Genomic DNA, 72,089 nt, shown 5'->3' with positions numbered 1-72,089 from the left:
CAAGGCATCTCTGAAGTGAAAACTGACTACTAGTGCCTGTAGTGCATGGGCCTGATTCTGATCTCACAGTGGTATAAGACAAAAGAAACAAAACTCAAGTTAGTGGAGTAGTAGTTTAAAACTGCTCACAAAAACAGAGTAGGGATCTAAACATTTGACAAAATGGCAACTAAAGGAAGCCAAGAAAGGAGGAATTACACTTCAGAGTAACAATTTAATGAAAATAATTCATGGATCCCACAGGAATAAATGAGTGCTTTTTTTTTTTTTTTAAACAAGCAACTGGTCATGTATTTTATTGAAATTAACGTAGTTCATGTCCTTCTGATTTTTCTATTAGCACCTCTGAATTTTCGTAGCACATTTCTGATTATTTGATTACAAACAAATTTCTCAAATTTATCTCTCAGTTTTCAAAGTCCACTAGTTTAAAGACTAATCCTTTTGAGCTACTACCTTTCACATAAACCCTCAGGTGTATTTCAAATATGATGATATGATTACTAGACCCTAGATATTCACCAGCTTCCATCTTATTTATCATACTCGGTTCATTTCCTAGGACTAAGGCCTGATTCATTAAAAATTATATGCCCCATTTAAGCAGGTTTTCTGCATACTTTACTCAGGAAAAAATGTTGAATGCATTTTTCCACATAAAAGTATGTCTTTTTTATGATTTATTGACCTTTTAAACCATGCATGTAACTGGTTGCCTCTCAGTCACACACCTAGTGGCGCATAATTCCTGAAGAGGGTAACATTTGGTGATAAAAGGGCACTTCCAAGTCAAACTCAGAACATGCAGCTGCTCAAGAGAAACTAAATGTCATTTAATTTTATTGGAGTATTTATGGTATTTAACAAATAAACAAATACCATAATGTTACAGAACATATTCACAAAATGCACAGGAAGGGGAGTTTGGAAGGGTAAAATCCCTACTAAGCATCACATTCATTTTTGAAAGACTCACAGCTACACATTTCTGAGTCAATTTTGGTCAGGAAACCCAAATCTACTGGATCTAATATGTTTTTGTACAAGCTCAGATTGTCTCAGTAAAATCTGGTGAATCATAATAACAATCACTCTCCCATTAGTCTTTTGGAGAGCTAACATTTTGCTGGTAATCTAGAAACTGCATGAGTGAAAAAACACAGCATCTTTTTATTAATATTAGGCTGGAATTGACCTTCGTTCAGAGGGCAAATATAAAGTCCTCCACAACACGTAAGTCTTCCTCAAAGCGTTTAGGTGATGCAGGTGGCTTTGAATAGCTTCTGTGCATGATGATGAATTTTACTGTTAATGAAGAACATGTACCATTGTAAATGATCTTATAAATATTCACTTTGCAATATTTTTCCTTTCTTCAATTTGCTTTCTTTTTTCGAAAAAAAAATACAGTGAAAATATGTAGGCAACAGATGGATGGTATGAATTAGAAACGTGATTTTTGAAAAAGTATTTTGTTGCTGCTTCAGTATTGGAGCGCTCACTAATATCCTAATGTTTTATTAATTGAAAGGATTTGAATCCTTGTAACCCAGTAAAAATAGATTTCTATAGGGCATTTAATGAATGAATGCACAGGGCACTTGTTAAGCTTCTGTCAGTTAGAATAACTTCTGTGGATGACATATTAAAAAATGATGATGCTTTTAACCTGTTATAACTTCAACTTGGTTATTTCTATTAGCATTTAATGCATTTGTAATAGTCATTAAAATGGCAATATTTCTCAACTATTACTGGTTACAGTAGGGTCTCAACATTCATGAGGATTCCATGTTGAGAACCCTTGCAAACGTTGAATTTCACAACTATGGCAGCTGCTCCCAGCCTGGAGCCCAGTTGCTGGGGTTGGAAGCGGCAGACACCAGCGCTCCTGCCTGGAGCCCTGGGGAAGTGGCCACTTATGAACAACTGAATTTGCAAACCTTAAGTTTGCGAATGTCGAGACCCTACTGTACTGTTATTCTGCTTATTGGGAAGAAGTTACCTGGTGCAGTAACAATAGCTGCTCAGAATATGTCCACCCAGAGGCGTTCCACTGTACGTGTACTTGCATCCCTGTGCTGTTGATCAGAGAACTTTGGTAATAATGTCTATTCAGCCCAATCATGTGCTTTTGTCCTCTCATGCCCTGCCACCAGGCTTACCAGAACATGCAGACAAAAACCTCACCCCAACCCTCAATTCTCTATTCCCTACCAGAGTCCATGACAAGAACTCTGAAGCAGAGGGAATGAGGGTAGATTGTGGAGCACCTATAGTGGGACACAGATAAAGAACCACTGTTACTGCACAAAATAAGTAAATTTCTCTTCTTCAAGCTGTGTCCCTATGGGTTCTCCACTCTATTCCTGAGTAGTATTTCCTATGGGAGGCTGGGGATTCAGAGCCTGTTATGGATAACAATTCTGCAAAGATGAAAACTGCTTCTGAAGCAGAGTCCCCAGTAATTGTATAATGTTCCCCAAAAGGTATGTCCAAATGCCCAGGTTGCTGCTCTACAGATTTCCAAGACAGGAACATTCTTGAGGAAGGCAACATAGGAAGAAACCAATCTCACGGAGTTGCAGATGTGCAGATTCTGGTTGCAAGTGCTATGTTGCGATCCTGGTGGCAGTGCTGGATACAGTTTGAGACCCATCTGGGACGATACTGCTGTAGCCTTAGACTTCTCTGCAATGGAAAGGATAAGTTTAAGAGACTTCCTTAAAGCTTTTGTCCTCTCCAAGGAAAATACCAGGGCTCTCCTAATAACTAGCATGTCCAGTATAGCCTCCCTGTAACCAGATGAGGCGTGGGGTACAAAGTCAAAAGGTGAATCAGGTGTTTTATATGGAAAGATGAGGTTACCTTGGGGATAAACATTCAGTGAGGTCTGAGTGTGACCTTGTACTGACAGAATATCATGTCTGAAGGATGTGTCATCAGAGCTTCTATTTCCCCATTCTCCTCTGTGAGTGACTGCCACAAAGGCAGTTGTCTTCATTGACAGGTACAAGAGTGAACAAATAACCATGAGTTCAAAGGGAGGTCTAGGTATGCTTTTTAGTACTAAGTTTAGGTCCTATGTTGGTGTGGGATGACTCAGTTGCAGGAAAAGGTCCTGATTTTTTGAGAGTTAATGTATAATCTAAGACTAAATAACATGTGAAAAGAAAGATACAAGCTTGATAGGAACGTTTTTGTTTTGTGGTTATATGGAGATGGACCTTGGCCACCCACAGCAGAGGAGTCAGTGAAGCTATAATTGTGAAAATTTTGAAGAAATTTGTTGTCTGGGTAAAAAATGAAAACGTGTCAAGTGTAAGCAGTGCAAGTAAATGATGCAGGGCCGAGCTGCAAGGATGAAACATCATAAGGAAAACTTCTTAGAAGGAGAAAATGATGTGGATATGGCTGAGTGGATCAACTGGTCAATTACTTGAATAATTCACTTTGCGGTAGATCTTTCTTAAAACTCTCTATGCCTTTTACTATAAGTGTCATCTGACAAGTAGATTCACAAGCTATGTGCCATGTTGGATGTTGCTAAAAGAGGAGGTTTATTTTAATTAATTCTTGTGGCTTGCTTAATTAGTTTACTAGGTTTAGAGCTACCATTCAAGTATGCAATACAGAAAGCTGCAGTAAGGGAAATCTAAAGTTACCAGCTGCCACTGAGTGTCTTTTTCTTATTTTATATTAGAAAATATATGCTCATTCTTTCAGAGCATCATGGTAACAGGCCATAAGGGTGATGCCATAAGTCCATTCCTTATTTTACTTCAGAATAATTCAGCTTCTCCAAGGAAACCCCATTCTATTATTTTTTATCCCTCAAAAAAAGAAAGTACCAGTAAGTTCAATGGAGTTTAGTCAGTCAGTCTTAGCTTATTTTGGTAACCTGATTTATCCCCTCTCTCTCTCTCTCTCTCTCTCTCTCTGTGTGTGTTAGAGAGAGAGATTTAAAATCATCTTAAAAGGGAGTACTCTGTACTTGTAATAGTCCTGGCAAACAGGAAATCTAAGAAATCACCCTGTGGAAAGGTAAGATCATTATTTGGAAACTGGCATCCACAAGTCAAAGTCTGAAAACCAATCTCCCTGTTCCAAAGATTGAATGATCGTCGCTAATGTGACCATCCTGAATTTCTGAGCTTTGACAAATCTGAGGTTCGGTATGTATCTCCAACGTCCCTCGTCCTTGTGTACAAGGACTGTAGATGCGAAGTTACCAGTTCTACAGCTCCTTCTTAAAAGATGTGATTTATCTGTATGGTAGTAAACTTGTGAGAAAGCTTCTTGAAGAGGGATAGGTAAGGGTGTTGGGAAGGAGTGGAGATGAAGTGGATAGAGTACCCATTGGAGATGTTTCCCAGGACCCATCAGGAGCATAATACTCATTCACATTTGTTCTAGAATGAGATAAGCCAGTACCTAAACAGTGTTGATGGGACTCCTCTGTCGGTGCCCTGATCAAAATGTAAAAGCTGATGTTACAAGATGGATGGTTTGAACAGGAAAGATTGAAGGCCTGACGATTTAACATTTAGAAAAACTGGATTTTTTTCCTTTGAGGCTCACAGTACCAATGAGGTGGAAAATGCTGAATTTGTGGATGACTTTTTTTTGGGGAGGGGAGGGGGGAGGTCTAGGAGTATAAATTACTAATGAATAGAAAATAGCTTGGAGTCTTTTCTTTCCATATTCTTCATCTTCTCCACAAACAATTTGGTGCCTTCAAAAGGAATGTCCTCCACAGTAGTCTGTATTTCCTCAGGGAAGCCACATATGTGCAACAAGGATGTTCATTTCATAAACAGATGGACTGGGCCATTGTGTTGGCTGCACCAAGTCCTGCTGTCTTGGCCACTAGTTGTCCTTCATTGGTCATGACCGAAAACTGTTCATCATGCGACTCTGGGAGATGATCGATAATATTGTTAACCTTGGTGTAGTTGATGTAGACATGCTTTTCTGTCAGAGCTTGATAGCTTACAGTTCTGGATTGAAGAGTGGCAGAGGAATAGGCCTTTTTTCTGACCAGGTCAAGTTGTTTCCAATACCTATCTGAGAAGGTAAATCTCAGTTGATGTTGGAAACCCCAAGAGTTCATGGCATCCATAACAATAGAATTGGGGGTGGGATTGCATATCACTAGCCAGGATGTAATATTTTTATTGGCCTGCTTACTTGTAGGCATGTCTGCTCCCAGGATTTGCCATGAAAGCTTGGCTGGGTCCAAAAGGGCCCTTTTGATGGGGAGGGCTCTTGTGGAGGAAGAGGAGTGCAAGGTGTCTAAAAGCTTATTTCACCTCCTTGAGAGGTATATGCAGTATGTCTGCTAACCTTTTAGCTGAATCTTGAAATAGCCTCAATTTGTCTGCTAAGGAAGGGAGCAGGGCACTGTCTCATCTAGAATGTGGTCTTTGGTTTGACTTCCTCCTTGAATCCACACTCCTTTTCTTCCATGATCTCCTCCAGAGGGTCACAGGCTCTAAATGCCCTGCTGATAGGAATAAGGGGATTTCAAAGTTGGTGGGGTCCTTTTAAAAAAGTCCCCTGTCTGGACGAGCGTGAGGCAGCAAAAAAGCGGCAATTTTTAAGTGCCGTGGCCGGCAGCACGCCAATGAGACCTCTGGCACCTGGAATTCCCCATGCTAGGACAATCACGTAGTAAGCTAAGCAAATTTTCCAGTTGCACTGCATGTGAAGCAGAGGGACAAATCTGGCCATTTTTTAGTATTATTTAGAAGAGTATTTCTCCACAACTGTAATTGTAAGCTGTTAAAGTTAATGGTAAATTATTCTGCAATTTTTAACACAGGTGACTTGGTATGTTTCTGGCTCCCTGATTGGACTAATAAGCCTCTTACAATCAGATTTCCGAGCAAATACTCAAGATTACAATTCAAAATGAATTTTCTATTAAGTATTCTAAAATATGCATTTAAATATGCCATTTCATCAAACATCTCTACCCGTAAAATACTCTAGTACAATATTCAAGGAGAATAAATGCAGAATAGGTGCAAACACATTAAAAATGAATTTATTTAAAATTACAAATATATATTACCTATTTGTTTTTACTCTACAAGCCAACTCTTGTAGTTTAACAGATTTCTTTTATGCCTATATCTTGCTATTGTTCTATCAGGATCAATGACCTTTTCCTAGAGATCTTACAATTTTATAATCACTTCTAATCTTCCTCATTCCATTTCATCTACGCTATCTGTTTTGTCAAGCATTATATGCTATAGTACATCTTTCTTCAGACACAGTTTCAACCATCATCTATCTTATCAGTTTCATTTGATCTTGTTTTACATTACCCTGTATATGTAGCTTTAAATCTCAGTGGCTTGGATTTATTACAGCCTTTCTTTACTGTTTGATTATGACTAAACAAGGGCAAGAAGCCATTTAGATATCTCCTTTGAATTACTTGCCTGGCCTATAAGATTCTACCTCATGGTGAATATAACATCAGGGCCAGCCAAACAGAGAGGACACATGGGGTTGAGACTAAGCTTTCTAATGCCCAAGGCAGAGTTGTGGAAGAAGTCCCTTCTGAGGAGGAAATGACAATTGTGGATAGCCTGGACAGGAGGGAACACTCTGAACACTAAAATACTGAATAGAGTTTGGAGGGGACATATTTTGAATCCATCAAGTTTTGGCACCCTAGGTAGCTGCACAGTTTGCCTTATAGACTGTACAAGCCCCTGACGATGCATATAAGGCAATCTGTCTACATAATATAATTGAAGGAGACGCTTCTGTCCAGTTTGCCTTTCTAGAGGTACAATCAGTCCTTACCAAACTACCAGAAATTCATATTTTTAAAAGAAAATTAGAATCATGGTATAAATCTGAAGGCAAACACCTTTTAAAATACAGTAGATCTGAAGAACTAAACACGTATCAAATCACAACCACCACAGTGAATAATCACAATAATCAGCTAGGAGTCAAGATTCACAATATGAAAGACTTAGCTGCAGTAGAGTGATGTTCATCTAATATCTAATTGCATTTTTCACAAGAGTAGAAGCAATGTCTTCAGGAATCTCAAAAGCAACAGTCATTTGAAAAGATATTCACATCTGGTTCTGAACTATTGCATAAAATTGTTCTCTGCTATTAAACAGCTGCTGCTTCCCAAATTAGCAGGGGCTGCATCTTGGCAATAGATGACGTCATCCCTGTGTGCGGTTTATATATCAGTTTGCAAAGTACTTTGGGATCCTGCTGAAATGATCCTTGCTCCATATAAATGTAAGCAATCCAGATCCATGGAAGTTGTGTGGAGCTTTACTTGCTACCTCTCTCCCAGGTACAGCTTTGGCATTCATTCAATAAAACATTTTTCATCAAAGTCTATTTGTCAAATCTGAAACTGTTGATGGGAAAAGACCAGTTCCTTTGACAAATTTCCAGGGGGTAAGGGGAAACAGTTTCAACATTGTTGAAACAATTTTAAAACAGAAGTTCCGCTTCATTATATTAACTTTTTATTTTGAAATGTAAGTTAAAAAGATGACAATCAAAATGAAGCATTTAAAAATTATTGGAAGGAAACGTTTCAATTAACCTAATCCATAAAATGGATTCTTAGGTCATGAAAATGAGAGATTTTGCCGTTTCATCCCAATTTGGAACAGGATACTTTTCAAACCCAAAGATGCCTATCCAATTTTCAAATGAGGCACTCTCTTCCTCTTTCACCAAAGTGACACAGTGTTTGAAGAGACAGCTTCTAAGGACGGTGATATCATTATAGTTTTTGAAGAAAAGGTTTGCCAAAGACCTGTCAGAGATGTTTTAAGCATGCTTGGCCCTTCCAGTCTTGGCCCTAAATGATCTCTCAAGGGCCCTTCCAGTCTTACATTTCTGTGTTCTCTGTGAGGACATGGTAGTTCAATTTCCATACCTTATACAGTCTTAGCCTCTCTGCTATGACTGCCAGTTATGAAGGTGGGTTTTGAACTGTTCATCTTTGCATACTAGAACTGATCTAAGGCCAAACTCAACCAACTCAGTGGCCATTGAACATCCATCCATCCCTCCAACAACAGCTGCCACTTACTTACAACCTGGGCTAAAACTGAACAAGCAACCTAGAAGCTGAAGGTTATTCATAGGATATTGCCAATTTGCTAAACCATTCAGTTTCATTCATAAAGCAAATACAAACAACTGTTTATAAAATGTGAGCTAGAAAAGTCAAAGACTACATTTCTATTTACATACAACTATATGAATAATGAACTGGATACAGTTTTTGTAAAAATCAGATACGCTTTTCTTTGAGCCACGTGGATTTCCTTAAAATATTTGATATGAAGCTATTATCTCCAAAGGAAAACAAGCATAAGGATACAGTGACAGAGAGGAGATATTTCTGAATATGTTTGAAGAAGTTTCATCCATGAAGAAACCAAATTACCATGGTAATTATCATCATCTTACTTCCAACTGTAAGAATAGCCTTATATGGTTCATACATATGAACCTTTCGTATTCTGCATCCCTTAATCCTCTCTAGAAAGAGATTATCTTTTATAGAGTAGCAATATTAAATGTGTTCTGTCAACCAGGAAGCTATGTTTTATTTGGGTTCTTTGCAGATGGTGCCTTATCTGTGGCATAATTTTACATGTTCCCGTTCTGCTTCATTACAGAAGACTAAGAAACCAAAGGTTCTAGAAAGGCAATGAGTCTGACATTCACTAGTGAAGCCTGAGAACTACCTGGATGATAACCAGAGATGCGTTGTCAAAAGAAGAGTAACTTCAGTAATGCTGAGGTATTCAATGGAATCGATATAATTTCCATTAATTTAAAAAATATGTAAAAGCTATTTGATATGAGAAGTTCAAAATAACGTGAAAATTTATCTAAATTGAGAGTGATTTAAGTATGAATGGTCTTTTAGTGTGAATCCACTATCTGGAATAATGATAGCGCACAACGGGTCATGAACCTATTTTCAAACTGTATCTAGGTCACAGCCTTTAAGCTTTGTTGGTCCATTCTGGTGGTCCATTCTTTTGCATGTAGGTAGCTGTAATCCTGGCCCAATTCATTTACAGAAAAATCAATTCTTCAATCACCCAGAAGGGAAGAACTATGGATAGACAACCACCCACTTATTCAGTCTAGGAACTGAACAAATGACACGTGGAGTCTGGGTCACAGGTTCAATTTAATTCAATCAGCAAATGAATATTTGTTTCCTGGGTGTTTGTTAACTGTTTGTACTGAGGGAGCAGGTAAATTAATTCATAAAACTGGCTTGACTTCAAAGCAGGACTTTCAATATAATTAAGTGAAAAGAAAGACTGAAAGTCCGTCACTCGCTGGCAAAGCTCTGTATGGAAATGAGGGACCCCTTAACACACTCTGAGACAAGCAAGCAAAGTGAGATTCAGAATAAAGGTCTTATGAGTGAGAAAACTCAAGCTGGATTACCTGCATGATAGCTCTACAATCAACCACTGTAGAAAGTGATTGGAACTAAGGCAATTTTATGCAACAAAACGTAATGACCTCAAATGTGTCACTAAAGTTTAGAATCTTGTTCATTTCTTACTGAACATGTTATGGTAGCTGCATTTATCACTAATTTTCTTGGCTTTTGCGTGAAAATCTTAATTTGAGATTGAAACCGAAAATGAGACTTTTCTTATAACTTACAATTCCATTTGTGCACTCCCTGATTAAGTGGAGCTAAAAACCTAGTAGACACATGTGGAGAACAAAGGAAATATGCATTATTTTGCATAAAAATATAGACCTCAGTTTACCTTCTTGATACCTTCTTGGCTGACTACACAGAGTCAGATCAACAGAACTTGTATAGAGGAACAAGCAGGAAAACAAAAAACAATGGTTAAAAAAAAAAAGTACCTCCTGGGAGAATGACAACAGTCTTGCTAGTCAGGTTAACTGGCCTACTTTTCCCATGCCCAGAGCCTAAGATGGAAAAAAAATTAAAACCCTTCTGCCCTAAAAAGAAAGAAAAAGGGAGTGGGAGGGAGCAAGTAGAAGCAGCTGAGGATAACAGGTGCTGAAGGAGAGGCATGGGAGAATCTGTTCTACAGCTATGCTGTGGAACTAATGTGCACCTAAGCTTTGAGAGAGAACCTGTAGACAAGAGCCAGGCTTGTGGCTCTTGGCTGGTTTTAACCTTTTCCTGTGCTTAGTATGTACCTTTGGGTGAAAAGAACATGTGTCTGTTTGGAATGACCTGTTTTGAGTGAGCTTAATCAGCTGCCTCTCACAGGTACCCAGAGAAACATCTTGCAGGTAGTAATTAAAGTTGGGTTTATCACATAAAATGTTTGGGATCAGGGAGAGGGTGCCACATTGCAAGAGGCTAAGGCAGGGATCCGCAACCAGTGGCTCTTTAAGGAGTCAGCTGCAGCTCTGGGAGCTGCCACCGCTGACTCCTCTTGTGGCTCCCAACCCTACTGCCGTTGAAATAACGCAACTAATTTTAATTAATTTAACTGCCACTGGGAGAGATCCAGCCGTTAAACCAATTAAATTTAGTTCCACTATTTCAGCAGTGGCAGGGCAAAGAGCCACCCACACTGTAAGTGGGGGAAGTGCAAAGTCCACAGAAGAGCTGGGGGAAGGGTCGTCTGAGTCTGCCCCGGGTGGAGCTGCACAGCCCTGCTGAGAAGGAGACAGTGGCCATGAAGGAGCAACAGCAGCACCCGCAGCTGTCGGAGCCCTTCAGCTGAGGCAAGTTAATCCTGGGGGTGGGGGGGGCGGGTTGAGGGCTGAGAGGGGTTAAGTCCGGGGATGGGGCCACATTTGCAAGGTGGGGGATAAAGATTGGGAGTGGGGGGCAGATTTGGAGGCTGAGGCATGTAAAGCCTAGAGATGGGGGGGCAGGTCTGGGGGTCAAGGCAGTAGAGCATGGTAATGTTGGGTGGGCATGGAGGGTTGATGCAAACTTTGCTCCTTCCTGCTTAAGAACCTATCCCCAGGTGCAGCATTTTCCTTGTCCTCATTTGCTCTCCAATCCAGGGGTGAGAGTACCTTAAACTTTCTACCTGGTACAAATCATTGCGTGTGCGCTGTTCTGAAAGCAAGGGTTACAAAAAGTACGGTTTCATGTTATTTGTTAAGGACTGTTTCATACTCATATGCATTGCAGCTCTTGAAGTACTGATTTTGTAACTGAATTTTAAAAAAATAATGGCTCTTCTCGCTATTTTGATTATGGACTCCTGGGCTAAGGTGAGCAGAACTGCTGGTTTCCACCCAGAAAGAGGAGAAGGCAGTGAAAGCTGTCCCCTCAGGAATGCACCTGTGAGGGACTGCAAGGGGCTATAAGGCATTGCTTCTTAGGCATTTGGCAAGACAGAGGACTAGGGAGTTTCATAGCAGGATAAGACAGTCTACTTGGGGGCAAACTCTGAAGTGCGGTGTTCCACTTCGATAAAGGTGAAGGACAGACCTGTTACTTGGAAAGGGTATGAAGGAGGGATCACAGATACAGCTCACCCTGCATACTCATAATACCCATTTGACTTGTGACTGAAGTTAGGTAGTTGAATGTGTTACTACTAAGATTTCCAACCGCTGTTAAACTGTAGGAAGTGTAGCATCTCAAGAGTTTTGAACACCATGGAAATGGAAACTGTCCATAATTCATAATGCTGAACAAAACACCATGGTTGTTCTTTCACGAGTTTGCATCTGAAAACTGACTTAATACAGCTCTGAAGCTATGCAAAGTAAGAGTGCTGCTTTCATCCAGCTTGTTTTAAATGAAACAAGAAAAGAAATAGTTTCCTTACCATGTCAAATCTTCACCTTAAAACTTTCCCTTTACTATTTAAATACAGTACTGTACGGCATTTGCCTTTTGTGGGGCGATGGAGACTGTTGCTGCCTGCTTGCATACTTCTGGGTTCCCAACGAAGCATGCGGTTAAGTGCTCAGTTTGTAATGCTGGTATTTGTAACTGAGATTTTACTGTACATTTTTGAGAGCACAAATAGAGTCTACTAAAGGGACACAACACCAATAGAAATGTGAACTTTAGTCTTACTCATATATGGCTATGCTTTAAAAAAATTATACAATCTTACCGGTTTATGCCTTATATCTATGTTGATAGAGTCTGTGTTTGTAACTAAACGGTACTGTTTATAAGGTATTGCAGACTGACTCTATTCAAAAAACATGTTTCTAAGGATAGCTGGAAAAATGTTACCTTAAACAATTACCAGTTAAAATAATCCCGTCACCCAGTGAAGTGGGAAGACAGAGTAAGCATCTGACAGTACTAGTTTAATGGAGCCTTGGAAGAATGGATGAGACAGAAGAGTTGGAGTGAGGGAATAGGAGAGCTTGGGACTGGCTATGAAACAAGACTAGGACTGGAAGCTGTAGGAGGAGATGAGGGCAGACAGACTCAGACAAGCAATCAGAAAGAAGGTCGGGGTAACATCAAGACTGGGTGAGAAGCCCAGTTAGAGAGACTTGGACTGGGAGTGTGTTACAGGGGAGAGGCAAGACAAATGAGATGAAAGCTGAGAAAAGAGAACTAGGACAGGCTTGAAAGAGAGACTGCAACATGGACTGAGGAGAGGGACTCAAACAGTGAGCACAGAGAGGGAGACTAGGACTAGCTGGAACAGGGAGACTGGGATGAAAAGCCTGAGGAATGGAGACACAGCAGATGAGGGAAATGTGACTGAGATGAGCCAGCACTGGAGAAAAGACAGGTTGGAAGGGACATGCCAGGAGAAGTTGAATTTGAGGGACAACAAGCAAAAGAATTTCTGTTAACTCGAGAAGATCCCTCTCCAGAACACAAAATGGAACTCAAGATTCCGCAGTGTAGCCATTCCTCTACTGTCAGCCAGTACCTGTGCAACTCAGTGGCAAAGTATGTTTCTCATCCCCCTCTAGTGGTGGTCCACATATAGGATTGTAACATCAGTAAGTATACAATTTTGTTGGAGTAAAATTAGGCAAAATTCTCTACCCAATCACAGTAAAAAGTGTACAAGATAAAGATATAGTCATGGCAACAAAAAAATTGTAATATTTATTTAACAAGGAAGTATTACAGTGTAACCTGTAGGTGGTGACAATGACCCACAGGCAAAGTGGCTTCCTGAGCTGAGTCACTGATGCGGAGGTGGGAGCTCCTTCCCAAGCCCTGCTGCCTAGGGCTGAAGTCCAAATTCAAAGACATCTCTTAAAAATCATGGAATTGCTGACCTCTCTGACAAAACTGAACCCTTCATCATCAGTTATCCTGCAAGCTCCTGTGGCAGAAGTCCATGCAGGGATATGCAGATTCCATGCCCAGCGACATCCTACATGGGTGTCAACAGGATAGAATTTCTGTATTTTCAGTTTGCCTCTTTAAAATACCTAGGAAGTTATGCATTGTGCAAAAAACAAAAAAACAAACAAAAACCACCCTACATTTTGAAAGAACATTATTAAGGTCACAAAGTCAAACACTCAGAACTTAAGAAATGACAGAATTAAGGCTGCCATTGCAACCCAGTTCTGCTCTTGTGTCCCAGAGGGGCATGTCAGATGCATGGATGAGTCAGGGCTGAAGTGCACCACAGAGCAAATGCTCTCTGTTTTCAAGGAGTCACAAGAAGCAGAATCTATGTTGGAGAAGACCCGTGTCCAAAAATTTACCAAATACAAACTTAACTTAAACCTAACTTTGTCCTTCACCCCTTCCATTTCTGACCCAAATGCAGGTCTGGAGAAAATGGAAAATCAAGCCAAAAATCACAAACAACTGTTTCAGCCAAAAAGGTCTGAGTCTGTAAATTAAACTTGAACTTGTATTTCTATTCATATGGCTGTAACTAATATTCTAACTTGCACTACTACTAAATCCTTCAGTCCTTACTTAGCTAATGGGAGTTTTGTATGAATAAGAGCTGATTATTTGGTTGACTTTAACCTTTTAGGACCTTTTTTTCTTTTAGCCTTTTAAGGTCTTTTTTCTCCACTGCAAACATCTAGTAGGCTAAGCAGTATTTGTGAGAGTTCTGTACAGTGCCAATGCAGCAGGCATCCTAAGATCCAGCAAGCCATATCCATGTCCCTAATGCCTTTGCATATCATAATCATTTTGAAAGCTTCAACACATGTCTTCTAATGGTGTCACTCTATATAATGAGATATGCAAATCAGAATGCTATAGAGAGTCTTAATTGCATTATATCATTCAGAGTTGTAAATGTTCAGCTAGTTATTGTCCAGGTAGGGCAATCAGGGAAAGAAAACAGAAATATTCTTTTTGGCTGTCTGACCCCAAAATGAAATAGACTTCCATTACTAACAGGCATATTAATATGCTTCTCATACACATGTAGAAACAGTGGGTAAACACAGATAGCCTCAGGAGACCATCAGCTTTTACTTATAAATGCTTTATGAACCCTGGCTTCAGTGTTTTGGGGTCCTTAGGCCCTATTCCATATATTGTTTTTAAAGCTTATTGTAGACCCTGAGGAAAAAACTTAGATCAAATACAGTTTGGCAGGTAAAGGGCATACTGGAAACTACATAAGCATACCTGCTAAAGGGGGAATGTATTCACAGTATAAGAAACCCTTTCTATGCTGTACAGAAGGCAGCTTCCCTGAAAAATTATTTCTTTTTCCCAGCTACTGTAACCCTCTGAAGAGCTGTTGGACTCTTTTTTTCTTTTTAAATAAACAAAAGACAGCATTCTTTACCACTGGTGATCCACAGTGTGACATCACTATCTATATATATCACATCACTACATTATACCTCTTTCCTACCTCCACTGGTTTCTTGCTAGTGTGTGTATCATCCTATGCTGGAGTTGCAAACCAAAGGCAATGGGAATGAAGCATTGTAGAATATGCTGTGTAGTCACCAACACTCTGCCCCATACAGCAACTATGAATGCTTTGAAACTTTTGGGTTTCCTGCTTACCCAACAACATAACCAAAACAAGTAACATCTAACTTTTCAAGAGTGACTAGCAATTTTTTGTGCCTAACTGAAGACACCTTCAAGAACTGTTTGATGCTCTGCATTTTCTGAAAACTCTGGTGTGTAGCATGTACCATTTCAGGCACCCAAAATCACTACAGAAAGCCCTCACCTCTCCCAGTTTCACCAACTCAGTTTTGTACATTTGTGGTGTGCAGCATCACACCAGTCTAAGCACATGACGCATCACGATGCTGCTTTTACAGTGTGCTCTAGCAATGGAGCTTGAAAGTTAAATGGGAAACTGAAGCTGCAATGATGCCATACTGGGAAATTTTAGCTATTATATATGTTTTATGACATATAAATATGAATCTATTGCATCACTATATGGAAATGTGGCTGTTTTGTGTCTGGAAGGCGCCTCCCACCCCATCTCCAATATTCATTGATTTCTCCATTTGTGCTGATCTCAAGACCACATCCCCCAAGAAAGGCAAGGCTTCTTGCACTCACTTTTGAAAACTGAGGCCACATTGACTAATCTTCCAGAGCAGCTTTTAAAATACATATACACACACATACATATATCAAAATAAGATAATTCTTAGGAAACAACCTTCAGAACTTCATAATGTACATAAGGACTTCCTCTACGGATAGTCAAACTAGCAGACATACAGAGCCATAGGAAGTTAGACATATGACATAGGATGCTGTATTCTACCATTATAACACTACTTTGGCCTGCAACACTGTCTTCAGTCTGCAGATTGCACAGCCTTTCAAATATTAAGCAAGCTTTGCAATACACCCTGAAGAAAAGAGGTATTATTATTCCTTTTATCCATAGGAGGAAATCTGTTATTTAGCCACAGGAACAACCTCCTTCTGTTTACGGACACATAGTGCAGTAAGTTAGTAGACGAAAAGGATGAAGGAAACAGTTCTGAAAATAAATTGAGGCTTTAGAATACATCTATTTCCTTTGCATAACTAAATGCCTATCAAATGGAATAAAAAAACCTCACACCAACATGAACATTTTAGTTGTATCTGATAATCCAGACCAAATCTAAATAATGTGATTCTTACCTACTTTGCCAATGGTGTAGCACCTCAACAAGGTATTTGAATTTTTTTTTTCACAAAATCTCCTACTGCCAGCAAATACATTCAACATCTAAACACAATTGTCATAGTAGCCAAAACTCAAACTCATATGTTATTTTACTATTATACCCATCTCAAGTTTTTTGGACCATTACACATGTGAATTTTTTTTCCATTGGCCACTCACAGACTTATACTGAGTACCAGTAGAAACCATCATCAGAATCAGACCTGTAGAAAAGGTATAAAGTCTCTGACACAGACAAGGCAGATCAATAAAGATGGTAACGTCAATATGGCAAAGACACTTGTTCAAGAATACACCACTGAAGGCCCCGTGCTTTAATAGCCTGACTAGTCTGTGAAGTATTTCAACCTATTTAATTCCATGGAGAATGCTTAACCCTTCCTTTTGATACTATATTTTTAAGACAACTTCTCCTCTTGTCATGGAAGCCACACAGACCTGACTGCTGTCACTTTTCATATTACTGTATAAATTGTTAAATGGGAATATTTATGTAACTTTTCTGAGCTCCTTAATCCCAAAACACTCACAGCTGGAAAAATCATCACACATTGTTCAAAAGTGAGATGATGAAGACCAAACTTCCTCATCAACTGAGCAAAGACAACAGTATTTCTGCTCCTACTTGTTTCCCTATACTCCATGTAAAAAGCAGAATGCATTCTTCACAGGTTGAAAAGACTCATGCATCCTGTGTAAGTCAGATGAGACTTCCACTTGCACCCCATGCCAAATCAAACTGAGCAGAATACATACAAGAAAGTCTAATTGAGACCTGAGAAAATCCAAAGAAACACTGTATATCATGCCTTAAGAATGATGCCTAAAAGATCTTCTCTCCCACAGTATTTGTTACCCTCCTCTGAAACCAAACTGAGCTATCATGGATAATCATGAAATACTCAGAATACCTGGTCTCTCCCAGCTTTCACATTCTCCTTTGCTAAATATATAGTAGTAAGATAGTGTTATATTGAAATAGTATACTACAGTCCAGTTCTGAAAATGGTAAATTACTTTGCCATCAGAGTCTTTAAATGTTAGGATACAGCTCTAACTATACAAAGACAATTTAGTTCCCCGTCTAGTTTCCAAACAGTGGCACTGTACAGAAATGTTTAAATTCAAACAAAGAAGAAAAAAAACTTGTGTTTAATATAACAGTTTAAACTATTTTACCAAATCTAAATTACAGGCCTATACTAAAAAGCATCATCCTTTCAAGGTTATTTCTTCACATTTAGTTCTTTCCATACTCATGTTTATTTGTAAAAATGTGTTTTGTTCAAGTGCAGTTACTGAGAAAACAACTTTCATTAAAGACATCTGTTCATTTTAAAATATTTTCACAAGCAGAAGCATTTTATGTTATGCACTTCCTTGATCAAAAAGATCACAGTATATGATTCCGTGAGAGAATGCATGCATGTTTGTTTCTTTTCAAAAGAGATTACATATTTACATTTTCAGATTTGGAAAGTAATAAAATCTACAGAGAACATAGAAAAATTCCAGAGTACCAAGCACATTTTTCTCAGGAACTGTGCTACCATCATATACATGCATACATAAAAGATTTGGGAAATATTCAAACTTCACAAAACAGATCAGCTATAAATTAGGTCATAGTACAGCATTCAAACGATGTAGCCTGATCCTTGGAAAGAACGACCTGATCCTATGGAAACTACCTACTAAAACAACTCTCATCATCATTTCATGGTTTTGGTCATATTCACTGCAGAAGATTTTTTTCAGCAATAAGCTGAGTATCAAGTACTCATCTGAACATTGAGAAGTGGGAAATGGACAATAAGTTTACAAGAGATTCTGGCGCGATAAAAGGATTCTTCTGTTACTTGAGCTGAGCGGAATCATGGGTTTAATCACAGACTACCACTAGGGGTCTTCATCACCTAGCTGTATTTATACAACATTCTCTTCCCCACTCCCAGACATTATGAAATATGCCCTCTTTAGTTCATAATGGTTGCGGGAGCATAACATTAGAAAATATTGTAAATATATAAAGGTGAAATCAGAGGATAATAGACTAGCCTCAAGAGAGGGGAAATTGAAACCTACAGCATTCTGTTGCCTGTGTCAGACGCTGCTCAATTTTTGCTGGGACTTGCGAGGACTCTAGTTTGACAGTTCATAGCCCAAACATCCCGGGGCTTGCCAGGTCAATAATGAAAGTAGAAAAAAAGTTTTAGCTACAAAATCTGATTCTTTGGGCCCCAGTACCTCATTCACTGCAAATAAACATTGGTTTGAAGTGAATCCCCAAACCCCTTCAGAAAATTCTGGGCTAAGTTTTGAAGAAACCTCAGCTAGTCTGCAGTGAACTTTGGCACGGTTACAGTTTTGCATTAAATTCACAATATAAAACCAAGTGAAGGATAAGGTTTTAAATTAACTTTTAAGATTTGCAGTCACTTCATCCTGAAACTGAGGTGTACAATACACTTAGATCAAAATTAAAAATACATTTGCACAAAACCTTACAAAATAAAACAGTTGTGTTTCATATAGCTCTAACTTTGACTTGCATACTAATGTGAATTTGTGCTTCATCAGTTTTCCTGTTTCCACTAGGCAAAAAGAAGTATTTTATGATGCTTTAACCTAAGAGAATGTAAATGCTTTTGAGAGCAAAATTTGATATGTATTTTGCACCTTCCTGTCTGTAAGAAATATGTTCTCTCTCTTACACTCTATGTGCATCTACAGGCAATATATGAAAATGCTAAATATTAAATGTATTTAATATATACTAAACCTGAAATGAAACAATCCTTATTATACCATCCAAGGAACTCTGATGACTACTTAGCCATTATTTAGCTAAGATCAAGTGCAGAATCTCTTTAATAATACCTGATACATCTTCTATCCTGGAGATTATTTCCCGCATTTACAGGGCATTGACTCAATAATCTAATAGGCCTTTTTCATCTCTGACTTCTATTAGCCTATGAATCATAACAAAAGGACCATTAGGCAAACCATAATTGTGGAAACAGCCTTTGACACATGAGACTAACTACTGTCATGATACAGAAAAACCCTAAAATTACAACATGGACAGACAATTGAAAGTAAAGCTTTGGTTTTACCTGGATGTTAACTTGCTTGATTAAAATTGAAACAAATTTCAGTCAGTCACAGCAAAGGCAAATATATTTCACCCATTTTCCTTAATTAGGTAAATACTCTATCTTAACTGGATAGAAAACCCTGTGTTGTTACAACAACCATCTAGTCACTGTGTTTCACTGAATCTTCATAGACCATTTTCCAGAGCTTCTGTGCCTACACCACTAAACTTGCCCTATAGTCTAAACCAATAATGGCACACTGCCCTTGCTCTCTAGCAGAAAGCTGTGTGTCTTATCTTCCAAATGAGATTTTTTTTTAAGATGGCAAGCATATTGCCAAGGTTTGCTATCTCAGATATCTGTGGAGGATTCAGAAAAATAAGACATACACTAACTGCACTGTCTGCCACATACCACCTAAAGAAGGTCATCTGATGATTCACAGCTACCACTAGCTAAAAGGATGAGTAAGAAACAAAGTCACATATTTTAATCTATTTATAGTAGACTTAAAACCACCCATTAATGTAGCAAACTTATAATACTGTAAATAAGAGCAGCAAAATCTCTAAGCCCCCCTATTCAGAATGCAGAAAACTCTCCACATTTATATCTGCTGAGGTCCTCCACACACACACACCCATTCTCCTATCATGGGCACAGGGCCCCACTTCTCATGGTAGTGGCAAGAATTTGAGCCTCCCCACCTGCTCCCCATCAGTGGATCTCAGGTAATTTGTCTATGTGCTAGTCTTGCTTTCCCCAAGTCTTCTCTTCCCTCCTCTCTCCATCAGTAGCCAAAGAGCAAACCCAGTAGACAAATACTACCTCTAAAATCCCCCTCCACAAAGTCTGATATAACAGAAGAGGAATTTGGGCATGTGCTTAACTTTAAGCTTGTCAGCAATTCCCTTGAATTCAACTGGACTCTTGAACAAGCTTCAAGTTAACGATGAACAGAAGTGTTACTAGTCGCATGGCCTTAGTAAGCAGTTACATGCACAAGACTGGCTTTTTAACACATGGCCTACCATCCCTCAAATCTTGAGAAGGTGAGTGTCACAGACTCTAAAAGGACCAAAAATGAGGAAGGGAGCATGCTATAAAGTGGTCTTTCCTAACTTCCATGTTTTTCCAGTACAAATCTGTGATCCTTTTTATGCAGGGAAGTTAACACATTCAGTGACATCAAAAGTTAAAAAAAAAAAAAAGAAAATACTTTCAAGCTACGATTTTCTTCTGCTTTCAACAAATATGCACAATACATTGAGTGTCATTTTCAACAGAAGTTGCTCTCATTAGCAGTTTAACTGATATACACACCCTTCCTCTCACTGTCTTCCAAAAACAAGATTTAGGCAATGGATGCTCACTAAAGACACTTTGTATGGTTTCACCTATTTACAAGTGCTTTAAAGAAAAACAATACTGAGACACAATATCACCTCCTTACTTTCTAGATTCACTTCTCTTGCTTAGAAACAAAACAGTCTAGCTGCAGAATTGCAAACAAGAGCCAAACTAATGCATTAAATTGTTGTACAAGCTTTCCCACACATCTGTGCCAATGCACCACTAAGCAGACTTGCAGCACATCTGCTCTTCCGATCCCACCCTCTGTTGACGAGAAGCTGCCAACTGTGCCTAGCTATGCCAAACCATGTAACAGAGAGGTTTCTTTATCATTATTATTATTATTGATGTGGACAGATGTCCAGTGGAGACTAAGGGGAGACTAATATTTATTACTATTTGTGATGGCAAGTTTGGAAAACAGCTCGTTCTAAACAGTGGAGGAAAATATGTACATACTTTTTTTGCAAGACTATATTCAAGGCTGTGTCAACATTTCCATTAAAAAAAGAATCTGTTTTAATAGTGATTATGAGTTGGCAATAGTTTCCACAGTCATACACAATGCTAACCTGGAACATACTTTTCTAATTAAATCTTTTATATTAAACACAACACAAAAATCATGTTTTAAAATCTATGCAGATAGACCCTTGCAGAGAATACTAGTGATTAAATGGGTGTTCGTGTCAGTATATAAGGCAATGCAAGTAAAGTATCTTAGGTTTGGACCTTAACTGTTAAATAACTATGGGGTTGTCTTCATTTAGAATAATGGCTTTTTAAAAAATATTTGCTTGTGTTCACATTCTTATGTTTAATTCCAAAATTAATCTGTTTTCAAAATTCACTAGAAATCCAATTCTTCCACCCTTACTTGCACTAAGTAGTATCTTACTATAGTCCAACAGTGTTTGAAACATGCCTTTAGGGAAACAGAAAATACATTAGCCACTGACTTTAATCAAAACAAGCTCTAAAACGTAACGAACAATCCTGCACTGGCAGAAGATGGACTGAATGGCAGCAGAAGCAAGATTAATTCTAAAATTACAGCCTTACTACAAATCAAATATTGAAGTCCAGATATCGGTATGCCATTGAGGCCTCAATTATTTTTGTTACATTTCCCCAAATTCCTTCTTAATTTTTTGACATCCTCTAATAAATAAATACTCAGGAGACAGCACAACATTCCAGCAGGTACATATTCCTCATACAGGTCAGAACTATCATTGCCCAGATCTGTCCTACAAGATCTTTGCATGTGCAACTACAAATCATATTTGCCTTTTTCTTTATTTGCTGTGTCACATCACAAGCTCAAACTAAACCTGTTACTCACTCTTAGTCCTGGTTTATTTTCCAGATATCTCTTTCCTACTGAATGTCTGTTTTATATTATACTTCCAACAGCTAACAAGATGAAAATTAACCGGAAAGAAAAAACCAAAACCTATTTTCAGACTATGCCGCTGATCAGATCCACTCCAGGCAGACTCTTATAAATCATATAGAACACCTGATTTCATCCACTGTGACCCCACATGGATCTGCTTTCAAGAGTGAGACCCATGCTTCTAACCTCTCAGTATCTCTTGTATTATTTATCTGCCCTTGTTGATGTTTGCCATTCCTCCCAAGTTCTTATTTTCTACAAATCAAATTCACTGTCTGTTCACCTCTTCTCTCAAATCATTAGTAAAGATGTTTATTGAACACATTAGCTTAACATTGATCACTGTAGCATCCCACTCGACACCTCACACAACTCAATACTTTGTTTATCTTACCCTTTTATTTATGACCCTTCAGTTGTTTTCATTCATGTAAACGTGCTCATATCCTAACCTCGCCAGTTTGAATTAATCTTTGAACTAAGACTTTGTGAGGCACTATATCAGATGTCCAAATATACATCTACTTTGTTTCCTCATCCACTAATTTTATAAAAAATATTAAAAACGATTAACTGGACTGACAAGATTTCTTCTGTATAGAAGACTATTTTATTTTCATAAATTTCCTGAATAAATATTGAATTTTTCATCTTAACTAAATATTTAGCCCATCTGCATCTAAAATATGTTACAAATGTTTCTGGAAATGGCATGTTTTCTGTTCACAAAGGAGTTATTATTCCAGAATTAAAATTTACAAAGAACTCTGCATGACACAAACCCTTCAAAAGATACAAACATTTCTTAACAATTATTAAACACCTACATCTAGCCCCTTGCTTTCTGCAACTGCAGCTCCCTCTTCTACCTTGATTCAGGATATACCAGCAAATTAACAGATAACCTGATACTCACAATTAATGCTGAACAACCACAATCTCACACAGTTTATTTTTATAAGTACACCAGCACCTTCCCATGGTTATCTAACTTCATTTATCCTATGCTGCTGATACTGCTTAATTTTGTAAACCTTTTCAAATCTGAAGTTTTAGTAACATGCTCTCTAAAAAACAGATACAGATATAGCTACATCCTATTCATATGATTCAGTTAAGGATAGACTGTAAGTTGCACGTGTGTGTTCAATATTTTTAAGCAGGAAAATGCAGCGTAGTCAACATTTTTTTTTTAAATTTCCTAAACTGTAAACTTTGGAAATTAGGATCATGTTGATTTGTAATCTTACAAGAAAAGTTTCTTCCAGCATACAACCAATCCTATTGTAACTCATAATTACCTTTCACGCACAGGGAAATGGTACAATCTTCAAAGTTGCTGAAGAGACTTTGGATTCTATGACACTTTTTACTCTAAATCTCCAAGTAATTTAGGAAACATATTGATACTCAGAAGCAGTTTTTAAACCAGACTGCCTGAAGAATAACCTAACATTCTGACAACAAAGAGCAGAATTTGGGACGCTACCTCCAAAACATTACTTTGCAAACTGATCCTTAATGCATATATGCTGAAACCAGTGATGTTGCCGCACCCTCTGGCTTGAAGTGGTTTCCCTTATACACAGTTTACAGTTTGGTTCAATGGCTCTCATCATCCCCACTATAACAATTGTTCTAGCACTCGTGCCTTAATGCCAATGGACTAATTTAGCTTGCCTTGACACAGATAGGGAGTAAATTTCACTGTAAACTGGGGGTGGACTTATGATCCCAGACCCTAGGCCACTGAAGCTGAACATGTCACATCATGGTGAGTTCAGACTCCAGGGAGAGCATACAGACCAAACTGCTCATAAAGCATCCACTCCTAGCAGCTCCATGAAGTAAACCAACCCTGACATAATTTCCAGAGAAAGCTGCTCACCTGCCCTTCCACCTGGAGGTAAGGAGCTGTCATGGCAGCTGACAAATAGTAAGTGGAGATAAAAACAGAAGAAATATCTGGGACAAAAAAAAATGTCAAACCTTACAAAGTTAGGAACATTCTTAAGGAGAATAACATTTAAAATAATCCTACAGAATTAGCAACATCAGAGATAAGGAGGAAAAGTGATTAGCGATATGTCATACTTACTAAACCACCTGCAGAACTCTGCCAAGCCTATCTCACAGATGTAGCACAAAGAAAAGGTTTTGTATACCATTCACATTCACCCCCTATATAAATGTGTGTCTGGATATAGATTTCAATTAAAACTGTTACACTTGGCACTTTCTATGAGCATGCTAAACTAAACATACAACCACATACAACTATAGCAGAGCCACACGCTACAGTAGATACTACAATATACAACGTACCACATTCTGTAACTTATGAAGCCAAAGCTATAGCGTAGTCACAGGTATTGATTCTTTTGGGAGCACCAGCCTAGATTACAGTTATTCTTTGGGTCTGAACTTGGCACCCATCTCAGAAGCTTCAGCTAGTACAGAATGCAGCTGCCTGCTTACAGTTCTTTCATGCATATACATGTGCTATGGTACCTAATTTGCTTCTGGGTGCAATTCAAACTACTGATTTGATTTATAAAAACATCTCAAATGTGGGCATTGTGTATTTTGGAAGCTACTACTCTCCCCATATTATAACTCAGCTACTGAAAACATCTCAGTCTCTCAAGATCACGTTATCTGGATGTGGAGGAGGGGAATATTAAGCAAAGAGGCACACACAACTAGGCAATTTGTTCTTCAACCCTCATCCAGCTGTCCATTAAGACATGCTGTAAAGCTTGCTCCTTTGCTTAGGCTCTTCCTGGAGGCACTGTTTGAGAGAGTGGAAGAGAAAGTTGGTCTTGATTTAAGGAAGATACTTAAGCCATTAACAAAGATGTTAAATCAAAGCAAGCCTAACAGCATGACTTGCTGCACTCCGTTGGACATGTCTGTGAGGGCCTGTGTCCCTCAGCTCTGGAATTTTTACCTACCTTTTTGTCCACAGCAGCACAACGCTATAATTCAGTAACTAATGTACCAAATCACAAGTCATACCTGTTTTCCTGGGCTTTTGTGCAAGGTGGGAGAAGAAACTGTTTTATCTGTTTGTTTTTTGTTTAGTAGTTTTACTTCTACATTACAGTTAAATTTTAACAATAGGTAGGTCTGAATGGGTGACTGTAATACACTAGGGCTATGGCTACGCTACAGCAACCAATCTACAGAAGTCACTGTCAGAACATACTTCCCAACAAAACTTCTAGCAACAGAGGGCGGCCACACACAAAAGCAATCGGAAGAGCGCTCTGCTCCGTCTACAGAGTGGCCGGACTAACCAGCTTCACTCTCGACAAAATAAGCTTCCAGAAGCACAGCAGACAGGGCTGCCCATTACCCTGGATGCCCTGTTTGTCAAGAGAAGGTGCCCCCAGAGCATCCACACAGGTTTTCTGTTGACAGAACCTGTTGACAAAAGGCGCTCTTCGTTATCTGGCAGAGGCAGAAGGTTATCAGCAGATGCGCCAACTTTTGCCAACAAAACACATTTTGTGCGTGAACGTTCCACCGGTTTTGCCAACAATACTCACTACTGTAGCCATAGCCTATATGATTTCGTATGAGATTTTAAGTAATGTCAGACTCTAAAGCTTTGGATGGGTGTGTTTCAGAAAACAAAACAGAACAAAGCTAGTAGATACCTAATACTGAAGATGTATTTTACTGATGTAAACTATACTACGTGGACACATTACGTGATAATACTACACTGGGGGAGAGGGGTTGTTTTAATAAAGTACTTCCATCCTCAGGGCAGAAGCACATCTCTCACAAGTACTACATTCAAGCATACAGGTATAACCATGCCCACGTGATTTTTAAAAAACTACAAGGGACTGGTTGTCAGAGGCACTGGATTCTTCATCTGCCGTGGATACACTGCAAAGGAAATGTGAATAAAAAACACCGTCTGTGGGGGGAAAGTGTTATTTTATTAGAATATATTTTTCTCGTTAATGGGCAGATGCATAAAGTTTAAAATTACTCTTTTACATTGTTTCAAAGATCTCTTTACTCTAAAATGTATAATAAAGGTTAATTGCCAAAATAACAGGGACAAAAATATCACACCAGTTCCTCTGTCACACTCAGGATACCAAATCCACCTCCCGATCCTACACAAACTAGGTTTGATTTCTTATAAAAAGAATGAATATACACCATACAGCCATAACAATCTCAGACCATTTGCTGCCTACTCAGCAAAGGGTTACTAGTGAGTTTGTAATCCATAATCAATCCTTTACTATCTTTAAGCCACTTACTGGGCTGGTGGGCTATCTAGCTTGTAGAAAATGTTGCATTCAAAGGCTGACAAATTCATAATTTTTGTGAGTATGATCATCCAAATCTATTTTCAATAGCATACGCCCTACTTTAATTTATGTGCTATGGTAACAAGCATACCACATTTACAGAACATTTACACCAAGCTTCAGACACACCAAATCCACTGCCAACAGGTGTTTCAATTATTCATGCGAGAGATGTCCTTCTTTTAAAAGAAAAAAAAAAACATCTGTTTTGTCACCACAACTGCTCTACTTACAATTACTTCATGCTCAATGGCAAAATCCTGTTATTTACCTAAACTCACATTTTTAAAAACAAAGCTTAAATCCCATACATTTCTTTGCAAGCCCAACTCCCTGTCACCAAATTAGCCCACTACACCAACATGGCAAAAGTTACATTTCACTAAAAGAGAGAGAGATAATCAGGAAAAATGGCAAAGCAGCACACCATATACAAAATGTCAAACATGTCAAAACATTAATGAATACCAATATCCCTCACCACATGATAACTTGCTGTAATGGTTACTTAAGGCTAACACCCCCACCAGGACAGATTTTGCAGTTGTGCATTTTATTTTTCTAATACTCAAAATGAGCCACAGGTGCGTCAACTATATTTTGAGGTAGGCAGCCAGGCCTGGGACTCCTGCAACTGAGAGAGGGAAAAGAGGAAGTACAGAGAACAGGTGTTTTCAAGTTTTGACTACATCAAACATGAATCCCTCCTGGCTTATTTTTAACCATACATTATTTAGGCAAGTGCAGAAATTAAGTAAAGGACTAAGAAAGCAAGCACTGTTGGTTGCATTCCAAAACTAATAATGCTCCTGTAAGGGTCTACCTACAATAATTCATCTTTTCAATATTTCATTTTAAAATGGCAGTTTCCAGAAGGTGCTGCACAACTTTCTTGTGTCTAAATCACCAATTGTGAGTTATCTCAAAATAATGGCAGGCAAGTACAGTTTTATAGGACTTGGCTGAATATATGCAAACCCTACTTTTTATATTACCCAGGCCCTAAGATAAATGAAACTTAAATGTCAAAGAAGAACAAAATCTACTGTATAAGCAAACACCTGACCTAAAATAACCATATTTTGTTTTTCAGGTGCACATATACTAATGAAATTTGCAAATTAATGTGTTTGTGCAACCACATCATCCTTCCAAATCAGACACAAGTAGGTGTTGCAATGTTTTTCGAGGGAGGCAGGCAGAGCCAATCTACTGCCTTCACAAGAAAACACTGTACGGTAAACCCCCTATATATGCTATTGCCACTTGCACGTTACTTGGATTAACACGAGTCATAATCGTGTCAGGGAGCCACATACCAGGTGGTCAGTTTCCTGTCTCATGCAAATTTCGACTGACACATGGTTGCCCGGAACGCAACCTATGCATATGTCAGAGGTTTACTGCACAGATTTTGCAGGAAATGGAAATGTGGCTTTTAAGAAAAGTTAATAGTCCTGATTCTGCTTCACTTACACGTCAGTGGAAAGAGAAGGAAACGTCTCTGAAGTCAATGAAGCTGTCCTAGTATAAGGACGCAGCTACACTTGCCCAGCGATCAATCTTGCAGGGTTCAGTTTAACATGTCTAGCAGGAACACACTACATCTACCGCTGAGGGTGTCCCAGGAACCCAGGTTCTCCTGGCAGTCACAGGGGCGGGAGGCGTAGGGAGGGCCAGGGGAGAGTTTCCCCTATGGAGCTCCAGCCGCGGGAACAGCGGAGGTGGCACCAGCCATGCGAGTCTGGTGGCTGGAATGGGGTACCCCAGGCCGACTCTCGCCCCAGTGCAGCCCAACCCTAGATGAGGCCCAGCCCGTGGAGCTGCAGGGGCTGGAGAAGCAGGAATAGGGCCAGCCCAAGGCTGGCTGCAGCTTTTCTACTTCGGCCTGGTCGTACTGCTCACTCCCAGAGCCACAGGGTCCAATGGCCACGGCGCTACACCGGCAGGGCAGAGCCTGTCGGCTCGACCAGCATCACACCTCGGCTGAGGCAGGCGATAAGCCACGCGCCTTTACCGTCACGCCACGTGTTGCCCTCGCAGGGCCCCGCCTCGGAGCGCCACCTGCCGGACTGCACCTCTGCCCGGCACCGGAGAACCCAACGCGACACGTTCCCTCTGCCCGGGGCGGCCGCTCTGGCCCCATCCAAGGGGCCCGTCACTCCCACCCTGGCTGGTTGCCCCCCCGCAGTTACGCCCCGTGGTACGGCCCGGCAGCGCTACTCGGGGCCTCGCGCCCAGCCCCGCGCCCCGCCCACTAGCCGCCCGGCCGCGCGGAAACGCTCCTGCAGCCACACACAAAATGGCCGCCCAGAGCAGGCTGCGGCGTCTCTTTGCCGTATTTAAAGGGCCAGCGGCGCCCAGGAGGGAGCTACAAAAGCTCCCAACAGCCGCCCGAAAGTCCCACGTCTGGACGCTGGGGAGTGGGAGCGACCCCGGGGCGCCTGAGTCTGATGCTGCCCCACGTGGGCGTCAGGGGCCGGTGTACAATGGGTCAGGTCTTCGCTGGCTGTGTGGGCCGGGTAGCTGCCGCTCGGAGGCAGAGACCCGCCGCCAGAGTCCGGCTCTCCCTCGCCGGCGGCCAGGGGCCGATCCTCCGCCCAGCCGCGCCCCGGTGGCTCCTTGCCTGGCCAGCGCCAGGCCGGGCGCGCTAGCAATGACCGCACGTGCGGGCACCCAAAGGCCGCGGCCTCCTCCCTCGTTGCTTTTTTGAGCCTAACACCAGCGGGAAGCGGGACACCCCAGGTCCCCGCCAATTCCCAGGGTCACAGAGCGGGGGGAGAGTCGAGCGCCCCGCCCAGCCCTGTGCCCAGCCTGACAGCCGCGCGGCTCTGCTCCCGGGCCCCGCCGGCCCCTGGGAACTTCCATGGAAGAGGAGCGCGGGATGGAGACACAGCCCTGTGCGGTGTCCCTCTGCCTCCTGCCTGCCCTCCCCCTGCGGGCCGGGGCCAGCGGCTGCCTCTAATCTCCCCCTGGCGAGCCAGGCTCCACCCCTCCGACCTTCCCCCTAGCAGCCAGGCAGCGCCTCGCGCCTTGGCTTCGCTCCTTCCCGCCCCACGAGTCTCCGTGCGTCTCCGTGACCCCGAGCTCACAGCTCTGCTTCGGATTTACCCCGGAGGATCTCCCCTCCTTCGCCAGTGGTCCGGCTGCGCGCTTGGCCCTTCTGTCCACCCCTCCCATGCCCGTGTGTCCCACTCTTTCTCGTCCTCGCCCTCCTCATCTTCCCCGTCTCCCTCCCGCCGCAGCGGCCGCCCGGGGGTCCTGCACTGCGCGGGGTGCGTTTCCCCGTCGTTCCGTCCCGCCCCGCACTTTTCCCGAGTTGCGTGAATGAAACCAGCCTTTTCCCAAGCCCCGCGGCAGCAGAGCTAGAATCACGGCACAGATTATACCGTCTGCAGCCGGGGGCTCGCTCTCCCATGCCAGGCAGAATAGCTGGTGGAAAAGAAGCACGGGGCGGGGGGGAGCCAATCCCTCGCTATTATTTCTCCCGCTTAGCGTCCTAGCGCTTGTAACTTATGGGGCGCGGTGACCCACTCCTTGGACGTTCACGCGTTGGTCGTTGGCTCGCCCAGACAGCTTTCCCCGTTGCAAACCCGCTCGCTCGTAATGCCCAACCCAGACTTTCTGCGAGTGCTTTCGTTGGGCGTTTGGCCGCTTTTTAAGGACTTCTCCTTTCCGCTTCACGGAGCACTCGGCAAACAGCCTGACCCGCATTACAGACGCGGGCGTGCATGAGTAACTGCGAGCTCACTCGCTGCATCGACGGGCGCGTGCTGCTGGCACGAGGGAAACGGGCTTCAGAGACGCGCGGGAATGGACGCGAAGTCTTTCGTTGCCCTACGCGGCTCTCTGTAAAGCTTGAAAGCTGCGGAGCCCGCATAAAATATATTAAAGCGCTGAGGAGTTATTGGCAAGGGGCTTTGGTTTGTACCGTTATTAAAACACGGCGGAGACACAAACTCCAGCCTTTAGCAAGTAACACTGCAAGTCAAACAACCGCTCAGAAGTAACAGGAAACGGCATTCTCCCTTTAACGCCTGGCTAACTCCCATTCACCTGAAGGGAAGTTCCTTGTAGTACCCAGGGGAGAGCAGATTCCCACGCGTCTGGAGCGTCCTTTCCTGATTTCCGAGGCGTTTGATTGCATTTGGTTCAGACGTGCTCCTAGAAGGCGAGTGCCCGCCGCCGCGCAGACGTAAAACCAGCCAGTGGCCATGCATGCACAAGCAGCTGCGGGTCTTACACCCCGTGGCGGTAAGTCCAGTCTGTCTGCAGGCCGCTGAGCCCCGGCTGTGTTGGAAGGGCGACACTTTAAGAGGCAATCTGCGTTGGCCGGCTGCTCTGATTAGCCCCTCCCTTTCAAAATGGGGCGCCGGGCTGAGCCCCGGGATTCCCGCTGAAGTCACTGACCAGCGCTTTGTTGCGGGGTATTTACCGAGAATAAGCCCGGCGCCGAAGCTGAGACCTTCCCGAGCCAGACAAAGCCGTGTCCTTTCCTCTGTGCTGCAACACCCCGCCGAGTTACTGTGACACAGGCCATGGCTGCTGCGGGAGCGACCTGACCCCTAGGCACAGCTAACACGAGGCCGTTTGCCCATGGCCAGAAGAACGCGCATGCGGTGTGGCTGTCGGTGTGTGCCGCTGGAAAGGCGTGCGCCCGAAGGGGCACCCCTGCGGCTCCCCCTCCATCCCCCATGCCTCGGGGGCGCCCCTGGAGTCCGGAGACCTGTGACAGTGCCTGGACAACGATTGCTGAAGGCGATGGTTGGGGCACGTGCTCCCCAGTCCGGCCCAGCTTGCTGGCGCAGCAGCGCTCTCCGGGCCCAGGCTCCGCTCTTTAAAGTAAACGAGGGGGTCGCCTGGCCTTCCATGGAAGCAAGGGGAGCCCCTCCGAGCTAAGGTTTGCCAACGGCGGAGCCCGTGTTACAGGACTGCCGCTGAGATCCGCGGTCTCCTCACCTGAACTGTAGCAGTTTTGTGGGGCCGGGGGTCGCCCCAGGCTGTCTGAGTGTTTTTATTTCGGGTCGAAGCGGTTTGCGGAAGGGGATCGTGGGTGGAAGAAAAACTCCCGCCCTCGGAGGGGAGACCCAGTGCGCCAAAAATAGCCGGGAAGTGCAAAGTGTTGGCCTGATTGCCCTAAACTGCGCGCGTGCGTACACAGAGAGAGAGAGGGAGAATCGGATAATGTCGAATCACGTAGGCGACCACTGAGCACATCCCTGCCCTCATCGCACGGGGCGTTATTGTTAGGGAGCTGGATGGGGACCACATTAGGCCTTGAGTGGGAGATATGGGCTGTTGATCAGTATCCTTGCATTGCATACCGTGCACCCCTCTACTGGGTGTGACAGTGGAGTGCTCCATCAGCGGTGAGGAGCAAATCGTTGCCTTGACGCACCAGAAGGGGCGCTGCGCGGGGAGGGGGCTGAAGAAAGTCAGGGTTTGTAGTTCCAGGATGGTGCGCACGTGCAACGCAGCAGATAAGATCAGGTCAACTTCCAAGCTGCGCAATACTGTCCTGTCACCTTCTGCCTCTTGTCTCAGAATAGTGTCCCCCTCCTGGGGCAACAGTGTGCCCCTCTTGGCTTTCAAATGTGGTCAGCCCGCAGCTTCCCAGGAGAGGCGAGGCCTTGTTCCCCAGGGCCTTGGCTCAACAGCCTCAGTGCCAGAGAGCCACCAGCTGGACTGTGGATTCCCGGGCATGCGCGGCTGAGAGTGTGTGAACAAGGGAAGGTCTCTGCGTGTTTGGGCTACGCAGGGCTTGTTCTGTAGTTCTGCGCACTCCCCTGGGAACGGGAACCCCGTAACAACACACACCAGAGAAAGTTCGTCCCAGGCAATGGTAATTGCTAAGCATTAGGGCACGGCGCCATCCTCCCTTCTCAGGGGCGCTGACTTCAATGTGCCGGTGAAAATGGGTTTCTTCTCTCTAGCTCCCTGCGTTGCCCTGCACTGCTGTGCCAAAGGCGCCTGCAAGAGAAGGCTGCGCTGCTGGTGTTCGGCGAGCGAGAAGACTGAACCAGGCGGGCACGAGTGACCTCTCCCATCCCTCGTGGAAACCCAAGTTCCTCCCTTGTGCCTTTGCTCTCGGAGCGATGCGAGCGCGGACTCAGCAGGGATGTGGTTTTCTGGCCACGCAACGCCGTCTTTCCACTGCAAACCTCTGCAGCAAGCCAAGTCGCGGGCCAGGCGGTCTGGAGACAGGCAGGGAACCAGTGTGGAGAGACGCTCCACGCCAGGAACTCGGACTAACTTCCCTTCCCAGACTAATGAACCAACCGGGCTCTCCATACGTTCGCCCCATTGCCCCTCTGGCGTCGTGTCTCCTGCGTCATCGGTACCTTCACCTTGAGCCGCACTGACCCGCTGAAAGCATTGGGCGTGGTCCCATGTCCTGCCCGGCCGGGGGAGCCCGAGTAGCCCCGTGACGGGCACGGGGACAGCCGGAGCAGCTGCCCGTGAGAACACCAAGTTGGCCCAGTGTGTGTGTGTGTGAGACAGAGACAGCCACAGCACAGAGCGAGCGCGTTTATTTCAGTGCCTTTGGGAGAAGCTGTAACGCGATGCCGGCCCTGACCCCGGGCCCCGCTCCCAGCGCCCTCCGCTCCGGCTCGGCCGGACTTTGCCTTTGGATCGGCGCGTGGGCTGGGTCAGGTCGAAAGTTGGCGCCGCTCTCCGCTCAAAGAGCCGCGGCCACGAGCGGCGCGAGCGAGACACGGGGAAGGGACGGCGGGAGGGTTTTACAGCCCAGCGCTGCCGAAGGGGCCGCCCTTGGAGAGCTGCTTGCACCGCAGAGCGCCGCGCCCGATCCCCCCAGCGCCAGCCCCGGCGGGGCCGCAGCCGGGACTGGGGCTGCCTCCGCTCCGGCGCTGGCCAGTCCTCTGCCCACCTCCCCCAAGTGCAGCCCGCCGAGGGCGCCGGAAGGCGGCCAGCCTGCACTTGTGGGGCCAACAAAGCCCAGCCCGGGGCGTCTGGGCCGGCTGCAGCCGCGGGGGCCCCAGTTCGGTGCCCGTGTCCCGGCGGACGGAACAGCTGATCCCGCCACAGCCCAGGGCCGCGCTGGGTTTGCGCTGCCCTGGGCGGCTGGTTACCCAGTGCCGCAGGCTCGGCGCAGCCCCTCACTTAACCAGCGGGTAGCTGGGACTGAGGCTTTTCCCTGCCCCGCGCCTGGGCTCTGGGGAACCTCCCGCTCCTCGATCCCCGGTCCTGGACGCCCAGCCAACGGGTCTTAGCCCTTGCCCCTCACCTGCCCGCCCGTGTTCTCTAGTAGTGCTGGCAGACCCCATCTTCAAAGCAGATCGCAAACAGACCTGGGAGTCTTCTCTGGGCGGCGTCTCCACCTGCGCTCCCCTTTCCTAAGCTCCTAGACCGGGATCGTCTCAAGTCCGTGTTGTGATACCAGCGCTTCCCTTTCACGGCAGCTGCGACCCCCCCAGCGCAATCCTTCAACCCGCCAGACTTGCCCCATTTCTCAGCTCTACCTTCAGTTCCACTCCTGGGCAGCCCACGCCGTTCAAGGCTACGACACAGAGACCCACTGCCCAGACTCGGGCTGAAGCATAAGACGCTTGGGCTCACGCTAAACAGTTAAATCAGCTTTTCTCGGCTTCATTGTCTTAAAGTGCCTCCACCTGAGACAGCACAATTCAGAAGCCGAAGCCAAGCCAGGCAATTGCTGTCGCATTTACTCAGGCGCTTTCTTCAAAGAAAAAACCAGCCAGGAGTCCTGTGGCATCTTCAAGACCAGCAAGTTTATTTCGGGATAAACTTTCGCGGAAGCTTATGCCCAAATAAATGTGTTCACGGTGCCGCAGTGCTCCTGGTTGGCTTTGGTGGAACACACTAACGGGGCTGCACCTCCGAAACTTTTCTCCAAAGAGAAGACAGCTCGAAGTGTTGGCAGCTAGGATCCACTGATGCTGCAATGAAACTGCAAATATTTTCATGGAACCAACGTTTATGAACATGTTTTTTTTTTTAATCTGGCTTCAGAGAACAGGCTTCGGCCTTTTTCCCACCCAAACCGCACCCCCGGGGACACAGCCCAGAATCTGGGAAATTAGAGTCCCAAAAGTCCCGTGATTTCATCAAAACGATCTTTCGGAAGAACAAATATTACTTCGAGGGCGTTAACGGCAGTGCTAGAACTCTGGACAAGGGCAGGGGCCTCCTAAGAATAAAATCTGGACCAACCTTTTAGGGTTCCTCCTGCTTCTCCTTCAGAGGCTGCAAATTCAGCTCCACAAATAACTAAGTGCCACAGCGCATCCGCTCTCGCCTTTTCAGTTTTTATGACTATAGCTGTCAGGCAATTTTCTTTATCTGCAATGGATTTTGATAGTGGTCCTTCTCGCTTAGATGGAAAGAAGACGAAATTCTGTTCGTTTACACGGTTTTATTGTTGTAAACATTAAAATTGTCTCTCTCAAAGAAAGACTTTATCATCAGGGAAAAAAAATTCAGCGTCTCTAACTGTCATACACCATAGAAAAAAAGGCAGTGACCTGTATAATGTGCCATACTGGAAATATACAAAGAAAAATACTACAGAATATGGCAATATTAAAATATTACTCAAACATAAAATATATTAACTGACAATTTTAGACATAAAAAACAAAACAAAAATTCAAAGTGCTCAGTAATTTCCAGGGAGTTATGTATATTATAAGCACTCTGGAAACAGTCAAAAGCTGCTGCATGCAAGATTTGTTTAGCTTTTAGACAACAAAATAATCAAGATATAAACTTTTTTAATCAACATCAACAGTACATACAACACTTACAAACAAGGAATGTTGGACGGTGTTTACAAACACGATGTGCCCCTTTGTCCAAGATTTCGGTTTTGTAATACTTGTGCCCACCTATTTTACAATTGAGAAAATGTTTGAAGCTTAGATAACTACCCATCTTTATAAAATCTAACAGACTACATAGTGTCTGAAATACTATTTATAGAATATAGACATTACTGAATTAGCAAGTGCCTATAACATTGTCATCTTAGATTCATCATGCTTTCCCTTTTCACTGTTACCTAATTCTCTTTTTCCAGACTTGTCTTTTTTTTAAAACTGGTTTTAATATTTGTTCATAAATAGGCACAAAATAATTTTAAAAGCCAAACTGCATCTGATAAATTTACAAGCCTTTGCCTTCTTTAATGTCATGCCACCCACGCAACATTTAGTTTTTAGTATATATTACAGCTTTCTTTTACATCAGAAAACTTAGTCTTCAAGAGGCTGAGACTGGTGGGTCACCTTAATACTTTGTCATCATATGAGTCTTAGCCCGGCGTTGCCAAATATGATCGTCTTTTTAAATCTGAAGTCCTTCTGAACTATATTTTGAGCCGATAATAAAAAAGCTTATACCATGGTATTTCAGTTGTCCATCATCTGAATCCTTCATGCCCCAGAGCCAAAATGCCCATTCACGTTCTGTCTTCAGGAGGTGAGCAAGTTTTTTTTGGGGAGGAGGAGGGCTGGGAATCTGACACCCAAAGGTGCTGCTTTGCGTACACGTGAGTTCCCCTTCAGACAGGCCGCGTTTATTTTCTTTAAAGTTCACTTTAAGTGCATGGGAAGAGTCTTAAAAAGGTAACGTGTCCAGGAAAAGTTTGTCGATTATTGCTGGAGGTGGCACCAAATCTTCTAGTTTCAGGTAGAAAATACGTTGCAGCCCCTGTGTGCAAAGGGTGCGAAGTTCAGGGAGCTTCCCCAAAAGTTTGGACAAATAATTGGGGCGATTCAAACCTCCGTTGTTGAAAGTCACATGGTCTTTGAGACAATTTACAATCTTGTTCTGAAGTTCTTCCACCCTCTTGGGTTCCTTTAGCCCATGCCTCTCTGCAAAAGACAAGGACGCAGGACATCATAGGTTTGACCATGTGGACCTCGGAACAGGGCAAATGAGATGTGGAGTGAGGTTGAGACTCCCAACCCAGGGCGGTAGAGCTGTACTGACCTGTTACCATAGCCAGGGCAGCGATGCAGGAGAAGGCAGATATGTCCACGTTCATGTTTTGTAAGTTGGAGGAGAATTCCACAATGGAATCGATCCATTCTCCAAAGCCCCGGACACACTGCAACCTGTGCAGGACCACGCCATTGCAAAAGATAAGCTTGCCTTCCACTGGGCTGGACCTGCAATTAATGCAAGGGGGGGGGCGGGGAGGAGGTGAGAAAGAGAATGGGGGGGGAGATAAGCTAAACAACTAATTACGTGAAGAGCCATAAAGGGAGGATTTAAGAGGCACCTAATTACCCAGGAGTTAATAAAACGCAGATCAGTGGGCCATGAAGGGGTCTGATGTCATAATCAGCTGGAAGTTGCCTTTGGAGTGTGGGCCCTTTACCTGTACGCCAGCCGCAGCACGAAGAGCTCCAGGAAGGCGGACTCGAAGAGGAGGTCCTGGTCGGGTTTCGGGAGGTCGGTGAAGCCGGGGATTTTCTCTGCCCACCCGCGGATGATCTCCATGGAGCCGGTCAGGAGATCATAAAACTGCTGGATGTGCTGAGTGTCATCCCCGCTCAGCTGGTAGTCAGGGTTGGCCTGGAACTGGAAGGCGGTTGGAGAAGCACTTAATGAGGTTCTCTAGAGTATATAACCCGTGAAATTGGCGAGCCCCGCGCCGAGGGGGGGAGCCGGGTTCTATCAATTCAACCTCTCCCGGCCCAGCCAGGCAATGAGACGTTCCAGGGCAATTAATTCAATTGGGGACGGGGCTGCAGGGTCGCTGCTTTGAGTATGCAAATTACCGCCTCGCTACCGACTGGGCGGCGGGAGGAGCCCTCCGCACGCAATTAACAAGGTAGCCTTCGGGCCAGGCCCCGGGTCAGCCTCCTGCCTCGGAAGCGGGGAGCCCCCGCGCAAGAGAAGGGGGGGCGTGTTCACCCCCTTTCCTAGCGCCTCCAGGTCCGGCCAGCTGGGATAACACCCAGCGTCTCTCGCTGCACTAAGGTCTCCCTCGCTTCTACTCCGCTTCGCTACCGACCCGCTCCCCAGCGCGGGGGGTGCAGGCTCGCAGCCTGCCGGGTGCGTGGAGGGTGAGAAGCAGGTGCTCGGGATACAGCCTATATCCCGACAGTCCCGATACTGCGGCACACCCGGGCCTGGCTGCCCTCTGCCCTGCGCGTCTTGCTAGCAGGCAGGGCTTCCTGTTCTCTCGCTGCAGCTGGGCGCGCGTGTGTGTGTTTGCAGCTACGTCTGTAGGTTAATATTGTCTCCAGCTTACCCTGGAGTAGTCCAGGCTGCTCATAGCCGGGTTGGAGTCGACATGGGCTCTCACCAGGGCACTGATCAGACTCACCGGGGGAGAAGGGGGTGAGGGCTCCTGGGGGCTCTTCGGTTTGGATGGTAAGCGACCCCTTCGGCCTTTTAAGCTGTCCGTGCGAACCACTGCGAAAGAAAGGGCAGTTCAGCGTCCCCGGCCCCGCACACGTGTCTCTCTCTCTCTCTCTCTCTCTCACACACACACACACACACTCACACACACACCGCTAACGGGGCCTAGGTGTGGCTAAGCCGCCAAGGCCGCTGCTTTGGACTTCTCATCCCCAGGGGATCCTCGTATTTCCCCCGAGGCTGCCCGGCTCCCAGCTGAGGCCTGCCACAAAGTCCTCTGGGGCGGGGGGTGGGCTGGAGGGAAGGGAAAGGATGGGGGCGGGCGGCGGGTTAGCTAAGAGGAAAGGCGGGGGCAGGACCTACCTTCCTTGACCATGCCAACTGCAAGGCACTTTTGAAACCGACAATACTGACAGCGATTCCGGCGGCGCTTGTCAACCGGGCAGTTTTTGTTGGCCAGACACACGTATTTTGCGTTCTTCTGGACCGTGCGCTGCACAGAGAGCAGAAGGAAGCGACCGGTTGTGTGTTAATTCCCATTAAATCCTGCAGCCCCCAACTGATCAAGTTCAAGTGCTTGCATGGCCGGGGATTCCCCCTCCCTCTTTTTTTTTTTTCGGGGCATTTAACAGAAGCAAATGGATAGCGTTAACATTTGAGCTAACCTTGCAGCTCCTAGCTGTGTTTTATATGCCAAGGGAAAGAGAAGGAGACGCTCAGTAAATACAAATCCGTGGGCATTCATATTATTTACATTCCTTGGAGACCTCCTCTATTTAAAATGATAAGATTATTCAATCAGGATGGTGAAATAAAGAGATCAGTTAATTTTACCATAGGGAATTCTGTTCCACTTGGTTAGCTGAGACACGGTTCTCTGTCCTAACCAATTTCAATCTGCAGGGGCAGGCGGCTTCTAGCACATGCAAATGCCTCCTGCTCAGCTCCCGCAGCCCTCTGGGGCCAGCACCAGGGGGCTGGGTGTGCCTCGTCCCGTGCAAAAAGCAGGGGCGCCGGGTGCTGTCATCTGCACCAACCCCCCCCCTCACCTCCTCTCCTGCCTGCTCCGGTGTTTGCCGTCCTCCCCTCCCCACCCCGGCTCCTGGTACTGGCTGTTGCTTTGCATGGGTGGGCGAGCGCAGGAGGGGGTGAATTTACACCCCTGGCGCTCACCTTGAAGAAGCCCTTGCAGCCCTCGCAGGTGCGCACGCCGTAGTGCTGGCAGGCCGCGTTGTCCCCGCACACGGCGCACAGGCCCTCGTTGGACGGAGACCCCCTGGCGGGCGGGGAGGGCACCTGGCTGTCCAGCAGCTGGGCGGCGTGGCCGATCTGCAGCCCGGGGAAGCCCATGGAGGCTTGTTTGCGGATGGGGTTGGGCACCGCGAACGTCTGCCCGTCCACCACGTGGTGCGCCCCGGAGGGCTCCGGGTTCATGGGCACGTGGAGGGGCCCCTCAAAGCGCATCTGGCAGCTGGACACCGGGGTCCCCGGGGGCGATTGCTTAAAGGAGAACAAGGAGAGCCGGGACACGGGCGTCTTCCGCTGCTCGATCATGTGGGTGGTGGCCACGTAATTCTGGTGGAAGTTGTGGAGGGAGCCAGGGTCGTCCCACATGGGGCTGTGCTGCACCTGGAAGCCGGGGGTGCTGGGAGTCGGGGGCGAGGAGGGCTTGTAGTAAACGGAGCCTGAGTGGGGCATCATCTCCTCCGCCTGCGGGGGGAGGTGGCTGTGCTGCTGGTAGCCGGGCATCGGAATGTCTTCCACTTTAATGGAGGACTGCTGGCCGGAGAGGGGCATTTGGTACAAGCAAGGCGGCTTCACGTCGTAGCTTGTGCTGTAGTTGTCCATAAAGGTACTGAAGCTGGGGAGAGAAGTGGTGGCAGTGATTTCAGTGTTGGTGAGGTCCATGCTAAACTTGACAAACTCTGGAGTTAAGAAATCGGAGCTGTATTCTCCCGACGAGTGGTAACTGTAGCTCTGGGAGGCCGGGCTGGCTCCTTGAGGCGAAGACCCATACTGAGCCTGAACACAGGGCATGGCTGGAAACGAAACAGGGTAATACAGACTCAGCCTGGGCAACGGCACACTTCCTCCCCTGCTTCCTACACCACGGCGGGCCGCCTTAAGAAGCCGCGCGCCCTCCTCGTCGCGCAAAGCAAAGTACTCACCGGCGGGGGGGGGGGTTACACTGAAGTACAGGGAGCGCTGATGTCTGGGAGTGGGTCAAGTGCCCGGTGTACCCCGATGTCTCTACCCCCCGCCCCCGGCAGAATGAGCCCCCGCGGCTTTATTTCTGCGCAGAACGCTCGGTTCAGCGAGTTCATCTGTTAAGACAGGCGGCGAAGCGGGGGGCACAAGGCGAAGCCGCCTGGCACACAGCCACGCACGTGGCTGACTTATTCTACGCGGCTTTCGGAGTGAAGTTGTTTCTTTGAAATCTTAAAGAAATTAAGCTCACAAACCTTCAGCCGAGTTACAGGCGTTTTCGAGGGAATTAAAGGCGGACAGTGTCGGGATTCAGCGGAGGCAGAGTTTCCAAGAGTTTAGCAAATCAGGGAGGGCTGCGGAGCTCTCTGAAACAGACACAATAGACTTTACGTTCGGCTTTGCTGAGGATTGATTTGAAACGAACGTGTCGCAAAAGCACAAGTTTCCCTAGCGCAAAAGTTTGCCAGTGACAGTGGGACAGGCTGGGCGGACTTTTAATCTAGAGGTAAGGTTGAAAATGGTTTAAGGGCGAGGCAGAGGTACCATGACACGTTTTGCTCGGGACACTCGGGCATGTTGAAGTTAGTTTCCCCAAACAGTTGCTATCGGGAAGGAAACTTGCTAAAAGCATCTTATTAGCGCTATTACTGTTACTGACTTTTGTTCTAAGATTGCTACGGAGGGGAGAATTTGATGACATTTTTCAACACATATCGCCTCCTGGAATAACAACCCAATGCAGTTACTGAAGAATAAAAAAGAGGGACACCGCATCTTGCGCCGTCTCTTGAAACCCCTGCGATGCGGGGTGACTTTTAACGAGAGCTCTAAGGGGCATACAAGCCATCAAACCCACTTCGACAGGGTAGTAGACCCGTGGGGTCCACATTATTCTGAGCCTATATTTATTGTCCAAGCCCACTGGCCCCACACAGCCGGCCAAGCAGCCAGATGCGGGCGGTGGCTAGGTGCTGGACATCGCGGAGTCAGACAGCCATAGAAGTTTCAGGTTGAAGGCACCTGGTTAACAGCGTCGGACGCCCTGACCCAAGGAAATCCTAGTTAACCACAACAGCGCTGTGCCTGCTGTATTTTCGCGTCCTTTCCCACGCACGCGCTCCGAGGTGAAGAAGGGACACGAGGAATAAACAGACCCCCCAGCTCCTTCAAGCAGAAGTCCCTTTAAACCCCACCAAATGCTGCCTGCTTCATGGCGTGACGCCTTTCACGCGTGACACCGCTACACACTCAAAGTTTACCCTCCCGTGGGAAGAAAACCTCGCCAGCTGCCCGACAGGCTCCAGCCCGCGCTCACACCACACGGAGCGGCCGCGCTTCTGCATCCCCAGCCCAAGCTGGGAATCCCCTGATCTGGGCATCCAGCTGTTCACTCCAGCCTCCTCCGCGCTGCGGTAACTGATGCACGGGCATCCCGGCTCGCTTGGCGGACGGGCACAGGACGCTGCGGCAATACAGGAAGCGGGGGGCTAGGGGAATTACCTCTGCCAAGAGCGCAGATTTGCAGCCAAGTCCCTACTCGCTAACACACGCGCCCAGGCGCAGCAACTCAGTGACAGGACGCTCAGGACGGCGAGATAAAAGCCAGTGCCGCCAAGCAATGCCTACGCCGAGGAACTTTTCTCCTGCTATTTAACCGGGTCAGCTCAGGCCCCAGCCAAGCGCGCCGACTTTCACAGCCTGACTTCGCTGCTCTAAGTCCCCCACCCGGGGGAAAGTTACCGCGGCAAGCCAGGGGCAGGGGCTTGCCCCGGAGCTGGTTACACGTTAGCATCTGTCCCTGAGCTGGATCGCTGAGGGAGGAATGACATTTTAGACATACAGCGCCGAGCACAGTCACAGAGAGGCAGCCGCGCCGGTCTGCGTCCGCACAGCCAGCCCAGCACTTCAGAGACCAGCACGACCATGAATCGGGCGATGGGCTCTGGCGGGGCAGACCCCCTTCTCCAGGTTGCATCTGAAACAGCCAGAGCTAAGATTTCCACGCCTGCTATTTCCGCCCCCTCGGCAGCAGTGCGCGGCTCAGCGGGCCCTGAACGCGCCGCGAGATTCAACAGGGGCTAGCCACACCAAGAAATACTCACTCGTTAGCGGTGTCCTTTTCATTCATCCAACCGGCCGCGCGCCACTTTCCCCGGGGCCGACTGGCGGAGAGAGCGGCCGAGGACGGAGCCCTCGCGGGTTATTCTCTGTTGGGCGGCAGGGGGCCGGCGGAGCACGGCGCGATCAAGCCGGACACACTGGCCCTTCCCTCCAATGTGCCTTTGTTTATGTGGGCTCTGTATTGCACTGCCAGCATGCACCTAAAGTCTCCAGGCGTCAGCGCACGTCAGCGCCGCCCGCCCAATCAGCAGGCCGAGGGGCGGGAGCTCGCGGCACCGTTGGCCAGTTCTCGCTTTGGTAAATTTCCGACGTGACATCACCCCGCGTGCAGGTTTTAAGGTGGGAACGAGCTCCCCCGGTTCAGCCCGTTACGGCTGTTCCCGCATAGGGGCCGCCCCCCGGGGTGCGCAAGGCTGTAAGCAAAAGGACCAGGCTACCCTTCCCCCCCCCGCCGGCCGCGGTGTCACACCCCTGGGAGCTCCCCGCGGCTGTCTGCGCACCGGGACAGGGGCTGCTCCGGCTGCGCCAAGTTGTGGGGCCGCACCACAGCGCGGCAGCCCGCGCTGCCAGACGCAGATTTCCCCGCTGCCTTTCGGCCCAGGGCGGCATTTCCTGCGGGCTAAGGACGAGCCACCCCCTTTCCCGCCGCGCCCGCTCGCACCAGAGCCAGCCTGCAGGCGCGTTGCGGAGCGCTCTGTCCCGCGCAGCTGAGCGGCGTCTGCAGCTGCCCTGAGAGCGCCCGGCTCCCGCAACAGCACAGCTTCAGGCGACAAGCGGTGCAATGGGTCCTGGACGTCCGGCAGAGTCGCTTCGGCGCTTGCACAGCTTCAAAGTGGGGCCGAAGGACACCTGGAAATAGAGACTGGTTTGGGGTGGGGAAGTTCCTGTCCCGCCGGGGACTGTTTTTGTGCGCGGCAAATCCAGAGCCGGGTTGAACGAGTTAGTGGGTATGTGCACGGCGCTGTCTGTGCCTCTGAGCTCCGGAGAGAAAAGGTGCGGAGTGGGGGTGTGCGTGTGTGTGCGCGCGCGCGCCCGCCTTGAACTCGTGCTGGGGGTCATACTGGGATGTGTGTGTGTCTGTGTAGCGGGGTTGCCCTGAGCTCCTGCCGGGGTCACGCTGGTGTGTGTGTGGGTGGGTGTGCGCGCGCGCGCCCCGCCCGCCCTAAACTCGCGATGGAGGTCACACGGGGATGCGTGCGTGTGCGTATGTTTGTAGCGGGGTTGCCCTGAGCTCCTGCCGGGGTCACACTGGTGTGTGTGTGTGTATAGCGGAGTTGCCCTGAACTCTAGGTGGGCTCACCCTTGGCACTGCTCCCGGCCCTGTTCCTGCGCGGCACGCTGAGCCACTGAAGCTTGCTCGGTGAGCGGGAGATGCGCGGTCGGGAGCCTGGCCTGCCCGGGCCCTCCCTGCTCTCGGATCGAGGTCGGGACCTGTGTTTGTTTTAACCCTGTGCCCGCAAGGCAGGACCCCGGCCAACTGCTCCTCGGTGGGAGTCTGCTCGGACACCCGCAACACCTGCTCCGCTCGTAGCCTGACACCCCAGTGCAGACTCCCGCGGGAAGGCCGGGGCTCGCCCGGGAGGGCAGGGTAGGCTAGGGCGCCAGATGTGCCCGGCAAGGGGAACCAGCGGCTGCCACCTTAAGCTGCGCCGCGGCCGGGAGCCGGGCGGGCTGGCGGGCTGGCGGGCGGGGGCTCATTTGCATGAGCGCAGTAGCGTCAGCCACCACCCGCGGGCCGCCGCGAACGAAAGGGAAAAAGTGAGAGGGGGGCGGGGCAGCGCGTGACGCAAGGGGGCGCCGTGATTGACGCAACCCGCCGCCGGCGCCAAAAATAGCAGCTGTCCAGCCTGCTCTGGGCTCAGTTGCGGGGGGGAGCCGCTTATAGCCCGGGAGTGGGCGGGGCTATTCTCGGTAGCCCCGGGCGGAAGCTTAGGAGCCACCAAGGCTCTGGGGGCTGTAAGCACCGCTCTCTGCTACCAGCGCCCCTTTGTCACTCAGTGGGTCGGGAGGAGTCTGCGGCTGTTCCCCCAGGCCCTAGCTACAGTAGCGCTGCAAATAACCACAAGTTTAGGGAGCGGGAAGGGGACTCAGAGCTGCAGAGCACGCCTAGGTGTCAGCAGCGCCACGGTGCTCCCACGTGTCTCGCACATTTCTTCCCCCGCTCCCGCCCCGCTGCCTTCCGTGATCATCACTTCATGCGTGCAGGTTCCCTGGGTTATTTACGGATATGGCCAACGCTCTGACCAGCGGCTATTCGCAGAGCCGGTGCACCTCTTTCTCATTCCTAACAGCCGAAAGACTGAGGAACGTTTGCACCTGGACAATTACTTCCCTTAAACAGGGCGAGAGTGTTGTTTTAACCCGTACCAAGAAAAAATTGCTGAAAGCTTTGCTCACTCACCGCTCTGTACCACAATTACATCTCTCTCTACGCTTTGGGTCTGCTTTTGCGCCGCTGTTGAATGGATAACAGAAGTGGTGACCGCGACATGTGCTGCTGAAACTTTACCTTCGCATGACAGTACACCGCAGCTTTTCCTCTCGCAGTAGGAAACATGGTGTCCCCCACTCAGCTGTATTAACACATGCACACAGCGTTTGCAAGAGTTTTAAATCACCCCCAAAAGGTGGTGGATTGACCGTAACAGCAGAACTGTCACCCACTGCAGTTCAGGGATCCCACCAGTAGGAGGCTAGACTTTACAATCAATACAAAACTGCAATTAGTATAGCCTGGGTGGTGGTGGTGCGGTAGCTATAGTGAAGCCAGCATGTTGGAGACAGGGTGGGTGAGGTAATATTTTTCTGGATCAGTTTCTAGTGGTGAGAGAGACAAGTATTTGAGAAGCCCTCTGTAAGCTGAAGTACTTGTCCCTGTCACCAGCAGAAGTGGGTCCAATAACATTATCTCACCCATTTCATCTCCCTAATCCACAATGACACATGGATCTGAAAGAACTGCAAAGAAACTCTCACAATAAACTGTGTATTGGTTTGAGCCTTTGAATCATGTGTGTCAGTTTTGGGATAGGATTCTAGGGATCTATCGGCTCATAAGGAAGAGTTTCTGTCACAAATTCCATGTGAAGTGGTGGCTTTTTAATCACCAAACAAAATTCAACCCAGGTTTGGCATATTTTAAAAATATTATGTAAATTATCTTGAAAGGATCCTAACCACAGAAAATGTAGAAGTTGTGGCTGTATGTTCAGTGGCTTCCCATACTAAAAAATGAATCCAGCTGTTCACTATTGCTATAAAGAGGAACCATGATGTGGCATTTGACAGGAAGTGAAGGTTTTTAGGCCTAAAGCCTAATGACTACTCTTATAAAGTTTTTTAGTCAAATGGGAAAACTTCATACAGTTCTTAAAAAAACATAGCATGTTTCTTTTAAATGTCATTCCATTACTATTATCTTGAAAAAATACATAGGGAAATAAAAGAAAAATATTAGCTTTTGTCTTTTTAAAGGAATGAAAAATTCTACAGAGCCTAAACAAAATTAAAGCTTTGCTTTTTCAGAAATCGCACACTATGTTTTAAGGAGGACAGACTTGTGGTAGTAGACAATTTGTTTTTTTTTCCTCTTAATACCAATAACACTTAATGAGTTAGGTTTTTTTAAAAAGTCTTCTCCCTTGTCTATGTCCACAATTCATGCCATCTTTTAAAAAAAGCAACATTTTTAGAATAGAAGATTAGTGGCTATATTGTTATGGTCACTAAAAATTTGGCCATGAATATATGCAAAAGACCAGTAGTTATGTAACACATAACTATATGCATTTTTTAAAACATACAAGCCATTGTGTTAAAATATAAAGTAGGAATCACTGTAAGGAACTCAATTGTAATATTTTATTGTATATATTATACATAAAGTGTATATACATTTAAAATACATCACAACTTAGAAATTAAACCTGTACTAAGTTTCAATGGTTAATATAGACTTACACAAAATAAGTAGTTTCTTCTTCTCAAAAACGTATGAAGAGTTCCATGTGTGTCATCCTATTGATGTCAACAGTATGGCTCCCCATGACTTCAGTGGAATCAATGGCAGGAACAGGATTCTGAAAATGCAAAAGCTTAATTTACAGAGCAAAGTTATGTTGAGTGAAAGTAAGAGCGCTACCTTTTCATTAAGGCCACTTTACAACTATTTTAAAAGGCAAAATAACCACTTTAGACAATGTAATGATGCACTAGACTTCAATGGAGTCAGAAGCAAAGAGAGGCAGCTTGACATTGTCAGTAGTTTCGTAATAAACATTTGTCCCACATATTTGACTTTCCAGAGAATGTGATTTCTGAGAATTCCTGTTTCATCACATTGAGTTTTCTGCTGTAATTAAGCCTGTATATTTAAAAATAAAAAAACCCACACAAATCAGTGATTCTCCACTAATACAATCTTAATAATAAAGCAAGCTTGAATCTCTGTAATATATATAAGGAGGAACTTTGACAAACTATATATGCAATTATCTCTGTTGCTTTGTAGGAAGCTATTATAGTGTGCTGTTCTGAATTTAAATAGAATAAAAACAAAATTTAGAAAAAAACATATCTTTACTATTATATTTAGATATAATCAGATAGAATTAACTGAAAAAAGTTATAGGAAAAGACAATATTTAAGCTGCCCCAAAGTTATTATGTTTTAATACAGAGAGTATGCATCTTAACTCATCCAAAATATTAAGAAAATATTTACATACAAATCCAGAAGCACTCATAAAAAAAAATCAACCAGTAATTATTCCATTTTGTCTAAACTGAGAATGCCTTTTATTTAAGAGCTAAAAATATTTTATATTGTATCTTGTAAATATGGCAACTGACATACCAACCCAAGGCCCAATGTCTAGTTCTACTGAAACAAAGGGAAATAATGCAAGTTTCGTATCATGTGATCTAAATTCTTATCTACGTAGATTTGTTAAGTTTCACTGACACTACCTGTTATAAGTGACCACAAATAAAGTTGGCAAAAATGTGCATGCACAACAATATTTTAAATTTCATCTTCAGAATCTCTTTTTAGAAATAGCATACTGCAACATGTTTTAATCATCCTGTAGTTGAGCAGATATCTATTAAATAGTTGGAAATTCCAACTTGATGTAAAATGTAGAAGCTAGTTATTCTCACCTGAAATTGACTGGTTTACTGTAATTCCATTTCACATGTTCAGCAGCATAACTTTATACTCATTCAGTGAGCCAATCTACCATTTGTCTGAAAGTCACACTGAAATTACAAAATTAAAAAGTATGACTAGTTTGTAATCTGATGAGTAGCACATATTTCAATGGATAGCCCACAGTATAGTTTTAAGAGAAGTAACTTACACGGGTCTTTCCTATAAGTAATACCTCTAATTACCATATCCTTAGAATAGACGTAATATAAATTTCATTGCTCACTTAAAAGTTCTAAAGTTAACAGCATAAACTTGAAGTTGAGTAATTAAGTAATCCTTATATAGACACTTATTAAAGTATTTATACATATTATCTTAAATCTACATCTATCATTTTGCCAATTAAAATTAGGACTTTAATTGCAATTAAGTAATTTAATTGCCAATTGAACAGCAAAATTGCTAAGTGACTAATTTTAATGCCTATTTTAATTACCAATCATGACTGGGGAGGGAGCTAATCAAGCAGTATCAGAGTAATGATGTGAAAAAAGGGAGAACAAACATTCAAGACTACATGCTTTAAAAAAGAGCCTTACACTAAATAAATGCAAACACAATTTTATAAAATGTAGTGAAATGCTGTATTTTAGTGTCTAAATACAAGAACACATTTAATTAAAACAACTGTCAATGTGATAAAATATTAAATATGAAGTGCACTTTCACATTGCATATTTACATGATAGTCCCACTAAAAAGAGATAAACTAAAAAGTGTGTATTAGTGTGCGATTGTGTACACGCTTGTAACTTAATAGGCTGAACCACTTTAAAACAAAGGTAATGGTCACTTCTAGTAATAAAAAGTGTCTTTTTAAAAATGAAAGACGGGAGACAGAATCTCTCCATTATGCACGAAGAAGTACTATATTACTACTATACAAATGAGAAGTGCATTTTCAAATAGGTGGGGGGAGAAGCAGCATATGCTGACTTTCTCACAAGTCTGTCACATATTGCTATAGCTCTTACATCAAAATAAAAAGCAAAAGTACAAAGTATTTTAATACAGAATGAATGATAAGCAAAGAGCTGTGATTGTAATGCAATCAGAATTACGCCTTAAGGAAACTAATGCACTGAGAATCCACAATATGTGATGTTTGATTTTTTCCTTTATTTCCGCCCCCCTCCGCCAAATTTCCTCTCCTTCCCTGCCCCAGATGAATGACAAGTGCTATTATGTAATCAGTGTTCTTGTCAGCAATTTAAGAGATAAAAAATGTGAATGAGGAACCCTTTTAAGCACTGAAGTTCAAATTTTAGAAGTCCCATATTTAAACAAATACCTGAAAGTTCAATATAAATGTTGATTTAACGTGATTCCCTCCTCGGATCATTAGAACAATGGTGACAGGTTCAAATGCAGTTCAATCCTTCTATGAGCTTAATTTTGGCATGCAGTCCTTACCCAGGCAAAGCTCCCCACTGACATTAATGAAGACCTTTTGTCTGAGTGTAGTACTACAGGATTAAATTAAAAGTATAATGGATGTTACCTAGGACTTTAAGGCAGTAATTCTACATAAGTCTTATGTGGGAGCAGGCCATGCATGAATAGAATCAGTTCACAGAGAGCACAAAATAATCAGACCTAATGCCTGTAGATGAGGTTTGCAGCATTTTTTTTAAAAAATGAAATCAGTCCAAATAGTCAGAGACACTCCTGGAAATGTAGGGCTGGAAGGGCTCTCAGGGGACCTCTATAATTCTGTGCAGTTTTGTTTGTCTGTTTTTAAAGTACTCAATCAGGCACAGTAAGTAGGAAGATCATTCATAGATCAGACACAATGGAGTTAAGAGTATTTCATATTACTGTATGAAAATGGTAGTAATATAAAGATAGACACTAACTGATTAAACCACAAAACAGTGCTCCCTATGTACTTTCCACAACAGTCATCCATTGGAAAGCTTGTTAAATACAAGAAACATTAACAGAATACCATTTTTTCTGAACATTTTCCGATTACTTTTTTTTTTTAAATGAAACCAACTATTTTATGTGATTTGAGTGACTTTTGGCTCTACCGCATTTTTTAATCTTTGCTTTGGCAAAATGGCAATAACTCATTGTATCTAACATTATAATTTAGTTCATATTTGAGAAACTTAAACTTTGCATTCACATACATATTACAAATAAGGGATCAATTCTGTTCTTTGTGTAGCTAATGCAAAATGAATGGTGCCATTATATTAACAGAAAAAGTCTGGTTGTCTGTATGGGAAAAGGAAATAACTTCCTGTCCCATCAACATAATTTTGCATGATACATATATGCCCCAAACATGAAATTCATTAAAAACATGCTCACATATCCTATTTATTGTATATTATATATAATGAAATCTTATTTTCTATTAGTAGACCAACCATGCTTAATAACTGGAGGTTTATCACATATAGGGATATATAGCAATATTTATTATTAATCTTGCAATACCACTTAAAGGCTAGAGCCTCATTGTTCTATCCATTGTACAAATATATATCAAAGAAGCAGTCCCTGCCCCAAAGTGCTTGCAATCTATATTGGTTACATGTGTATAAGTATCATAATTTAATTTAAGATTTTTTTTATTAAATGTCAGACTCTAGATAGTTAGACAGTGGATTATAATCATTTTCTTTTTATTATATTAATTTTATTTCCATCTTGAATGAAATATCACAAAAATACCACAAAATACATTACAGTTATTAAAAGTAAAAGTGCATTTTAAAACAAACTCAGAGTGAACACAAATACATAAAAATACCTTAGATGTTCAGGTGGGCAGGTCCTTTAGAATCTGCTCACACTTGAAAACACTGGAATCATGACACTTTGTAAGTTCTCTACAGGACCAATTCAACAACCCCTGGATACAATGGAAGGCTTTCCAACGAGTTGATTGGAACCTAAGTGTTTTACATCCAAGATATATTTAACACTCCAAGTATAAGATTAAGATATGAAAGGATATACGTACCTGTATCAGTTAAAACAGTAAGTTATTTAAGTTTTCTGCTAGGGTAATTTCTGGGAAAAAAAAGTCACATTGAAGTAAACATCTTTATGTCATTAAAAAAAAAGCAAGAACAAATTAAAAAACAAAACAAAACCAAACCAAATATGATCCCAAGTGTAAACCAATTTGAAATTAGTGAGAGGCAACAAATTTACCAGGATCTGTTTTCTGGAATATCACTAATAGTTCCACTACATCCCTCTTTTCTTCTCTATTCCTGGTCCACACAAGCATGCAGTACACAACAACAACAAAAAAAAAAGAGCCCTGTAGCACTTTAAAAACTAACAAAATAATTAAGTGACAAGCTTTCACGGGACAGACCTATGTAAGCTCATCGCCTAATAAATTATTTTGTTAATCTTTAAAGTGCTACAGGGCTCCTTTTTTGTTTCGTGAAGATACAGGCTAAACACGGGTACCTCTCTGTGACTATTCAGTGTGCAATAGAAGTGTAGATAGCTTTACCTATCTGAGTGTTTATACATAATAATGTTTCACACCTTCAAATATTCTGAGAGGTACTTATAAGCAATTGTACTGAAAACTCTGGAAGCCCTGGTTGTCCATTTTATCGTGGATATGCTTTATTGGGGCATGCTTCACTGTCTCAACAGTTTTACAGCTGTCAAGATCCTAACATGGAAATGTTTACAATACTTGAAATCAAGCACCATTTGGTCACACTCTTTTTATAAAAACTGTGGGTTCCATTTGCCATCTTATTGTTATAAAGCATCGGGTCAAAGAATATAAATCACAGCAAGCCATTCATCTTCCTGTTCAGAGAGTCATTACATTTTTCCCAGAACATATTTGATTGATATTCTTGGGGGTGAAAGGCTAAGAGGACCATATGGCAACATGTTGCATTCCATATGTTATCTGCCCATCCGTGCTTAAGCTGCCATTAGCAACATCTGCACCCAGCGGAAATCCAGCTGTGCAGAAAACTATTGATGGAATTGAACTTCTTTAAAAAAAAAACAAAGAACCCAACAACTAGCTTAACGCCATCCAATCCGGACAGGAGGGCAGCCTGCCGGGGCCAGGACACCTCCTTGGTGAAGTTCAATAGCAAAGCCGTTGCCTGGAGTTGGATTTCCAACTTCCCAGGCGCACGGCGGACTGCTCCTCAGTGACATTGCGCTGCAAGGCGGGGGCCTATGTTACACCCCCTCACCCCGCCTCGCCTCGCGATGGCTACTATGCCCCCGTAGCCGTGACCATGCGCCGGCTGGAGCCCCACCCCCCGCCTCGCGTGGCGGGGGCGCATGGGGACAGCAGCGGAAGGAACCTCTCGGCCCCTCCGCAGGTCCCTGGGGAGGGAGGGGGCAGGGTACCGCGAGCCGAAGTTTCTTTCTGTTGCTCGTGGGACTGTCACCCCCCCCCCGCACACACACACACACACACACACACACACGTGTGCTCCCATTACCTGGCTGCGTCCTCCGCCGCGCGCCCAAGCCCAGCCCGGCGCGCCCGGGGGCGGTGCTAGCAGCAGTGCCCGGCCGCCCCCAGCCAGCGCCGTACAGAGCCCCGCTGTAGCCGCCAAGAGCGTCAGCTCCCCCGTCAGCAGAGCCGCGCTCCGTGACGGCAGCGCCGCGAGAGAAGAGGCCGAGCCAGGCGGGCCACTGGGGAGGGGTTTCCATTGACGCTGCGGCAGGCGCGCTCCGGGGTTCTGCTGAGGCTCTCGGCCGCCCACGGTTGCAGCCTGGCTCCGGGCCAGCCCGGCGCAGGGCTTCCCCCGGCGCCCGCCTGACAGCGCTCCGCCCCCCGCCGGAACAGCTCGGGCCCTGCCCCGCCCGTGACCCCAGCAGCCCGCCCGGCCTGGCCCCCGCGCGGCGGAAGTCGGCCCCCGCAGGAGACGCGCGGAGCTGCATCCCTTCGCCCGGCTGTCGCGCCCGGGGGAGGGAGGTGGTGTTCTCCGCGGCCGCGAGGCTGAGCTGAAAACACCGCCCGGGAACTGGTAACACCCACGTGTAGCGAGTGAGAATTGCTGCTGAGCAGAGGGAGGTGCTGGCGCTCGGCTCCCCGGCGAAGTTCTCTTAGCAGCCACGAGTCCTTCCTTCTGGCCTCGTCCTCTCGGATCCCACTCTCCTTTGATGCTGGATGATCCAGTAGCCCGGGCCTAAGCACCTGTTTGAAAACAATAGTGCCTAGTTGTAGTCCAGGCTTCATACAGCACTTGCCCTCTATGAAACTCAGAGTGCTTTACACACATTCATCAAGAAGCTTCATAAAGTGATAACGAGTCTGAGGGGTGGGGAGTTTTTAAACTACATGGTAACTGAGGCTCAGATCAGGGTTTACATTTTCAGCATTAAGTAACCTCAATGTGGGCCTCCCCCCACCCCTTTCTTTTTCTGGGTCTTGTCTTGACAAGTAAAAAAAAAGTTATATTTCAATTGTTAGCTCATCAGGTTAGTTTAACTCAAAATTGAAAGCCCAGTGAACATGCAGACCAACACCTTTGAAGCCCATCTAACTAACATAGCTTCTGACACTTTAGATTGCATCTTGAGATGGCTTTTCAACTGCATTGACCTAACAGGATTGGAAAACACATCTTTAAAACTTTGTTCCTTGTATTGCTGTTCTACTTAACATATTCTATAAACTTAAATGATAGATCACACACCTAACTTTAGTCACTTCTTCCCCCCCAAAAAACAATTTGGGAAGAAGGGTGCTTTCGAATTTGGGGTTTCCTTTTGAGGGAATCTCGGCTACATGGCTGTTTGGATTTCAAAAGCAGCCCCTTTCAAAAGCAAGATCCTGCAGGGGTATGCTAATGAGATGTGAGATATTTAAACCTGTGGCTTATTAGCATTTTTAAATAGCTGTATTTACATGCCTCTTCCGAAAGGGAGGGGCAGTGTAGCCACAGCCTATGAGTGCTTGTACTGATTGTATTATCAAAGTAGGGCATTGTGGGAGGGCTCCTGAAAGCCAGTACCAATCAATGTTAGTAATGTTAGTAACATAATAACTACAGAGAGGTATATAAAATCATGAATGGTGTGGAGAAAGTGAATATTGAAAAGTTATTTATTTGTTCCTATAATATAAGAACTAGAGGACACCAAATGAAATTAATGGGTAGTAGGTTCAAAACTAATAAAAGAAAATTTTTCTTCACACAGCGCACAGTCAACCTGTGGAACTCCTTGCCGGAGGAGGCTGTGAAGGCTTGCACTCTAACAGAGTTTAAAACAGAGCTTGATAAATTTTTGGAGGTTAGGTCCATAAATGGCTATTAGCCAAGGGTAAAGTATGGTGCCCCTAGCCTTTAGTCAAAGGCTGGAGACAGATGGCAGGAGACAAATCACTTGATCTTTGTCTTCGGTTCACCTCCTCTGGGGCACCTGGCACTGGCCACTGTCGGCAGACAGGATACTGGGCTGGATGGACCTTTGGTCTGACCCAGTATGGCCGTTCTTATGTTACACTGACCTTGTGTCTACCTAATTGCATTGACCCTGACTCTAAGCTGCTCAGGAAGATGGTGTTACTATATCAGTGTATAGAGGCACTTACATTGGTTGGAGCAAACTTTAAGTAAACACAGTTCCACAGAAAGGTCAGCACAAGGCAGTTTATATCAGCCTAATCCCCCAAGCTAGACCAAGCTTGAGTGTAGGCTATGCCTATGCTAGGGATTACATCAGAATAGCTAGACCAGCAAATCTTCCATTGTGTAAAAATACCCCTAGCTAGTGTTGCAGTTATGCTTTTTCCTAACTTTCCCTTCATTTAATCCTTCAGGTGACACATTTTCATATAGTGGAATATATAGGTATTTTCTAGTCATTAATATGTAAAGAACTGTATCAGGTCAAATTTAGTTCACAATTCAGATCATATTATTTTCAGAATTATCTAAAAATTCAAATTAAAATATTTTCCCCCTACAGCCAAACATTTCCCTGCATTTTTTACTATACAAATGCTACAACTTTGTCCTAGTCCTAGTGTGCCAGATCCCTAGGCTGAAAATGATTGTATATAAACAAAAGTGAAACTAATTATTCTGCTTTTATTATCTAAGTGGTATCAAATACAAAGGTAAACAATAAGGCCCTGACCCTCTAGGCTGCTCTCTCTGGACTTCTTGCGTAGTGAAGAACAAGGGCCTAAATTATGATCTGCTCCTGCTTGACTGATGTCAGTGGAGCTCCCTATGGGAGGCCCCAGCTACAAGATCAGGACAATAGATTTTCAGAATCTGTCATTTTTAATTAAACATGATGGAATTAGTTAAAAAAAAGTAAGTACAGTATATATGACTAGAGAATTTACTTGGTGTTGCTCAGGTCCTCGTTGGCTCAGGGATGGGGGTTGGGAGGCGTGGGGGGCACAGGGCAAGGGGCTGGGAGGTATAGTGGGGCTCAGGGGAGCCTGAAGGTGACCAGGGCTCCTCTGTCCTGCCAGCAGCTCCTTGGGGCTCCACTGTCCTGCCGGCACCGCTCCCCAATGCGGGGGGGGGGGGTGAGGGGGATGCTAAAGCAGGGCCTACACTACTTGGCCCTGGCTGGAAGCTGTTCCTCAGGGGGGCTGCTGGCCAGCAAGGCTCCCCACACCATGTCTGGTGATGGAGCCATGGAGAGAATGGTTTGGGCTGTGGCTTTGGGGCAGGGGACCGCTTACCCATAGGAGGTGTCCTGTGACGCAGAAAGCCCCAGTCCCAGGTGGCCACTCTCTTACATGTGCAACTGCCCCCCTGTAGTCACTCTGCAGCACAACTGTCTCCCACACTTACCGTCGCCTGTGATCATTGTGGAGCATAACTATCCCAGCTATCAGGTCTCTCCCTTTCTGTTTAATGAGAAACAATTGGCATATCCCATTATCCTGGCACAACCAAAATATTACCTTGCTTTAAATTAAGATATGAGGAAGTTGCATACCAAAAGTGGTGGTCCTAGCTCTTACTGTTTTGGAGGAGTTCTTGAAAAAATGGACTCACAGATGCACAGACAGACACATATTTCTAAAATACATAGTAAGCAGATTTATAACCTAATAGTGGTTCCTTAAATGCTTTGAAAATATCACAATGCAGTAACTGTATGGTTGGAGTTACTAAAGCAAGCATCATAGCTTCTGTTGCTCATTTTTGTCTTCCTGTCATCAGACAATGAAGCCAAGAGTGCTGGCTCTATATATGAGTAACCACAAGTATTTGCCTTGCACTCTACAGTGCTTTTTGGTCATTTAAAAGTTATGCTGGAAATTAACATTCATGGTTACAAATATAACCGAACAACTACTTACCTCCATGTGGGTAATTTACAAGGAAAATTACAGTAAGTGATTAGGACTGGGATTTTCTGGGATTTTGAAATGAGCTTCCTCTTTGTGGAACTTTTGAATGAATTGAATGAATGAATTCAAAAGTGTTATGAATCCAACTATCCTATGCTTTTGTTTTTAAGGTCTGCTGTTTCCCACCTCATTTCTCATTTGCCTTTTGATAACATTGCCAGAAGCTGTGAGTAGATGGTAAATAACTTGAACAGCAAACATCTGATTCAAATTTCTTCAGATAGTCAGAAAGATAAATGCAGGATATTTGAAAGTGAACATTTTCTGTTTGCCACTGTCTGTTTCTTTTATCATGATTCCTCCCAGTAGCTAGTTACAAAAAAGTCATCATGTTACAACAAATAGAATAGTTCTCCAGGCTTAAACCACTCTATGAAAAAGATGAGAATTCAGTGTAGGGGTGTGGCTGAGTGCTGCTCAGACCATGGTATATTCCAACCCTGGCCCCCCTGCCCTCAGAGCCATGCAGAATGATGCTCTGGCTGCAACTGAAAAGCCGTGTCTACATGTGCATGCTACTTCGAAGTAGCGGCACTAACTTCGAAATAGCGCCCGTCACGGCTACACGCGCCGGGCGCTATTTTGAAGATAACTCCGATGTTAGGCGGCGAGACGTCGAAGTCGCTAACCCCATGAGGGGATAGGAATAGCGCCCTACTTTGACGTTCAACGTCGAAGTAGGGACTGTGTAGTCATTGCGCGTCCCGCAACTTCGAAATAGCGGGGTCCACCATGGCGGCCATCAGCTGAGGGGTTGAGAGATGGTCTCTCTCCAGCCCCTGCGGGGCTCTATGGTCACTGTGTGCAGCAGCCCTTAGCCCAGGGCTTCTGGCTGCTGCTGCGGCAGCTGGGGATCCATGCGGCAGGCACAGGGTCTGCAACCAGTTGTAGGCTCTGTGTATCTTGTGTTGTTTAGTGCAACTGTGTCTGGGAGGGGCCCTTTAAGGGAGCGGCTTGCTGTTGAGTCCGCCCTGTGACCCTGTCTGCAGCTGTGCCTGGCACCCTTATTTTGATGTGTGCTACTTTGGCGTGTAGACGTTCCCTCGCAGCGCCTATTTCGATGTGGTGCCACGCAACGTCGAAGTTGAACATCGACATTGCCAGCCCTGGAGGACGTGTAGACATTACTCATCGAAATAGCCTATTTCGATGTTGCTACATCGAAATAAGCTATTTTGATGTTGGCTTCACGTGTAGACGTAGCCAAAGGGGCCCAGAGCTGTGGCGACCATCTCCACTGCCACCGTAGTGGTGGCAGCAGCCAGGAGCTCCGGACCCCAGTGCAATTGCCCGCGTTTCCTCTCATCAGTGGGCCTGAGCATTCACATAGCACTGCCGTAGCTGGCAGTGAAAGATGTTTACGTGCCAGATTCATTAAAGTTTCACATGTCCCTTCGTGCTTCGACCACCGTTCCAGAGAAAATGCATCCATGCTGATGATAGGCTCTCCTAGACGATGATCCAAAGCAGTGCAGACTGACACGTGTTCATTTTCATCATCTGAGCCCGACACCACCAGCAGAAAATTGATTTTCTTTTTTGATGGCTCGGGTTCTAAAGTTCACTCGTTGGAATACTGGTCTTTTAAGACGTCTGACTACATGCTCCGCACCTCATCCCTCTTGGATTTTGGATGGCTTTTCAGATTCTTAAAACTTGGATTGAGTGCTGTAGCTATTTTTAAAAATCTTTGGTTGGTACCTTCTTTGCATTTTGTCAAATATTCTATGAACGCTTTCTTAAGATGATCATGTGCTGGGTCACCATCCGAGATTGCTAGAACATAAAATATGTGGTAGGATGTGGGTAAAATAGAGCAGGAGACATAAGATTCTCTAACAACGAGTTGAATCACAAATTTAATTAATGCTTTTTTTTTTTTTTTGGAGTTTCACTGGCATGGAAGCATGTCTTCTAGAATGGTGGCTGAAGCACAAAGGGGCATGAAAATACCAAAGTGAACACCACACACTTTGTATTCTGTATTTTAATAGAAATAAATATTGAAAACTAAAACTCCAAAATGTTTAATAAAATTCAATTGTTATTCTATTGTTTAACAGTTCAATTAATCAATTACATTTTTATAAATTTTTTTAAATTAGTCATATGCATTAACTGTGATTAATCAATATCCCTAGTTTAAACCAATTAAATATTATCTAATTAAAGAGTCATTGAAGTAGGGGACTTGGACCACGAGTTTCCTAGTTTCTATATGAATCTTGGATCACTATACTGAAGCGTCATTCTCTCTCTGATGCTATGATTATTTTAGCACCTAGCTAAAGTGCTAAAACAGCTCAACAGGAAAGAGAGGGAAACTCTCATACAATATCTCACAGGTTGGTGACAAGTATCAAGTGGTAGCAGTGTTAGTCTGTATCTTCGAGAACAACAAGAAGTCCTGTGGCACCTTATAGACTAACAGATATTTGGGAGCGTAAGCTTTCGTGGGCAAAGACCAACATGATGCATCTGATGAAGTGGGTCTTTGCCCATGAAAGCTTACGCTCCAAAATATCTGTTAGTCTGCAAGGTGCTTCAGGACTTCTTGTTCTCATAGGTTGGTGGTTAGCACCCCATTCACATCTTTTCTGCCCCTTAGGCAGAGTGGGGACTTGAATAACGGTTTCCCACACCATGGATGAATATTCCAACCAAACAAGACAGCACAAATGTAGCACTTTCAAGACTAACTAATGGTTTTGTTAATCTTTAAGGTGCTACATATCTGCTGTTTTGTTAGAACACAGACTAACATGGCTACCTCACTGTTATTCTCTAACCAGTGGGCTAAAGTTATAATGGGGGTGCTTCCTCTAGCTGCATTTTGAATGGGGCTGGATTGGGCCTCACAGGCAAGATAGACACTCCTGTGTGGTTTGACCTCAGGCACACTATATCTGTGAGGTCATATGACAGAGACATCAGAGCGGCAGGCACACATCATTCCCAAAAGTAACAGAATGTCTGCTATTTCAGAAATGTGTGACCGGTCACCCTATGGCTGGAGGCAGAAAATTAGGCATATGGGGATGTTTTAAAGCAAAAATGTAAACATCAAGGCTGTGTCTACACTTGCATTCCTCTTTCAAAAGAGGAATGCGAATGATGAAAATTTAAATTGCAAAAGAGGCACTGATTTACATATCTGATGCTTCATTTGCGTAATCTCTTTTTGGAAGAGATTCTTTCTAAAGAAAAAAGCAGCGTAGGCGGGGCGCTTCTGAAAATAAACCTGATCTTCAAAAGAACCCTTCTGCCTGAAACAGAGAAGAAACAAAATCCTTCCTCAAAATAGGAAGAAGGGTTCTTTTGAAGATTGGGTATATTTTCGAAAGAGCCCTGTCTGTGCTGCTTTTTTACGTTTGAAAGAATCTCTTCTGAAAAGACATTATGCAAATAAAGCATGAGGTATGTAAATCAGTGCCTCATTTGCATTTTCAATTTCCCTTATTTGCGTTCCTCTTTTGAAAGAGGAATGCAAGTGTAGACTCAGACCAAGTGAACTGAGGCATCTACAAGATTAGTTTGTACGGGTGCCTAAAACAGGGAGTTAGGAAGCTACAGTCCATTGATTTCAAGAATGTTGGTCTAATTGACCTGTCTAATGACACCAGAAACCTGTGGTGAACTGAAGAAAATATTGAACATGGACCTCTTGAATCATAGACTACCACCCTCCCCATAGGACTATGCTTCCCTTCTGCCTCCAGAAGATAGGTGTGAAAAGATTTATAATTACTTGAGTTTGAAATATTTTTTCTGGTTCACTTAAAAATATTTTAGTGGTTGTGAACAGTGCTGAATCGATTATTTAAAGACTGAACAATTTATTTCAGGAAGTTCTGCACACTTCAGAATGATCCATTGAAATATTTGGGCACACTGGAATAATAACACGATTATATCAAATTATCACTAATATAGCTATCAGTAATCAAATTACAAATAAAAGAATAATGGAATTGCTGTAATTTACAGCAGAATTTGACCTTCATTTTTTTTCTCTCAATTTTCTAAGGCATCTGTTGGCAATTAAGACTCTATGACAAAGTTTTTCAAGGGATCCAGAAGAGCATGATGGAAAGAAAGGTATTTTTCATTTGTGTACTGCATTTAATGCAATGTTTCAGTGTACTTACATTAACCAAGACTCATTATAAGCCTGTGCGATTGGCATTATTGTACTTTTGATCATTTAAATTTAAATAAACTGAGGTACAGATAAAGTGATTTTTATTCAAGGTAAAATGGCAAACCAATGATGGGAGCTGGGATTAGAACATATGAGTGAAAAACTGAATCGACACTTCTTTTTGTTCCTTAACTTAAAAATAACTCATTAAACTTCCTCTCCCAAACATTTTTCCTTTAAATAAATTCATGACCAAGGTGTTGAGTTGTTTGTCCTCAAGTGAACATAAGGAAGGGACCAGTTACAGTGAGTATCCATAGTAAATATGGCAATGTGATTCCTTTTTTTTAAAAAATACAATGTATTTGTGTTTTACCTTGGGATAAAAAATAATGGATGTTGACTCTGTACCTGCAAAATGTCACTATGTACCAAAAATTGTGGATTATTTTATCAAACTCAACAGCATTTTTTATGCCCTAAATTATCTTTCATTGACATTTATTTGTTAGAAATAAGTCCTTTCAATCATTAAGGCTTCAAGAGAAGATTTGAAAGTGTAGGATAGATGGTTATAGTTGTCAAAGGCCCCAAAGGAGATGTACTGAGTATTTTATCCCATTATTTTTGTAAATTGCTAAATTAAGAAGCAAGGTTCCACTAGCCCTAAATGCACAGAAATCCTGTTTACTTCAGTGGGAGTTTTGTGTATAGAGGGCTTGAAAGAGTGGACCTAAAGGGTAATGATGAGGACCAATACATGGGTTGCTAGGTTTCTTTTTAGTTATAGCTTTCTGAATTCAGTTGAAAGATAAACAGATCTTTACTACAGTCAGCACAACAAAATGAGAATAGTTACAGAAAAGCCAGAGCTATATGCCATTTTCTCGAATGCATCAACAAATCTGTCAGCTAAGAACCTGACTTTGCATTGCTGACTCAGACAAAACTTCTACTGAAATTAATGAAATTTTTGCTTGTGGAGGGAATGCAGGTTTGGGCCCTTAAGCCCTGAGGCTGCAGGTGATCTGCACAACTGGATCCTCACCTCTACACAGACTCCACTGGACCTTGTAGATGACAAGGACCTGCCCGTTTGGAACATCTTCCAGGATCAAGGCTAGGGTTTAACTTCTCACTGAATATTTCCCAGAGCCCTAGGGTTTGGCCCTTCAGCCCCATGTGGGGCATGCTGGGGTTCGGGACTTCTGCCTTGTGGGAAGTGCCAGGGTTCCTGCAGGTTTGAAAATATTAACCAGTGACCTGTGCCAGACAACTCTGGATGAATTTACACCTTGATCAGGGCCTTAGTTTATATCTAAGATTTTTTATGGTTGATGGTAATACCTATGCTGGTTTTGATTTTTCTGAGGCCAAGTTGTGCTTGATGAGATGGTGGTAAGAAAAATCTATTTTTGATTTGTAAATTGAGCAAGTTTCATTGGAAATCAGTAATATGGAATAAATATGAAACATTAACCTATGTTGAGAGTCACTTTGCTGTCCAGAGACCTAGCTGAAATTAATTTTTAGTGATAAAACAATTAAGTACTTAATCAGTTGAGGAATACTAGGAATGGTGTATAAGAGAATTGTATGTGCTGCTTATTGTATTAATCAGAAACTGAGAGTTACAGTTGTTACAAAGTTGTACAATGTATCTCACCAGCAACTGAACTTCTGACAGAACTCCATTGATCAATGTGCCAAAATTAGTATCAGACATGAATGTCAGAGTGAATACGTGAGAATTCTCAATAGTTCCAGTCATCTATAGCCATCTCTCAAGAAAGTTTAAGAGTAACAGTTTGGTGGATTGAGGAAATTTTAAAAAAACTTCTGTTAATAATGAATTTGTGAAGTTCTTTCTTCTACATATGTAAATGTAACTATCATTAAAGTTAACGAAAGTTACACTTGTAAATGGTAGAGAGGAAAAGCCCATTAATATGGAAAGTTAATTGAAAAAGGGACTTTATGGAGAATGGAATCTGTAATTATGAAAATAGTTATTAAAATACCATTTTGATTTTTTAAATGCTTGACTTGAATACAGAGTATGAAGAAATTACATTTAAAGCGGTTATTTATTTTCAACTATTAGAAAAGGGAAGATTAAGTTGAAAATGATTTACTGATCATTAAATAATCTTATATTTTTTAATTATCAAAAAGCTGAAAGTAGGCGTTACCAGTTGAATACGAGTTGAAATGTATATTTACATACTTGCTTTTAGGCAGATTGTTGTACTGTTTTGTGGTCAGTAAATACAGATTGGGGTAAACTATATACAGCACAAAAATTGACAACATTAGCTTTTAGGACATGATCTACAAATTTCCCCAGAGGCTACTGTGTTTGCATGTTATTTTTTTATGTTCAATGGATAATTCATGTGTACTTAGATCAGCCTATATACTATTTGCATATTATGCGCTGTGACTATTGCTTTAAGTTAAACATTCACTAGTTGTGATTCACTGTTTGTACTCTGTGATTGGTCACTTAAAATCACATGATATTGTTTCTGTGCTCTTACAGAATGTCTCCATGACAACAAAGAGCTTTCAGGGTGGTTAAATGAACATTTCCACCATAAATGCTCTCAAATTACAGCTTCATAGCAGTCTTAAGGTATAGTTCGACTCTGACAAGTGACACTTTTAAAAATGGCATAGTGGGATTCCACATATCTTGTCTATTCACACATTCAGTCTCCAATCACACAACAGAGTTCCTTCTGCCCAAGCAAAGTCCATTAACTTCCAACAGGACTCTGTTCAGGTGTAGGGAGTCTGAATTTATGGGTTTCTTGCATGATTGCAGCCTTAATCTTAGTTTAATTTTTCTAAAATAAGTTCAGTGTATTAAATAAATACCATAATTATCTTAAAAATGGACTAACATATTCCTTACAATGTCCCCGTAACTGTACACAATAAAAATAGAAACACATTGGGTACCTCTAAGAACACCTTATATAGGAAGTATTAATTTGATAAAAAACACTAATACTGAATAGTGACATTTTTGGTTTTAACAATTTAACATATATATACAAGTAGGGGGAAACTACACTTCGTGTCTTTTACATTTTAGCCTGGCTCTTCTACATGAAAAATTAGAATAATAACAAGATGAAAACTGATCCCTATAAACATTATAGGGAAAACAAACATAGCACTGTTTGGATCAGAGAGTTTTAATAATAAAAAGAAATTATAAGCACTGAAAACAAGACTGATTTTTATACTTATCAGATAATTCAACAGCAAAAGGAACAAAATTAGCCTCTATTGATAAGCTGTATAAGCAAATGGTTGCAACATTATAATACAAAAGATGGTTAGAAAACTAAGTCCAAACTGCATTTTATATCAATCAAATTCCTATTAAATTAGTCTGTATTATTTAACAAGAAAGCCATCAAAACTAGGCTCTTATTGACATATTGGCAAGTACATGTAAATACATTACTTTCCATATCACAGAGATTCAAACCAAAAACAATTCTAACTAAAAATGATTTAATTCAGATTTCAGTGAAATTAGATAAGTATCTGATCCTCGTTAGAGTTCTTCAGCACTTGCTCATTTAACAAGTAAAAAGAGGGCCAGCCCTGTAATCCCAGCCTGGGATCAGCTGCAAATCCTTTCTGGCTCATGCATCATCTCCATAATAATATTTTACAGGTAAAATTCCACTTAGTAGCATTGCTGCAAATCTTGAGTAACTGCACCAATGTTAATGGAGTTATTTTGCATTTGTAATGGTACATTAAAACAGGATTTAGCTCTCAAACCTGGATCCACAGAAAGGACTTAGATCTTTTGATCCTGAGTGTCACAGTCCCTTACTTTTGGTTGCCTAGAAAAATCACAGGTACAAGACAATGATTCATGAAGCCAAATTAGGCAGTTTGGCTCCCCATAAAATCAATAGAGATACAGGGACATCTTAGAGCTCGTCTACACTGGCAAATTTTGTTGAGGAAAAGTGCCTTTTGTTGATAAAATGGCAAGAGCATTCATTCTGCAATATGACCTTTGTTGTGAAAACAGCCAAGGGATTTTTGTCTTTTCCCCTCCGTGTTGTTGACAGACATGCATTGTGGACACCTTGAGGCATTTTTTTGCTGATTCTGGCCCCCCAGAAAGTGGTCCACAATTCCCAGTCAGCCCCTCTGGTTAGCAGTTTGAATTCTACCCAGCAGCTAGGTGACCAGCTACACACCCTCATCCCCTCACAAGCCCTGTAAAATTTAAAACCCTTTTCCTGCTGTGGGAGCATGTGGAAACCCGCAGCTCCATGCTAGCTCAGCTTTCAGTGGTCTCCTGGCATCTTCCCAGGTGCCTATGCCTGGCTGCCACACTGAATGCTCCCTGATTGGACTGCTGCAGAGCTGTTGGATCTGATCAGCAGACGGGAAGAGGAGTCAGTCCAGTCCCAGCTGCAAGTAACCCAGAAGAACTGGGATATGTATGGGCACATTTTGTGAGCCTTGTGTGAAAAAAGCTGCAGTGCAGAACAAAGATTAAGAAATGACACAAGCCTATCATAAGTTTTGTGAGGTGAACCGATGCTACTGTGCTTCACTGAGGATATGCAATTTCTATAAGGAGCTGGATGCAATCCTTGGAGGAGACTCATTTCTGCCACTAAGAGTCCTGTGGATACTTCAGAGGGGATGGAGGCAGTACACAGAGAAGCTAACCTGGAGAGTACAATTGTAGATGAGGAGATCCACGTAGACAAGGACCAGGGTCTCCCTGCAGGTCGCTGTGTGTGTCTGGCAGCCAGGAACTGTTTCTCCACTGTTGACGGACATAGCCAGTGTGATCAGCTGCTTTCTGGGGACTAGGAAGCAGGAAATGAGATGCAGGGTAAGTGGCTGCAGCTTGTGGAGCGCAGGGTTGAGGGGATGGAAAAGTGGGAGGCTGGCTGTGATTCTGTGAGCAGCACATATCCCTGTGTAGCTAATCTATATGGCTGAGCAGCATGTTGATGCTCACTGTGATCTCAGTGGAATTCTGCAGAGAGGCTATTGAAAGTTTTGGAGAGGTATTTGTAGATTTTCTGCTTAGGATACCGTGGCAGTGCTGCTTTGTTCTCTCACCCGTTGTAGGAGACTTTTTTATTCCATTCATCAGTCACTTGTACAGGAACCAAAGCAGAGCATAAGTGGATTATATAAGGAGGAGGGCAAAAGCCACAAGTCTGGAGAAGTTATGCACTGCTTTCCTGGTTTACTTTGAGCAGGGAGATGTCTACCACAATTCAACCTGCCTGTGGTCAACTGTGGCATAATTAGGACCATGTTTGCTACTTTGCTGGCGCAAAGGGAATTTTCTAGGCCCAGCTGCAATTTATATTGCCTGTATGGACAGATTACACCACCTCCTTCCCCCTACTCACCTTGATCAAGTACTTGGTGAGATACACGGTGGTTCAATGCTTTTATTAACTGCATAACAATGTCACTTAGCAGTCATTGTGATTCTTTCAAGGGTCAGCAGGACAGTGAGTGAAACGAGTGGGAAAGGGGTTTGTAGAAGTGAAATGTTATGATGTAGGACCGGATGTTTACAGATTCCTTTTTGCGCTTTGTGTCTAATATCACAGACCTTGGCAGCCCAGTTGCACACTACCTTGAAGTGCTTGTTACAGCTAATGGCTTTGCAGAACCAGGGATTATTTGGTTTGTGAGATGCTAAATCAGTCATCAAGAGAGTGCAGACATTCGTTTTCAGCACTTGGAATGAGAAATCAGGACCTACAAGGACAAGCAGGCCTTTGCCAGGGAAGCCACAGAACACATTATCAGGATCACAGAGGGACAGAGTGAGATCCTAAAGTTCTTGGTGAAGCAACACAGTGAGCTAACATGGGTTACCCCTTGCCCTCCCCCTGCACAACACATTCAAAATTATGCATGCAGCACCACTCACTCCCCTCCCCCACTACCCTTGTAGTTCTGCTCCTTCTCTGAGAATTGAAATTTTCCCATGCATTTTCTCATGCAGTCCACCCCTTCTCAATTGCAGTTATGATGTCTGGACCTACACACAACTGTAAGATGTGACCCTTTACCAGCACTATCCTTAGCGTGTCAGTGAGGGAGGTTTCACTGCATTTCAGTGCACTGGTTTCTACACATGCTGTCTAATGAATAAAGGCACAATTCAAGAATGAGTCAATGCTTTTCTGTACTGCTTGACAATGTCACTTACCAGTCACTGTGGTCTCAGGTGCAGGCATTAAAGGCATATTCCCAATTATGTACTGAAAGGGGGTGTTGAAGTAACTTACAGAGATTTAGTTCAGTGCCCCTCATTTTCAAAGTGCACTCTTTCAAAAGAAGGGCCTGCGGAGCCTCTACACATGGTTTTTTTCCCCAAAAAGAATCTTTCTTAAAAAGGCATTCTTCCTCCTCTGGGAGAGGAAGAGGGCTTCCTGAAAAAGGGCTGCATTCTTTCAATTTCAGATAGAAAGAGCACATTTTGCCCTGCTTTTCTGAAAAAACTTGCTAGTGTAGATGCAGCCCTAGAGTGTCATAGCTAAACACAAAAGTGGAACAGACAAGGTGTCCAGACACATTGAAATAGAAGATTCAAGGTGAAATAGGTAGTTCTGCTTTATGTAGCTGTGACTCTGCCTACTTCCCACTTCACTGTGGGCCAAATTCAGCTTTCTTACACTTGTAGAAATATGGAGCATTTTCACTGAAGTCAGTTTGGATTTATGGCAAAAGTTAACTGAGAACAAAATTTGGCTCACAGTCTTTTGTGGATATAAAATCCAATCTTCATGTGCCATATCAATCCCACTGTGCTCTTGAAATTCCACATCATTATATTAAGGTTTCAAAGGAAACCACTTAGGCTTCCCCATTTATTTGAAAGAACTCAAATGAACTTTATATGAAAGAACTCAAATGTGAAATTGCGGAGTTATTAACAGTGGTTTGTAACCTATCCTTTAAATCCACTTTGGTACCAAATGACTGGAAGACGGCCAATATAACACCAATATTTAAAAAAGGCTCTAGAGGAGATCCTGGCAATTATAGACCGATAAGTTTAACATCAGTACCAGGTAAATTAGTAGAAACACTAGTAAAGAGTAAAATTGCAAGGCACATAGAAGAGCACGAATTGTTGGGCAAAAGTCAGCATGGTTTCTGCAGAGGGAAGTCGTGTCTGTCTAATCTATTAGAATTCTTTGAAGGGGTTAATAAACATGCAGACAAGGGGCACCCAGTGGACATAATATACCTAGATTTCCAGAAAGCCTTTGACACGGTCCCACACCAAAGGCTTTTATGTAAATTAGGTGGTCATGGGATAGGAGGAAAGGTCCTTTCATGGATCGGAAATTGGTTAAAAGACAGAAAACAAAGGGTTGGAATAAATGGTAAATTTTCACAATGGAGGGGGGTAACTAGTGGTGTTCCCCAGGGCTCAGTCCTGGGACCGATCCTGTTCAACTTGTTCATCAATGATCTAGAAAATGAGGTAAGCAGTGAGGTGGCAAAGTTTGCAGATGACACCAAGTTGTTCAGGACAGTCAAAAGCAAAAGGGATTGTGAAGAACTACAAGGAGATCTCAGCAAACTGAGTGATTGGGCAGCAAAATGGCAAATGAAATTTAATGTGGGTAAGTGTAAGGTAATGCATGTTGGAAAAAATAACCCAAATTACACGTACTACATGATGGGGTCAAATTTAGCTACGACAGATCAGGAAAGGGATCTTGGAGTTATAGTGGATAGTTCTCTGAAGACATCCACGCAGTGTGCAGCGGCAGTTAGTAAGGCAAATAGGATGTTAGGAATTATTAAAAAAGGGATCGATAACAAGACAAAAGATATCATACTTCCCCTATATAAAACTATGGTACGCCCACATCTCGAGTACTGCGTGCAGATGTGGTCTCCTCACCTCAAAAAAGATATATTGGCATTAGAAAAGGTTCAGAAAAGGGCGACTAAGATGATTAGGGGCTTGGAAAGGGTCCCATATGGGGAGAGGCTAGAGAGACTGGGACTTTTCAGTTTGGAAAAGAGGCGATTGAGGGGCGATATGATAGAGGTATATAAAATCATGAATGGTGTGGAGAAAGTGAATATAGAAAAATTATTTACCTTTTCCCATAATACAAGAACTAGGGGACACCAAATGAAATTGATGGGTAGTAGGTTCAAAACTAATAAAAGGAAATTTTTCTTCACACAGCGCACAGTCAACCTGTGGAACTCCTTGCCCGAGGAGGCTGTGAAGGCCAGGACTCTATTAGGGTTTAAAAAAGAGCTTGATAAATTTTTGCAGGTCAGGTCCATAAATGGCTATTAGCCAGGGATAAAGTATGGTGCCCTAGCCTTCATAACAAGGGCAGGAGATGGATGGCAGGAGATAAATCACTTGTCTTCTGTTCTCCTTCTCTGGGGCACCTGGCATTGGCCACCGTCGGCAGATGGGATGCTGGGCTTGATGGACCTTTGGTCTGACCCAGTATGGCCGTTCTTATGTTCTTATGTTCTTATGTTCTTTTTCCAGTCATCTGGGACCTCTCTTGATCTCCACAACTTTTCAACTATAATAGCTAAAGGCTCTGCAATCATATCTTATGTTCTTATGTTCTTATTTAGAACTTTCTGTGGTCATATTATGGGTTTCTAAGAATTTACTTCAAATAATTATAGTTTGTGTTAAGACCCTGCAAGTAGTATATCTAATTATTGTTTCATTACACGTCAAAGATGCTTTGACAGCACAAGCTTACAGCAAACAGGCCTTCAGCACATTCAGAATGTTCTAGATTATGCAAAACTCTTTGATCAAAGTGACAAATAAGCATCTGTTAGGAATAATAATTCTGCATAGTTGCTGTAAAATCTACTATGATTTGTGGAAGTTATCTATTGATATCTGGAAACTCACCTTGTGTATTTTTCAGGAGTAATTATAGAACTGGACCTACATAATATTTAAAAAACCAAAACAGCCTGATCTTCCAAATCCTTAAGTCACACAACTACTCTCATTGATACAAAAGAAACTACGATCAGGAATTCAGTATTTGTGGGACTAAGGGTTTTTAGGACTCGGTACAGTGACTGGGAAAATGAGAGTTTGCGTATCAGGGAGGAAGAGAAAAATGCACATACCTATATGTATAAATGTTGGCAATTTTGTAGCTGGGAGGCTAGACTGAAACAGGCATGTAGACTGTGCAGGTAGGCACAAAATAACTCAAACACACCCACCAACTATTGACACATTCACTTTTGCTTGTATCAATAAACAAAAGAATCCTACAGTTTCAGAGGAAGACTCCAAAATACGTTTAGATGTAAGGCCTGATTTTAGTGCTATAAATAGTGTTTGTAATTATGAGTGGAAGCCATATAAAGTAAGTCAGGAAAATAGGATTAAATACAGTAGAATATTTGCTGTCATATTCAATAATTAGTAAAATCGGCTCATCATTTAATAAATAGGCATATCATTCAAGTTTATAAATATTATGACCAAAATTTGAAGAACTGTTTTAATTTTGTGTGCTTAATTTGAGACATCTTGTATCTGATTTTCAGCAATGCAGAGGTATGAAGACAAAGGTAGGGATTACGCCTCTTTTACATTCTAAGATCACTGATACCCCTTATCCAGTGATGCCAAAGAGTGATTTGATGTGTTTCTCCTTTATTTCTGCTTCCTATTTCTGGATGACCTCATTTCTTTCTAATTAACGTTTTGCACAGTCCTGACTGCACATGCAGATGTTGACATGTAAAGACAGAAGCACAGAAAGTCAACCCTTAGGCCCTCTGAAATAGTCACTAAGGCATATATTAGCAGTTTCTTCAAGGAAGTAAACTTTAAACTGAGTTTGTAATTCTCCCTTTCTTGTGCTTTTGAGAATATATTAATTGACATTGAAGTTCACAGAAGAAAGCTATTGTCCCAAGAGTTTTTCACTTACTAGTTTTGCTTAGAATATTTTTGGACATGTATCCTGATGTGTCCTTTGGAGTGTATTTTTTTGAACATTTTTGCTTCTTTTTATATGTGTGTGTGTATATACACACACATACACGCACACCAATCACTGGGTCAAACTAGTGATCAGGCAATGAGAGCTTGAAGGAATTTGGTTTTAGTCCTTCAACTTTTCAAAATTATTACATTTGAAAGCATCCCATCCTAATTTTTTAATCTGAAAAGATTTATAGTTTTGGACTCTAATTATAACATTGATTTTAAGAATGCAGAGAACATTGACGCATTGGAGTTTGTTTGAAAAAGAGGAACCGCAGATATGGAATTTCTCTGGAAGTATTTGGAATTAAACTTCTACTTGCTGTTTATGATGTAGCCATTCTCTTGTGTCATTATGATAAGCATGAGCCTTCATTTTTCATGCAGCAGTTTCATGAAGTCAGAATTGGTCTTCACTAATATTTGCAATAATATATTGTTTTAGAATTAGGTAATGAATACACACGTACATTATCATCAATTATATGTGCAAAAGGATTATTTGTTTTAGTGCACCAACAGATGTACATTTCAGTGCACCCAAACTTTTTCTGTAAGTTGCCATAGTATGGAGAATATCTGTTTTAATGGCTGGGTCCACCACATTTTCCCCTTAAAAATATCATACTACATGAAAGGCAAATAAAGTGTTTTTTCTCTCATGACGTATGTTTTCTAAAGGCCTTCACAGGACAGTGGGAGGCAAGAGGAAGAGAATTACATGAATAAGGTTCATAAAATAAGCTGATGCTTTCCAAAATGAATCTTTTTCAAACTAAACCCTAATCAGGTATCCATTGATCAAATATGAAACGTCCTGTATAAGCATCTATCCTTACTGGAATGCTGTGTTTGTTTCCAAATCAACTTCTGTCATGGTTTCACAAGTGGGGAATTCTAATATAAATTAAAGGCCTGTAAAAAGCTGTATCATTTAACTCTTTCGAAATTTCTGCTTTATAATCAGTGTAAATTTGTGTAACTAGGTGACACTTTGTTTTTGAGTCTTAAAACCAAATTTCTATTTAAGATCAAATCCAATAATTTTAATATTCTACTTTTACTCAGCTGAAGTGGGGTCAGGATTCCTTTTAATAAATCATTAGGATTTGTACCTACTTCCTTAGAGCTGTATTTGGCTCAAGAAGGCATTATTGTTCTTTCTGTGTAACTTATGTGTCAGATAATTTCTACACAGCTATAATTTACTTACCTGGTGTCAATTATGCAAATTTTGCAGTTCAGAACTTTAATCCTGGTTTTTGTCTTTCTAGATTTTTGTCATGAGCTTTCATTGTTCCATATCATGGGATGGTAAATACCATATTTGTACATAACGTAATCTTGGGTGGTGATCTAGACTATCCCTGTTAAGGACATTAAATATCTAGACCCTATATCAGTCTTTATGGTATGCAGCGTATAAATGTGAGTTACCCAAAGACATTTTTTCATACTCTGCTACCACCTCTCTCAGATGAGTAATCCATACCAAATAAATGAGGGAGTGTAATTAAAAATCAGTCATGTAAAAGGACAGTGGAAAAGATTTTCAAAAGCAATTAAAGGATTTAGGAACATAAATCCTCTTGAAGGTTGATGAAACTTACGCTCCTAAATGCTTGAGCACTTCTGAAAATCTTCCCTGGTAACATTTACTCTGACAGCTGTGTTCTCTGAGTGATCAACAAACTCTTCACAAACCTGCCCCAGAGTTTGTAAATAAATATCACAGGTATGTAACTGGCATTCTATGGATTGTTCAAAATTAGTTCCCTAGGTCATATGAATTTGTTTCTGAGCCCTGATGGAAACTTTTTACAGAATGGGAGAATGGGAATACCAAATTGTCAGGGATTTTTCATCCCTCGGGCATAATCGTCCCCGTGGGCCAGGGGAAACAAGCCTTTGGCCATTAAACGTCATTGCAGGGGCAGGTAGACTCTAAAGATACAAAGGCTGCCATTTAGCAGCCCCCTGTAAGGGTCACTCTGTGTCAGTTGGTTTCCCCGGTAACCTGAATTCACAAACACCTCAGAATCATGGATTTGAAATCCAGGCTCCTCACTGGGTGCAGGTAAACAGCTTCTGGAAGCTTTCCTTCGTATGGAAATTAGCTTATGAATCATGTATGAGTTTGATCTATATAGGCAGGTACCTTCGGGCATTCTGCAGCCCTGGGGACACAGACTTGCTTCTGTTACCCTGCATAGGGAGGTGCTGGCTGCTTCTGAGCGGTGTCCGCCGAAACCTTAGGCCAGCCCTAAGGGGCATAGAGCTGAAATCACCTCAGCACTCGCCTTTGAGCGGTGCTGAACTAGAGCTGAAATCACCTCAGCACTCGCCCTTGAGTGGTGCTGAACA

General features: G+C 43.6%; 1 protein-coding gene and 2 long non-coding RNA genes across 7 annotated transcripts; 1 reads left to right on the top strand and 2 right to left on the bottom strand.

Annotated features, from left to right (window-relative positions):
• Positions 1-34,714: 34,714 nt before the first annotated feature.
• On the bottom strand, positions 34,715-42,439 carry NR4A2 (nuclear receptor subfamily 4 group A member 2). 5 transcript variants are annotated; one of them, XM_075000877.1, is made up of 8 exons: positions 41,968-42,439; positions 40,120-40,230; positions 38,831-39,696; positions 38,021-38,150; positions 37,548-37,711; positions 36,669-36,871; positions 36,278-36,456; positions 34,715-36,159 (listed from the first exon to the last, which is right to left on the bottom strand). In XM_075000877.1, the coding sequence occupies exons 3-8, from the start codon at positions 39,692-39,694 to the stop codon at positions 35,903-35,905; spliced, it is 1,797 nt and encodes a 598-aa protein (XP_074856978.1). In that variant the 5' UTR covers positions 39,695-39,696; positions 40,120-40,230; positions 41,968-42,439; the 3' UTR covers positions 34,715-35,902. The 5 variants fall into 5 exon arrangements, with proteins under 5 accessions (XP_074856978.1, XP_074856980.1, XP_074856977.1 ...); XM_075000879.1 differs by having other exon boundaries at positions 37,623-37,711; XM_075000876.1 differs by having other exon boundaries at positions 34,715-36,456.
• A 3,241-nt stretch (positions 42,440-45,680) lies between these two features.
• Positions 45,681-51,911, bottom strand: LOC142016909 (uncharacterized). The gene is made up of 4 exons (XR_012646412.1): positions 51,653-51,911; positions 50,176-50,225; positions 47,147-47,245; positions 45,681-46,065 (listed from the first exon to the last, which is right to left on the bottom strand). It is a non-coding gene; the product is annotated as an uncharacterized LOC142016909 (long non-coding RNA).
• A 3,758-nt stretch (positions 51,912-55,669) lies between these two features.
• LOC142017189 (uncharacterized) lies at positions 55,670-60,708 on the top strand. The gene is made up of 3 exons (XR_012646478.1): positions 55,670-55,708; positions 59,570-59,640; positions 60,669-60,708. It is a non-coding gene; the product is annotated as an uncharacterized LOC142017189 (long non-coding RNA).
• The last annotated feature ends 11,381 nt before the right edge of the window (positions 60,709-72,089 follow it).

Source organism: Carettochelys insculpta, chromosome 8 (genome assembly GCF_033958435.1).
Source record: "Carettochelys insculpta isolate YL-2023 chromosome 8, ASM3395843v1, whole genome shotgun sequence".
Classification (NCBI taxonomy): domain Eukaryota; kingdom Metazoa; phylum Chordata; order Testudines; family Carettochelyidae; genus Carettochelys; species Carettochelys insculpta.
Note: the sequence above shows the minus strand (reverse complement) of the source record. Positions and strands in the feature narration are given on the sequence as shown.

Coding starts and splice junctions, on each gene's coding strand:
- NR4A2 (XM_075000876.1), bottom strand. CDS start 39,694: ATGCCCTGTGTTCAGGCTCAGTATGGGTCTTCGCCTCAAGGAGCCAGC. Junction 37,712..38,020: donor AGTTGGCATGGTCAAGGAAG/GTAGGTCCTGCC, acceptor TTTCTTTCGCAG/TGGTTCGCACGGACAGCTTA. Junction 36,872..37,547: donor GCAGCCTGGACTACTCCAGG/GTAAGCTGGAGA, acceptor ACCGCCTTCCAG/TTCCAGGCCAACCCTGACTA.